Source organism: Procambarus clarkii, chromosome 55 (assembly GCF_040958095.1).
Source record: "Procambarus clarkii isolate CNS0578487 chromosome 55, FALCON_Pclarkii_2.0, whole genome shotgun sequence".
In the NCBI taxonomy this organism is placed as follows: Eukaryota; Metazoa; Arthropoda; class Malacostraca; order Decapoda; family Cambaridae; genus Procambarus; species Procambarus clarkii.
This window is the reverse complement of record NC_091204.1, coordinates 29,859,717-29,931,805: the sequence shown is the minus strand read 5'-3', so window position 1 is coordinate 29,931,805 and position 72,089 is coordinate 29,859,717. Positions and strand designations below refer to the sequence as shown.

Here is a 72,089-nt window from a genome sequence, read left to right as displayed (position 1 = left end):
ATTTGCTGCAATGCTATTGGTCAAATTGTAATGCTTTTGTGCTTTGTGCCCCACAAGATGCTCTGAGCCGCTGGCAAAAGCATTCTCGTGAGGGAGCCCTTGCACAGAGGACGTGTCCTGTTCTGTTTATCGGTCAATAGACTGAACACCGTCCATTTCTCACTGTCAAGTTAAACTCAGTGTCTTTTTGATATACCAACGCTCACCCGGAATCGCATTCGTGAATCTATTGTTCAGGAGCCTAAGTGACAAATCTCCAGAGCGAAACAGACTGGTATCAGGTAACCCCTGGTGATAAGAGGAGATCGTCTGTGAGTGACCTAGAGTGAACTAAGGCAGAGCCGCCGCCTAAGTAACCTGTGTGTGACTTTACCACAAGTGTACCTGCATGGTACAATAAAATCAGCCACCAGCCACCACTCTGTCCCGAGCGTGTAGCCAGCCGCTGCCGCCCTCACGTGAACTCACCGCCAGTGCCAGAGTGTGTGAGTGTGTCTGGTACATACAATGCTCCCTCCTGCGAGTACACCCCCCGTACGGGTTGTGGGAAAACCTGTCATCAATGGTCTCACTTCAGAACGAGGAAACCAGCTATCAGGCCACCTACGAGTGCTTGCATAAATGTGCCTGAGTGAGTGAGTGAATAAAGAGAGGTACCCTATCTGTAAGTACAAGATCTTGTCGTTGTTTTATTGTGTCTGTGTTGATCTGAGGGATCAACCACAGTTCTCACCTTTCATACCTGTCACAGGTTATAGGTGAATCGACGGTGTATGCGTGTTTATCTGTGTGGTATCACGGCATTACACTCGTTTGTGAATGTGAGCTTCACATACACCACACATTTAGTATTGTGTGACATTATTATTGTGCATGTTATTGCCTGTCCCATTGACAGTGTCATTGTGTTTATTGCATATCATCATTACCGAGTATCTGGTTGGAACTCTTGTGATCCCTTTGCATACCGGCAGTTAGGTTGCCGTGTTAATGATTGGCTGTCAACTGTGTTAAGTTAGGTGTTTCTCCACGAGTGGATCCGAGTCGTTTTGCCAGACGTCAAGAGTCTCGCTAATGCAACCATATCCTTTCTGACGCCAATCTAAAGTAAATCAAGCACCCTTTGTATTAGTGGTTAAGTTAGTAAATAAACTACTGTTAAGCTTTATGCGGTGTTTCCGTTGAACCACTTCTGAATACTGCCAACATTACTCAAGCCTTCAGCTCTAAGTGTCTTCAACACCGAGTTGCCTATAAGTCACTAAACTATAAATGTGATGAGGACCCTAGGAGTCCCTTAAAGTGTTAAATCATTGAGGAGATTCCAACACTCAACGTGGAGCAGGACCAGGTGAGGCTTGTCTGAGAAGAGACCCAAAGGACTCTAACTCGACCTTGCTCCCAGGCCCTGTATAGTTGCTCTCGTATTTTCTATTCTGCTAATTCCGACAGCTTCGTGAAGCGTCTGCCACATGTACATTGGCGACATACGCATTGCAGTCGTGAAAGCAAAAAAGAAATCCCCCACATTTGGCGCCCAACGTGGGGCTTAGTTGGATCCTATGAGCTAGATTGTACAGTAAAATTTTGCACTTAAATTTTCTCTGAAAATTCAAAAGTGACGAGCAATATTCAGAGGACGTTTAACACCCTGTTTGGTACACACACCACCAGTATGTCTGAGTGTGGAGATTTCAAGTTCAAACAGCGCTACCTGCATCTTTGCCTGGCCTTGACTGCTCATAGACCTGATGACTACGACACTCTTAGTGAACAAGAGTGTAAGGAACGAGTGGAACAGCACATGAGGGCTGTGGAGGAGGTGATGCTACAAGCACACATGCAGGGTAGTGCTGAGGTGGCGTGCACGAGTCTCATCACACTGGATGAGGCTATCAGTGGTGAAACCCCGGTGAGAGATAACACAGTGGGAGAGACCTCAGTGAGAGACAACTTGGAGGTAGAGACCCCTGTGGGTGACGTCACCGAGAATGATGTCACCAGAATCACGCGCGCTGCGGAAGAAAACGGAGTCACGCGGGAATCTAGCCCTTTAAATACTTCGTTGGGGGGATTCTATGGGGAAGAATCTCAGCCCAAAAGGTCCTTGTGGATGATGCCAGCTCAAAGACTAGGTATTACAGGCTCGCATTTATTTACCTTAGAGGAATACCGTAACCATGTTAAGGGGTTGGGATTCAAAGGGAATAAAGTAGCAGAGCAAGCTATGAAACTCTGGACTGATCAGCAGGACAGAGAAAGTAAACTGTGGACTGATCAGCAGGACAGAGAAAGCAAACTCTGGACTGATCAGCAGGAGAGAGAGAGTACTGAACGCATAGTTCTCATGCAGTTACAAGTGAGGCAGGATGACCAGCCAAGTGGTCGTTCAACAGAGACTAACGTTGAACAAGGTAAGACTGTCAAACTACCTAAACTAGCTAACTTTGATGAGAGGGACGACTCGATGGATGCATACATCAAGCGTTTCAAAGGTCACGCCGCTGATTGCGGGTGGGAAAGATCAAAGTGGGCACTCGCTCTTAGTGCATTGTTAAAGGGTAAGGCACTAACCTATCTACCACAGTCTGGGTCCGCACCAGCGCGGAGATTACGAGGCATTGACAACAGCGCTACTGAACGGTTTTGACATCACTGCAGACCGCATGCTAGGGAATTTCCGTAGGGCTCAATTGCAAAAAGGGGAGACATATGTGCTAATGTTAAAGCGGTTAGAATCGAGTCTAAACCGTTACTGTGAACTCATGGAGACTGCTCCTGGGAGTATGGAGTTCTATCAACTGATGATTCGTGAACAGTTCTTAGAAGCATGCGAATCGTCTCTGCGTGTCAAGCTCAAAGAGCAAGAAATTGTGTCAAATCTGTCTATGGCCAAGCAAGATGATCTGTGGGCTGGGGCCAGGAGACAGGTGAAAGGGGTGAAGCCGCACGAGAAGCATCATGCTACAGGTACTGGCGAGGGAGCTAAGCCTAAGACTGGTGTGTCGGGGGAGCAGGGAAACTCCTCCAACAAGCATGTGCACAAGTGCTACACCTGTAGCAAGCCAGGTCACCGTGCAGCTGATTGCAAGGTAAAACCGAAATCAGGTTACATTGCAGGTGTGAGCTCAAGTGGTAAGAATCATCTCAACGTCGGAAAGGATCCACTAGCTTGGATCCTTGAGGTACTAGACGGAAATGTTAACGGAAAATCGCCTGAAAATCTTCCGTGACAAAGGCGCCACTACCCACATGGTGAGAAAGAGCCTAGTAAAGCCAGGGTCTGAGACAGGTAGACATATCTATGTCAAATTCCCAAATGGCTATACTAAAGAGATGGTGGAGGTGTATGTGTGGGTCGACACACCTTACATCAAAGGTAAAATCCGCGCCGTTCAACAGGAACGTGCTGTATATGGACTTTTATTGGGAAATGTTCCAGGAGTCTCTGATTGCCGAAGTCCGCCCTCAAAGAAAACGGGGGAGAGTAAGGCGCGCAGCCGCCCTCAGTCAGCTGATGCCAAGGACGACTCGCCCGGGGATGACGTCACAGGGAGTGACCTCACCCTCACCCAGCTGAAGAATGAGGGAGAGAAAGTAAAGGTGAAAAAAACAAAAGAACACATGCTCAAACGCTACGAGGACCCTCCTGTAGATGGATCCACAAAGCCGAAGAAGCATGTAAGACGTAAGAACAGGAGAGGACGGCGGGGCTCGACATCGACAGGGCCGATCGACCACCCTCTGCTCTCAGCAACGATCGCCGGTGTCTCAGTGATAACCGCCGACGAGGAGGTAGGACAGCCAGGTCTCTTCAATCAACAGCAGCAGGAGACACACCGAGATGTTAAGGTTGATGATCAGCTGTCTGAAGATCAAGTCGACCAGGTTACTCGACTGGTAGCAGAGTACAAGGAGGTACTCTCTGGCATCACTAAAGTAGCAAAGGTAGAGGGTTACCGCATACCTTTGCTAGAGCAGCAAGCGGTACGAACAAAACCATATCCTGTTCCTCATCACCTTGTACCACAGGTGAGAGAAGAACTGGCATCTATGATTTAATGCGGGAGTAATAGAGAAGTCGACCTCACCGTACTCTAAGCCCGATGGTGTTAGTGAAGAAGCCTGGGGAAGGTGTGCGCATCTGCCTCGACTTCAAGGAAGTTGAACTTCATCATAAGAGTTTGATGCTGAAACCGATGTTCAATCAAAATGAGATCTTCTCGAGGTTAGCTTCCAGTTGCTATTTCTCCAAGCTCGATCCTGACAAAAGGATTTTGGCAGATTCCACTAGATGAAGACAGTAAGCGCTGCACTGCCTTCATGACAAGCGAAGGTCTCTTCCAATTCACAGTTCTTCCGTTTGGACTGGTGAACGCCCCGGCCGTGTTCAACCGAACTATGCACAAGGTCTTGGGGGGAATTACTGGAGTAGAAGTGTTCGTGGACGATGTGCTCATCCACTCTGCTACGTGGGAAGAACATCTGACCTTGCTAAGGCAGGTGTTGGCAAGACTACAAGAAGTAGGAATGGTTGCAAAACCCACTAAGTGTGAGTTGGGGTGCAAGGAGGTCAGGTACCTAGGTCACGTGATAGAGGGAGGGTTCACCAGGACGCTGCCTGAGAAGATCACCAAGATCAGTGAAGCCACTCCACCCGCCACCAAGACTCAGGTTAAGTCATTCTTGGGACTTGCAGGGTACTACAGAACTTTCATTCCCAATTTCACGTCCATAACAACTCCGCTAACTAATCATTACCAAGAAGAATGCACCTGTTAGAGTACGTTGGACAGAAATAGGAGAACTCAGCATTCTCGACGCTCAAGAAGAAGCTGACTGAAGCACCCATCCTTAGACTACCAGATTCTACCAGGGTAGTAAAATCTCATCCTCCGGACAGATGCCTCAAATACAGGTATTAGTGCTGTACTCATGCAAGAGTACGACGGTGAAATCTGGCCAATTGCGTACTCCAGTCGTAAATTGAGCGATGCTGAGCAGAAGTACTCCACTGTAGAAAAGGAACTCCTTGCTGCTGTCGTGGGAGTAAGGAAATTCTACCAGTATCTCTATGATAAGCGTTTCACGTTTCAAGTAGATCACCAACCCCTCAGTGCACATTGGTACGCTTAAAAACGCCTAACCCTAGAATAATGCGCTGGGTGTTGTTCCTTCAACAGTTTCATATTCCGCGTGGTTTACATAAAGGGAGCCGACAACGTAGGTGCTGACTGGTTTGAGTAGGTCAGGGGTGATTTACGAGACGTCGAGCGAGGGAGACATGAGCGAGGAAATGCAACGCGAATCACCGGACACTGGTTCCCAGTGTGTCTCTGATGTTTCAGGCATGACACAGGTGGAGAGAGGCAGTGGACAGACTAGCACCACTCAGGGTTTCGAGGCGTTGAGCCGACCCAGACCTGAAGCTACGTCCGACCACAGTTCCTTCTCAAGACCTGACAAGATAGCCACATGTGACCCGGTGACTGAAGAAATTCCTCACTTACCAGAAGAGAATAGTCTAGACGAGGACCCGCCTCGCCTAGCTGTATAGAAGACGGGGGTCTGCTAGACCCAGCCGCGCCACGTGCACTCAGCACTGTGCACGTGCTGTCAGCGGTGTGAGGTCTGAACGAGCGCCACTATGTGGGCTCGATCTTTGTTGGGGGGTGTTGTGAGAGAGTGTCTCTCAAGATTCTCCCACAGCTGACTGGAATGGCTCATTGCTGTGCACAGTGCACCGATCTTGTGCACAAGGTCCTATTTCTGTTAACCCTGGATAGTGACCTGGCATGTTGGGTATCTCCAGAATGCCCACTTAACCAGGAACACTTTCATAATACGGAGGCCGCCGTATGTCCAGGCAGGAAGTAGATACAGGGAGTTAAGCATACTTGCCACCAAAGGGTCAGTGAGTACATGGCTGGTGCCCGCGGGAGAGACAGAGGGTAGACGCCAGCAGCGTCTGACCTCTGGGGTCAACCGGCGCGATGGCAAATAACAGCTATGTAAGGAGCACGTTCGCATGGACGTTAAGGAGCATGTAACACGTTCGTGACGTGTTCATGACGTCACCTCTCCTACTGCTCATCGAACGAGCTAATATGATTGGTTCCCGCCCATTTGCTGCAATGCTATTGATCAAATTGTAACTCTTTTTGTGTTGTATGCCACGAGATGCCCGGCACCCCTTCAAAAACCATTCAAGTGAGGGACACCAAACCTAGAGGACGTGTTCTGTTCTACCGGCCAATAGACTGAACACCGTCTATTCCTCACCGTCAAGTTAACTCAGCGCCTGAAGATTATACCACACACTCGCCCAGAATCACGGGTGTGAATATATTATTCAGAAGCCTAAAGTGACAAATCTCCAGAGCGAAACAGACTGTATCAGGTAACCCCTGGTGACAAAGATCGTTGTGAGTGACTTAGAGTGAACTAAGGCAGTGTCGCCGCCTAAGTAACCTGTGTGTGACTTTACCACAAGTGTACCTGCATGGTACCCCAGCCGCCACTCGTCCCGAGCGTGCACCTCAGTACCCAGTACCCCAGTACCTCTGTACCTCAGTACCTCGAGCGCCCGCCGCCCTCACTACTACGTGACGTCACCACCTTGCTCATCGCCAGTGCCAGTGGGTGTGCGTGTGTCTGTCTGTTAAGCATACAGCCCGCCCTACTGCAAGTACCCTCCGTGTCTACGAGCGAAACCAGCTGTCAGGCCACCTACGAGTGCTTGTATAAATGTGCCTGAGTGAGTGAGTGAGTAAGGAAAGGTACCTTATCTGTAAGTACAAGATCTTGTCCTTGTTTATTGTGTCTGTGTTGATCTGAGGGATCAACCGCAGTTCTCACCTTCTCATACCTGTCACAGGTCGTAGGTAAATCAACGGTGAATGCGTGTTTATCTGTGTGGTATCACTGCATTTCACTAGTCTGTGAATGTGAGTTTCACATACACCACACATTTAGTTATTGTGTGACATTATTATTGTGCATGTTATTGCCTGTCCCATTGACAGTGTATTTGTTGATATATTGCATAGCATCATTACCGAGTATCCGGTTGGAACTCTTGTGATCCCTTTGCATACCGGCAGTTAGGTTGCCGTGATTGGCTGTCAACTGTGTTAAGTTAGGTGTTTCTCCACGAGTGGATACGAGTCGTTTAGCCAGACGTCAAGAGTCTCGCTAATATAACCATAGCTTTGCTGACGCCAGTCTAAAGTAAATCAAGCACCCTGTGTATTAGTGGTTAAGTTAGTAAATAAACTACTGTTAAGCTTTATGCGGTGTTTCCGTTAGACCACTTCTGAATACTGCAAACATTACTCAAGCCTTCAGCTCTAAGTGTCTTCAACACCGAGTTGCCTATAAGTCACAAACTATAAATGTGATGAGGACCCTAGGAGTCCCTTAAAGTGTTAAATCATTGAGGAGATTCCAACGATCAACGTGGATCAGGACCAGGTGAGGCTAGTCTGAGAAGAGACCCTCAAGGACTCTAACTCGACCTTGCTCCCAGGCACTGTACGGTTGCTCTTGTATTTTCTATTCTGCTAATTCTGACAGTTTCGTGAAGAGTCTGCCACATGTACATTGGCGACGTACGCACTGCAGTCGTGAAAGCAAAAAAGAAACACCCCACAAATGCCTTATCGTGTTATTGCGTCGCATAAAAAAGGCATTGTTATTTAATAGTAATACTTTCAATATTACAGGAAGAACAATGTTAACAACCGTGAAGGTCGTTAACGGTCAGCACGGTGTGGCTCGTCCGGTGGCGGGAATTTCTGTTAGCCAATCAGAATCACCGGGCGAGGCAATGAGTGCTGGTCGGAGAATGAACTGAATAGAAATCTACTCCCTTCCATCCCTTCGACATCCAGTCATCACACGTGTGTGTGTGTGTGTGACCAGCTGGACCCAACTGTTACAGTATGCTCCACCCTCACCAAGGAAAAGGATGCGAGGACCTAAGTAGTAGGGATGACACCCCACAGACGAATTTTTTTTTCAAAGACGAAAAAAAAAAGGATGCAAGGACCTAGCGGCATGGGAGACGTCTTTGAAGTTGTGGAAGTCACCGTTTTCTATATTTAGAGGTCGGCGTTGAGGTAACGCGCAGTTTCCTGATAGTGGTACTAATTACGGAAAAGTGGATGATCCTTAAGTGGGAGGAATCACCGGATGAGTGACGACTTTCTCATGGTCATAGTATCTCAAGTTTATATATAATAACTGTACACATGTACAGTGCCTTAACATATATAAATGTTTTATATTGTATATAATGTACTCTCTTATGTATTTCGTGATATAGCCGAATATATCCATGATGCAGTCTTTTCCAAAACTTTCTTGTCCTTTGTCAAACCTCAGCACCACGTGTGTCGCACCTGACAATAGGTCATACTGACACCTGAAAAAATTAATGTACCCCGTTATATTACAAAGTATAAGAAAAACACTCGGAACAAACCTATTTTAAATGTGTTGGGTTCTCGACAGTTCGATCCCAACACTATGTGATGGAGTGCGAAAAGATACGTGAATTCAGAGACAACTCTATAATAAATGTTAGAGACGTGTAAATATATCATTCAAAGTGATCAACTGCCAGAAGTCTTGGCCAAATATCCCCAGTTTGCTAACTGTAGGTATTATCTGAGAGATTGTAACCAATCCACTGCTGCTTATTGGATGGGGTCGGTGTGTAGGACAAACATATCGACTGTGACACTAGCTCTCCACATATGTCAGTTGCTTAAATTGGAAACCGTACTTGTGGTCGGTCTCGAGCCCATTGTTGATATGACGATGTGCATTGAATTTTGTAACTAGTTCATCAAGATTGTAACTTGCTTAGCTATATGAATTTTAGGGCTCAGTTCCTGAGCCTTTTATGTGCCTCTGTAACACTCTCCACTACCGCCCACAGGATGGGTATTGAGTGCATAATAAATGAACTAAACTAAAACCATTTACATGTAAAAAGTCTTGTTCCTAGATGCAAACCCTGATCTGAAACTTTCCTTTGACAAATGTAATAGAACCCATTATTACCACACCAGAAATAAATATCTTTGATATCCCCAGAGTCAAACTAACTCTGTATAAGCACTCTATTGAAATAATGGGACATAGTCTATAGAACTCACTCCCTAACGAATTATAAAGCTGTCCATTCTACCGCTTATTTAAAAGTAACACCAAAAGTACCTAATTTGATCTTCATAATTTTCTATCTAATACTTCACACTCGCACTGTATCGTGTGCTGCCCCAAAATGTCTAAGCCTTATAACCTCACCGTTGTAATCACTGCCATTAACATATATCATTGTTATGTTGAACGCAAGTTTTACTACAATGTACCTAGAAATAATCCTCAAATTTTACTAAAATGTACCTACTAATTTTCTTAAAAATTTCTTACAATGTTCCTGTTAACTTTTCTCAATTTTACTACAATTTACCTACTTAAAAGAACACTTTCGCGTTCCGGGCAGGCGCGCGGTTGACATAGGGGTCATGTGCCTCGGCGTGCGGGTAAGCGCGCGGTGACACCCAAATGTGTATACTCGTTCCAGCTTTCTCACCTTAATTCTCGTACTACGTCGCTCGTTTTGGTATCATTGTGTTCGCAATTAAATTCGCTACAGATGTGTATGAATTTAATGTACAAAAGCCTGGAGTGCCTCCCCGCAGAAAAGCCTAAAGTTACCCGTGAACGAGCACCAATTTGTACACTGCAACCTAATGTGTATACTCGTTCAATTTGATAACATCAACCACTTTCCTGGAGTTTCCACTTGGAATTACGGGCGGTTTAGATAAGCGCTTGTCGGATCACGACGTAAATTTACGGACCGTGTTATAGTGGGTATTTACTACTCGATCGACTTGGGGTTTGTATGAATATGTTTGCCATTAAATTTTTGTTTTCTCTAATAGGCACAGTGCCTATTTGAGAAAACGGCAATGTATTGTAACTTAGAGGAGAGACTATTGAGTTGGTGACACAACGAGGGTAATCGCCCACTCCACACACTCTTGTGTTGGCCGCGATCATGATTCTACATTTATATGCATATGTCTGTGTAGAGAATTTTATTCCGAACACTATACAAACAAAAAAAAAACGGTGTGAAACAAGTATAAACTTGAAAAAACATGAGCAAAGTAAAAACTTTTTGCGCTCACGGGTACAAACACGCCTAAGATTTTATTCGCCGCAAATTTATTTGACGCTCTGTTGGCCAATTCTACCCATGTTCTTATAGAACTTTCTATGTTATATATAAAACTTTCTATTCCGAACACATTGCTATAAAAATGAAATACGTAGCTCGAGGAATAATGTCAGGACAGTGAAATAAGTATAAACTTTCAAAGCACTGTATCACAACAGTGTCGTCGCTGCTGAAATCACGGCTAACGCTTCGCCCAGTTCCCACACTCGTAGGGAACATAATTAGACATTGATAGGCATATGTCTGGGTGGGGAATTTTATTGCGAGTTCAGTGATATCAAAATAAGCGCTGTAGGATGACTGTGAGGCTGGCAACAAACGAAAGAGTATGAACATTTACTTCCTGTTTGGGTGTCACGGCGAGTCATCTTCGTGTTTATTTACTTCGTGGTGGGATAGCAAATGCTTTGGTGACATTTTATGCATATGATCTTGTAGAGAATTTTATTGCCAACGCATTGATACCAAAATGAAAAACGTAGCTCGAGAATTGATGTTAGGAGCGTGAAAAGATTATACACTTTTTTGTTTACGCTTGAGCGCCCAGAACGCCGCGCGCACAAGGCACTTTTTTTTTCACAAGTGCCGCGTGCACTAAAGTGTTTTAAATTAATGTACAAAAGCCTGGAGTGCCTCCCCGCAGAAAAGCCTAAAGTTACCCGTGAACGAGCACCAATTTGTACACTGCATCCTAATGTGTATACTCGTTCAATTTGATAACATCAAATTTCGTGTTACGTCTTTCATTTTGGTATCAAATTGTTCGCAATAAAAAGGCGCGCATTTTAACACTAGTCCCAAGATAATAGGACAATAAATATAATTTTAACAAATATTTTAATATTTTGACCAAAAGCCAATTTGTAATCTTTCAAGTGTTCGGACATAAAGTTTCATGTTATATCTTTCATTTTGGTATCAAATTGTGTGCAATCTAAAGGCGCTTATTTTAAAACCACTACCAGATTGATCTGATAAAATTTAAATTTTTAACAAATATTTTAATTTATTTATTTATTTATTTATATATATAAGAAGGTACATTGGGTTTGTGAGAATACATTGGATAGTACAGTATTTACATTCTTGTAAAGCCACTAGTACGCACAGCGTTTCGGGCAGGTCCTTAATCTAGCAGATAATTTTAAGTAGGTAATTTCAATCAGAATTAATAAATGATAAAGATACATTACAAGAGAAAAATGAGATGAGAGATAAGTAGGTATATTAAAGCACATTGTTATATTAAAGCTCTGATTGATTACATTGACAGCTTGATTAGTAATTTAAACAAGGTTAATAGACACCATACAGCAGATTGACAGCACATATAAGACAGCAATGATCACAATGGTAAAGATGTGATGTGATTAATGAGTGATTCAGTGCTGCGTCGTTGGAACCTATTCAGTAGAAGATTGAGTGACAAGATAGTCAGTCAGTGGAACTCGAAAGTGTTTTAAAATTATCTGATTAAGGACCAGCCCGAAATGCTGTGTGTGCTAGTGGCTTTACAAGAATGTAAAAACATCAATGCTATGTACTCTCATAAACCCATTGCACCTTCTTGTATATTAATAAATAAATAAACAAACTCCTGTGTACATAAATAAAGACAATTAAAAAGTCAGTTTCGGGAAAGATCAGTAACCAAAGAAAATGTACGGAGCAAGATGGCGGGCAAGCGAGCGAGTGACGTCATCACAACAAAAGCAAGCTGCTACACGAGGTGTAGACGACGACCCGTGAGATAATACTGCCGCTCCTCAACTGATAGCAATGTCCCCACTTAATCACCAACAACAAGATAACAACTCTGATAAGAACTGCAGCTACCATCAAGAAGAAGATAACACTGATGCGCCTCACTGTCTTAGAGACGGTCTCCTGTGTCCACAATACCCGCCAAATTGTCCCTCCCACAGTACTCTCAGGACACTTATGGCAGTGTAAGTGTGTGGTGAGGCCACACCACTGAAGACATTGAGGATATACCACGAGGGAGAGACAAAACTGTTGAAGGAAGGAGTCACTGGCTCCACCTGACCACCTTGTTCCTCGCACTCTCATCATCCTCCGTAAGTACTGGAGTACTTTCTGCTCTGCCATTGTCTTACACCCCAACATACAATTGTTGGTGTGTGGAAATAGACCTATACAACTATTGAGGGTGTGGACATGGGCCTAAGGAATTGTTGGGGTGAATTATATATTCAGGTTTGGATATAGGCCTATTGAATTGTTCGGTTGGGGACTGGCCTAGAGAATTGTTGGGGTGTGGACGTGGGCCTATGAAATTGTTAGGGTGAATTATATGCCTCTGGCATTGTTGGGGTGTGAACATTAGCCTATATAATCTATATAAATAAAAATGGAAATGTTCATTTGTTAAAAATCGCTAAATCTCCTAAAGTTCTTCACTGATTGCTTTGAAATTTTCACACAATGTTCAGTTTGCATACGAGCAGGGTATTTATATACATACTATATTGATATCACGTCTTTGACGGATTTTTTTTTTAAACTGTTTTTCATGTGAGAAATCTTCTAAACCTCTTTACCGATTGCTTTGAAATTTTGATACAACGTGGCATTTGAATAGGCAGGTGTTTTTATATACCTACTATATACATGTCTCACCTGTTACAGGAAAGAACATGCTTATTTTAAAGAACAGTGCCATCTGTTGGATGTAGGAGCAATACATGCTGTAATCTCCCAAAGTTCTTCACAAATTGCTTTGAAATTCTGATACAACGTCCCATTCGAATATGCGCATATTTTTATATACCGTTTATATAGATACCACACCTGTGACAGGTAAAATCATTCCTTTTTTTTTTTTGTAAGAAACAGCGCCATCTGTTGCACGTAAGAGCAGCACATGCTACACTAAACATGTTACAATTCTATTTCAATGTTTCCAATTGCAGTGACAAATTGAATTTTCATGGATTTCGATTTTAATTTTGATTTAATTATTTTGTGTGACATTGCATTGGAATTGAGCTGTGTTGTTTCCCATACCATTCATTTCGTGAGTGTAAGTATAGATGCCACACCTGTGACAGGTAAAAACATTTTTTTTAAACAGCGCCATCTATTGAATGTAAGAGCAATCGAAGCTATACTAAATATGTTTCAAATTCGATGTTTCCGATTTCATTGATAAATTGAATTTTCATAGATTTCGATTTATTTTCATTTTGACTTAATTATTCTGTGTGACATTGCTTTGAAATTAAGCTGTTTTGTTTACCATACCGTTAATTTCATGAGAATAGTTTTTTTTTTTTTAATTTTTCATTGTTTTTCTTTTCATTTGTTAACTGTTTTTTTTTAAATTTCAGTGAAGGAAACATCAGACCATTTGATGTTCCAAATTTTCTGATGGGAACATCAGATCATTTGAGAATGCATCGGACGAGGAAAGAGGGAATGGTAGGGAGGACAAGGGTACAGTGGAATGGGGAATTGATAGGAGGAGGATGGGGACGCTGGAGTGGGGAATGGTGGGGAGGACAAAGGGACCGGGGAGGGAGGAATGGTGGGGAGGACTAGGGGATCGGGGAGTTGGGAAGACGAGGGGACAGGGGGAAGGAGAGGGAATGGTGGGGAGGTCCGGGAAACGGGGAAAGGTTACTGTGGCTCAGCAACGCACATGTGTTGCTGAGCCACAGCAACGCGTGGCCGGGTACAGCTAGTGTGTGTGTGTACATATATATATATATATATATATATATATATTATATATATATATATATGTCGTACCTAGTAGCCAGAACGCATTTCTCGGCCTACTATGCAAGGCCCGATTTGCCTAATAAGCCAAGTTTTCATGAATTAGTTGTTTTTCGACTACCTAACCTAACCTAACCTAAATTTTTCGGCTACCTAACCTAACCTAACCTATAAAGATAGGTTAGGTTAGGTTAGGTAGGGTTGGTTAGGTTCGGTCATATATCTACGTTAATTTTAACTCCAATAAAAAAAAATTGACATCATACATAATGAAATAGGTAGCTTTATCATTTCATAAGAAAAAAATTAGAGAAAATATGTTAATTCAGGAAAACTTGGCTTATTAGGCAAATCGGGCCTTGCATAGTAGGGCGAGAAGTGCGTTCTGGCTACTAGGTGCGACATATATATATATATATATATATATATATATATATATATATATATATATATATATATATATATATATATATATATATATATATTTATATATATATATATATATATATATATATATATATATATATATATATATATATATATATGGCTGTTGATTGCTGGTGTTGACTTCTTGATGTGTAGTGCCTCGCAAACGTCAAGCCGCCTGCTATCGCTGTATCTATCGATGATTTCTGTGTTGTTTACTAGGATTTCTCTGGCGATGGTTTGGTTATGGGAAGAGATTATATGTTCCTTAATGGAGCCCTGTTGTTTATGCATCGTTAAACGCCTAGAAAGAGATGTTGTTGTCTTGCCTATATACTGGGTTTTTTGGAGCTTACAGTCCCCAAGTGGGCATTTGAAGGCATAGACGACGTTAGTCTCTTTTAAAGCGTTCTGTTTCGTGTCTGGAGAGTTTCTCATGAGTAGGCTGGCCGTTTTTCTGGTTTTATAGTAAATCGTCAGTTGTATCCTCTGATTTTTGTCTGTAGGGATAACGTTTCTATTAACAATATCTTTCAGGACCCTTTCCTCTGTTTTATGAGCTGTGGAAAAGAAGTTCCTGTAAAATAGTCTAATAGGGGGTATAGGTGTTGTGTTAGTTGTCTCTTCGGAGGTTGCATGGCTTTTCACTTTCCTTCTTATGATGTCTTCGATGAAACCATTGGAGAAGCCGTTATTGACTAGAACCTGCCTTACCCTACAGAGTTCTTCGTCGACTTGCTTCCATTCTGAGCTGTGGCTGAGAGCACGGTCGACGTATGCGTTAACAACACTCCTCTTGTACCTGTCAGGGCAGTCGCTGTTGGCATTTAGGCACATTCCTATGTTTGTTTCCTTTGTGTAGACTGCAGTGTGGAAACCTCCGCCCTTTTCCATGACTGTTACATCTAGAAAAGGCAGCTTCCCATCCTTTTCCGTCTCGTAAGTGAAACGCAGCACGGAACTCTGCTCAAATGCCTCCTTCAGCTCCTGCAGATGTCTGACATCAGGTACCTGTGTAAAAATGTCGTCAACATACCTGCAGTATATGGCCGGTTTCAAGTTCATGTCGACTAAGACTTTTTGCTCGATGGTACCCATGTAGAAGTTTGCAAACAGGACACCTAGGGGAGAACCCATAGCGACCCCATCTACTTGCTTATACATATGCCCATCCGGGCTCAAGAAGGGTGCCTCTTTAGTACAAGCTTGGAGTAGTTTCCTCAGAATACTTTCTGGCATGTCAAGAGGAGTACAGGCTGGATCACGATACACTCTGTCGGCTATCATTCCGATTGTCTCGTCCACAGGTACGTTGGTAAACAGCGATTCTACGTCCAACGAGGCTCTTATCCCTGTGGCCCGTGCGCCCCGCAGTAAGTCCACAAATTCCTTTGGAGACTTCAGGCTGAAGGCGCAAGGAACATAAGGAGTCAGCAGGCCGTTGAGTCGCTTTGCCAATCTGTACGTGGGTGTGGGTATCTGGCTAATGATTGGCCGAAGTGGGTTTCCAGGCTTGTGCGTCTTGACATTTCCATACGCATATCCAGGTTTATATTCCCCAATGATCTTTGGCAGGTGGAGTCCGGATTTCTTGGCGTTCACAGTTTCGATCAGTTTGTTGACCTTTGTTTTTAATTCGGCTGTAGTGTCCTTCGTTACCCTTTGGAACTTAGTTTGGTCAGAGAGTCAGCTAAAAGCCTTCGTGAGAACAAGGAGATAGTTGTCAGGAGAGGTGACAAGTCGCCAATATATGTCATTCTTAAAAAAGACGAATATCTGGCGAAAATGAACATCATACTCTCTGACCAAACTAAGTTCCAAAGGGTAACGAAGGACACTACAGCCGAATTAAAAACAAAGGTCAACAAACTGATCGAAACTGTGAACGCCAAGAAATCCGGACTCCACCTGCCAAAGATCATTGGGGAATATAAACCTGGATATGCGTATGGAAATGTCAAGACGCACAAGCCTGGAAACCCACTTCGGCCAATCATTAGCCAGATACCCACACCCACGTACAGATTGGCAAAGCGACTCAACGGCCTGCTGACTCCTTATGTTCCTTGCGCCTTCAGCCTGAAGTCTCCAAAGGAATTTGTGGACTTACTGCGGGGCGCACGGGCCACAGGGATAAGAGCCTCGTTGGACGTAGAATCGCTGTTTACCAACGTACCTGTGGACGAGACAATCGGAATGATAGCCGACAGAGTGTATCGTGATCCAGCCTGTACTCCTCTTGACATGCCAGAAAGTATTCTGAGGAAACTACTCCAAGCTTGTACTAAAGAGGCACCCTTCTTGAGCCCGGATGGGCATATGTATAAGCAAGTAGATGGGGTCGCTATGGGTTCTCCCCTAGGTGTCCTGTTTGCAAACTTCTACATGGGTACCATCGAGCAAAAAGTCTTAGTCGACATGAACTTGAAACCGGCCATATACTGCAGGTATGTTGACGACATTTTTACACAGGTACCTGATGTCAGACATCTGCAGGAGCTGAAGGAGGCATTTGAGCAGAGTTCCGTGCTGCGTTTCACTTACGAGACGGAAAAGGATGGGAAGCTGCCTTTTCTAGATGTAACAGTCATGGAAAAGGGCGGAGGTTTCCACACTGCAGTCTACACAAAGGAAACAAACATAGGAATGTGCCTAAATGCCAACAGCGACTGCCCTGACAGGTACAAGAGGAGTGTTGTTAACGCATACGTCGACCGTGCTCTCAGCCACAGCTCAGAATGGAAGCAAGTCGACGAAGAACTCTGTAGGGTAAGGCAGGTTCTAGTCAATAACGGCTTCTCCAATGGTTTCATCGAAGACATCATAAGAAGGAAAGTGAAAAGCCATGCAACCTCCGAAGAGACAACTAACACAACACCTATACCCCCTATTAGACTATTTTACAGGAACTTCTTTTCCACAGCTCATAAAACAGAGGAAAGGGTCCTGAAAGATATTGTTAATAGAAACGTTATCCCTACAGACAAAAATCAGAGGATACAACTGACGATTTACTATAAAACCAGAAAAACGGCCAGCCTACTCATGAGAAACTCTCCAGACACGAAACAGAACGCTTTAAAAGAGACTAACGTCGTCTATGCCTTCAAATGCCCACTTGGGGACTGTAAGCTCCAAAAAACCCAGTATATAGGCAAGACAACAACATCTCTTTCTAGGCGTTTAACGATGCATAAACAACAGGGCTCCATTAAGGAACATATAATCTCTTCCCATAACCAAACCATCGCCAGAGAAATCCTAGTAAACAACACAGAAATCATCGATAGATACAGCGATAGCAGGCGGCTTGACGTTTGCGAGGCACTACACATCAAGAAGTCAACACCAGCAATCAACAGCCAATTATTGCACAACTATATATATATATATATATATATATATATATATATATATATATATATATATATATATATATATATATATATATATATATATATGCAATATAATAACAGCAAAAACACTTATTTTCCTATGAATACGAGTATAATAATTGTATCACTAATATGCAGACACACAATATGTTGTAGTATACAAATGGTCCACACACACAATATGTTGTAGTATACAAATGGTCCACACACACAATATGTTGTAGTATACAAATGGTCCACACACACAATATGTTGTAGTATACAAATGGTCCACACACACAACATGTTGTAGTATACAAATGGTCCACACACACAATATGTTGTAGTATACAAATGGTCCACACACACACATGGTCTTATTTAAATGTATCAATTTACACACTGTTGTTGTCAGATTGCTGGTAATAATAACATTGTGCTGAGAATTAGTAATGTGTGTAGTATCTTGTGGCTCCTTTTGTTTCGTCTCCTGGCCCAGTCTGCTGCTGGCACAGTCTGCTGCTGGCACAGTCTGCTGCTGGCACAGTCTGCTGCTGGCACAGTCTGCTGCTGGCACAGTCTGGTGCTGGCACAGTCTGGTGCTGGCACAGTCTGCTGCTGGCCCAGTCTGCTGCTGGCACAGTCTGCTGCTGGCACAGTCTGCTGCTGGCACAGTCTGCTGCTTGCACAGTCTGCTGCTGGCCCAGTCTGCTGCTGGCACAGTCTGCTGCTGGCACAGTCTGCTGCTGGCACAGTCTGCTGGCACAGTCTACTGGCACAGTTTGCTGCTGGCACAGTCTGCTGCTGGCACAGTTTGCTGGCACAGTCTGCTGCTGGCACAGTCTGCTGCTGGCCCAGTTTGCTGGCACAGTCTGCTGGCACAGTCTGCTGGCACAGTCTACTGGCACAGTTTGCTGCTGGCACAGTCTGCTGGCACAGTTTGCTGGCACAGTCTGCTGCTACAATCTGCTGGCACAGTATGCTGGCACAGCCTGCTGCTGGTACAGTCTGCTGGCACAGTCCGCTGGTAGTCTGCTGGTACAGTCTGCTGGTACAGTCTGCTGGCACAGTCTGCTGGTACAGTCTGCTGGCACAGGTAGTGTGTGTGGTAGACTGTCTTTACCACACCCACCACAACAGCTTGGTGGTTCATAATCGTGGAAGCCAATATTCATAGTTGTATAAAAATTGTGTATGCAGTATAATAACACCAAAAATAACAGGTTGTATTTTTCCAAGTAAATAATATAGATGCATATTATTAACATGAATATATATGAGGATTCCGATGTTCTACATATTTTACCATATAAATTACTCAAAACACACACTATTGAATAACTTTAGTGCAGAAAATGAGAAAAACTTATCAGAAATATTGAAAAAAATATGTAAAAAACTAGGATCGGGAAGGTTTTGCTTCTTCCCGTATTCTTGGAATGTCTGTCGTCTTCCGGTCCCTTCTGGGACCGGAAGACGCTTGACGGTCCTTCTCCAAGCTTCTCGTTTTTCGGCCCTGTTTCTTTCTTTCGTGTTTGTCTCTTATCTCCGTGCACTGTCCTGCGCTGCACAGGGTTGCCAGATTGGGGTCCTTGGAGCCCAGTTGGGCTCTTTGTAGCCCAAATGGGATGCTGTGCTATGTTTCTTCTCGGTCCGTTTCCTGCTCTTTTCAACTATGGTTAGCGGCTGCCCTGTGTACTCTCATATGGGATTCGGTTGTTAACAATACTATTTTGTCTATTTTTGTAGTCTATTCGTGGTTTCTTTCTTTAGCTCGCGACTTCTGGCGACCCACTTCTGGCATCCCTGCTGCGCATGCGTCGTGGTTGTTTGTTTTGATACGGGCAGTGTGTACGTGAGCTGGGATTTTGTGTCCCTTTTCTCTCCGATGCTTCGGCGCTCGTTCCTCTCCATTCTCCAGTCCGTGCCCAGCAGTTCCTGCGGGTGTTCTGGATTGCTGCTATTGGGAGGACGCTGGGTTTTCCCTGCATATGGGTGTCGGGCTCTTCCTTCGCCTCTACCCCTGTTCTTCTCCTGCATGTGCGGTTTTGCCTTCTTCCACTGGCGGTGCTCCCGGAATTTTCTCGGCTATGTTGTGTCGTGACACGTTCGTGCCTACGTTCTGTAGGTGAGTTCACGCGGTCTGGCTTCTCTTCGGCCAGGTGCTGGTTAGTGATTTTTTGATACGAATATACGAACATCGGAACACAGGTGACTGCAGCAGGCCTAATAGGCCATACGAGGCAGCTCCTATTTATACCCATCCAGTCCCACTCTTGTGCATGTCCAGCCCATGCTTGAGTTCAGATAGGGGGCCCTACTTCCACCACGTTTCGAGGTACAATGGTGGGGGTTATATGTTATGGGGGTAAGTGTTCCTGTCTGGATGTTCTGAGGTGACATTTTGCAGCAGTTTTCATGTTGTGGATGTGTGTTGGGGATTGGGTATGGATTTTTGTTTGGCCCTTCTGTGCTTCTTCCTGGGGCCTTAATTGTTCTTCTGGTTTAATTGTTGCAAGGGGGGTCATGGCCCCGTTTTCCATGGTCTTATCTGGGTCACTCTTTCCTTGCACGTCTTGCAGTGCCTAGCTTAGACCTTCCATATACATTGGATTTTCTGTACGGTACTTACCTAGTTGTACTTCCCTAGTTGTGTTGCAGGAGTTGGGCTCTGGCTTTTTGGTCCCGCTTCTCACCTGTCATTTGCTCATGTGCAGGTTCCTGGGCCTGCTTGACTCTATCATATCTGCGCTTGAAGCTGTGTGTGGTGTCATCCTTTACCACATCGCTTCCTCATGCGTTCCGCTTGTCTACTACTGACACTGCAATACTTCTTTCCCATGTCTCTTTGGCTCGTTTGGGTTATCCTTCCACCAGTGTCCCTTGGTGCGTGTGCCCCTGGGGTCCCGTAGTCGGTCTTTCTCTTCCTTATCGCTTCCTTTGGCAATCGTCGATGTGGGTGATCATATCCTCGTAGCTCATACACTTTGGTTCGGGTACTGGTCTGTTGGCGTACCTTTGCACCTTTTTTTCCTTTTCGTGTTGTGTTGGGACGTGTCAGACACCTCTGTTGTTGGCGTGGCTTGTTGGGACATGACCAGCGGCTCTGTGTGTTGTTGGTCGTGTCCCTTTCATTCCTGTTTTGCTCCTTGCCTTCTTCGTTCCTAATCTTCCTTCAATGCTCATGTCCCTGGCCGTTGGTGCTGGGGCTTTTCTTCTGATCATTGTGTTTTTCCGTTTTCTCCTTTTATCCTACACATGGTTGTGTTTTGTTTGTGCCTTTTGGCTCTCCTATAGCCTCCTATTTCGGTTCCTGGTTACCTGACTTACCCAGCCTGTTGGGGTTTTCACGTTCTCTCGGTTTCCCTTCTCTAGTTTCGCAAGTCGGAACTGTCGTCTCCGATCTCCTGGCGGGCTCGCGGGAGTTGGGGTGTCTTCTGTATGGCGGATGTTCCATCTCCTTTGTCGGCTTGGGTTTCTGGCTTAGCTGGCTCCGTGGTGGCACCCAAGATCTTTCCGCAGCTCCGCATCTTCCTAGGCTCAATTGGCCCATGGCGGGGCCGGTTCGGTTCTGCCTCGAGTCTCTCACCTTCTGTTGGTGGTCGGGTGGCTTCATTGATGGTGTCCCAGCTGCGTGCTTCTTCTTGGCGGTAGTGTGGGGTTTTTGGCGGCCCTTCCTTTTCCTTCTGTTCCTTCTTCGGTAGCTGCATTTGTTGGCGTGGCCTTGTCCTTTTCTTGTGGAAGTTTGGAGGCCGTCATCTTGCCCCATACTGTCGCTTCGTATCGTGAGGCGCTGGCGGAGCCACTTCGGCTTGCTTTCGGTTTTGATGTTACCTCTGCGCCGTTTCGTAAGCTGTCTCATGCATTGTTTCACCTCCGGCCTGCTCCTGCTCTTGCGCAGCCTGGCCGTCCTGGTCATTGGACAGAGTGCTATTTTCTTTCTTCTCCTCGGTTTGTTGTGGCCCCTTCAGTTCAGGATTGTTCTATAAGGCTCCTTATCTGTTGGCAGTGGCCTCTGGCTGTCGGGTTGGGTTGCTTCATGCTCTCCTCCGGCGCAGGGGTTTCTGCTCTTTCAGTCTTCATGATGGTTTTGTTCGTCTGCAGCTGTCTCCTTTTCTGGTGAAGATTGAAACTGCAGCTTTCTGGAGGGGTCCCTGGGTTGTTGATGCTTCATTGGTTGGGCCAGGGGTGCATCATGTTTTGTGTTCGGTGGTGGCTCTTTGCCGTTACTTGCGCGCCTCGGCCTCTGTGTCTGGGGACACGCTTTGGGTTGATCCGGTTTCCCTTTCTTCCCTGTTCGCGGGTGTGGGTCTCCCAGGTCGTCCGCAGAGTTCTTACGACTAGCTAGCCTGCGGTCTATCCCCATGCCCATGATGTTTGTACATTCACTGCGCTTGCTGCCGTCTTCGGCACCATGGGCTGACATTCGGGCACGGGGCTTTTGGCGGTCGTACAGGGTCCTGGCTGCTCGTTACCTCGTGCACGTCCCTAGGCCTAGTCGGGCCTGTGTCGTTTTCGGTCGGTGGTTGCAGCAAGTTGTCTCGACTTCGAGTTGTGGAGTGAGCAACGACCGCCTCCCGGGTAAGTCCTTACGTTCTTCCTCTGTGGGTAGTTAGCTCCGGGGAGCCGAAGGGGGTCCCCCCAGAAAACCAGCGTTGAATGTAATGAAACGCCATTTTCTGGGTGAGACCCGGAGGCTCCCCGGCATCCCTCCCTCCCCCCGGTCGGCGTTTTTATTCGTGTTTTTTGACATCCAGCTTCAAAACTGACGGGTCGATAGCAGGCGTGAGGGGTCTGGGGCTTCCCCCTCCAATGGGAGGGGGAAGCTGTGCGACAGCGGCTCGGCGATGTGTGACGTCATGATCGTTTGTTCGTTTCTTTTAGGAGAGTTCAATCCACTTGTTCGGCTTTTGGTAGTAATAATTTTACCAGAATAGGGGTTTGTTTTGGGATGCTTACCTTTCTGGGTGTCCTGACCCAGTCGATGGCCGACATAGAATGCTTCCAACCACACGGGGGTTTCTATAGGCCATTGCTCCCCATGCCTCTCTGAGGGGGCCAGGTTCTGGCTCGTGGTCCCCGGTAGGCCCACAGAACTCCATATACATGATTGATGCCAATGTCTGACATTAGCATATCAGCCTAGTAAGCTCCGAGGAGCCTCCGGGTATCACCCAGAAAATGGCGTTTCATTACATTCAACGCCGTTTTTATTGGGGGGGGGGGTGGAACGGATTAATTAAACTTACATTATTTCTTATGGCAAAATTTGTTTTGTTGCCGAATTTTTGGTTGACGCAGAGTCTCTGGGAATGGATTACGATCGTAAACGCAGATACCACTGTATTTGAATTTTATTCATGTAGTAAACATTATATTCCACAATATGCCATGTTTAATACTATAGAACATTTTATTTAGTGTACAAAGGGACTTATGGCAAGCAGCTGTTTTCTGTGTATGTTAATTATGTTATGTATGTTATTATGTTACTGTGTATGTAAATTGTCAGATAGTTTGTTCCTCGCCCTGCCCTAAGTTACTCTGTATTATTATAATTATATTAATAACTATATTATTATAATAATAATTATAATACGACTTGTTGTAATTAATAATTATTACTCTTCCTTCTGCTGGGTCATGAAGGAAGGTAGCCTCGGGTGAAAGGGGGCGGTGATGAACCCATAGGTGCAGGGTTGGACGTCCTCCACCTTGGGGCTCAGGGAGCCCAAGCTCTGCTTCAGGAGGCTGGGGTCGTTCTTGCCCCTTGCTGGGCTGGTTCTTCTCCGACCCCGGCGGTCTCCGGGTCTGGAGGCCCTGTGCCTCTGTTACCAACCTCGAGGTTAACTCTGGAGTTGGAGTTTCTCGTTCTGACAGTTCATGCGACGGCGCTGGAACCAATCGTATTGGCGTTTGCCTTTCCTATTGGAGACTTTCGGCGCCTGCTGCTTGGATAACAGTTTCTCCAGCATATCAACCTACCCAGGCTTTGTGCCCTGGAGAGGCCACTCCAGACCTACAAGCAGAGCACAACTCAATAGTCTCCTGAGACTGATGGATGCCTACTACTATGTAAATTATGTTGTGTAAATGATGTAAATTATGAATGAATGAATGATGACATAAAATGTTTCAAACATTTTCATTAATCAAAGAGTTGCTACATTCTGTTTTCTAGTTTATTCTTTATATGCTTTTGTCTTTCATATTTGTTTTATTATACATTTAAATAGATGTTTATACACTCATAAATACACATTTACACCAGTAAATTACATTTTTAAATGTTAAATTTGTCGATGTTTAACATTTAAAAGATTTGGTATATCCAACTTTCTGATATGAAGGAAATGTTTGAAATTATATGGAGAGAGAGAGAATGTATGAGAGTCACTCCAGGAAAATTCAAGCTAACGTATGTTAGCGTATTATTTGTAGGTAAAATGCATTTGAATTTCCAAGTGGTCAGTGAATCACATTACAAGAGTCTGCTCTATACTTTATTTGTTAGGTTTATTATATTTAAATCTGTGATTTCAAATATGTAAATTGTGGTGTTTTTCCGTCTACTGTAGAGTTAGCCACATTTTCTCATTACAGAATCCTATATATTTTCTCATAAGATGTTTAATTATGAATACCTGAATGTCTTATAATAAATAACTTACACTGGATACCTAACTTGTGATCGCGCTTCCCTCCGTTAATTACACCTCTGCCTCTTGCACACTATTACGTGGGTTCTCAATGGTTAAAATAATCTGGCATTATTATGAGTGTTTTCATATGGAAAGATCAGAAACCTTTCATTCAGTGAGTGTGGCCTGAGTAGGCTTGGCTGATTTTGTGGGAACCGACCTGTGAGATTTATATTTATTTAATTTATATGAATATATTTACGTTAATTTATATACTTCGATAGCAATTTGTATAATGATAAGTGGACTGTATTTCTGCAATAATCTCTTAATCTCACAAATCGATCCTCTACACATTAGGGGGGTTTATATTAAATTAATTTATATATGCAGCCAATCAAACTACAGTATTAACTACATACATTGAAAAGGTTCCTTATCTTATAGTACAGCAGGTTAGTCCACCAGGTATAACTAGGGTGTAGACACCAAATTATCCTCTTTGAGGTAGCTTCCATCACCCAGTAACTGGTGCACAAAGTCTTGCTTCCTCGTCTTGACCTGTCAAAAGGGCGCTAGCTGTAAAGCCAGAATCCTATATATGACAAGTATTTCAGAGAAAACTGTACATGGAACAATGAAGACCTGGCTTAATTACCTTTAGTTTGAGGCGATTTCGTGATCTAACCGGGTCACCCTACCCAATGACATTAATGGCCACTAATGATAGATAATGGGTTTCGGAAAGAACACTTAACTTGATTTGTAGACAGCGTGTTGATAATGGTACACTTTTGGTTTCCATAACACTACGTCCAAGTAAATTTAACAGGAGCCGTATTTGCTCCCGTGCCTCTGGTCTAGTATAAAACAATGGCTGCCCTCCTTCCTCCCTGACGCCTGGCTTACATTGTCCAGATTTCAGAAAGTGATAGAAGGGTCACATTTACTCTACTTTAATATTGATAATTAAGTTAATTTATATGAGATGTTTTATGATGGTAAAGTCCAAAGACTAATGTATTTAAGAATAATTCCCACCATAATAGGTGGAGAATATAATAGTATGTGGTGATGATATCCCGTTTTCTTTAGACGGTAATTCCACTACAAGTTACGTTTTCTATGGGTAACTTGTTGGTAATACAGCTATTATCTGTATGATATATTAAATGGTGTCGGATTTTCCGACAGATTTATATAAAGTATTTCCAGACAAGAGGTTTAATAATATAAGTGTATGTATGACTTGTTTTGGACTTGAAATTAAGTATTAGAATAGTTGTAAGCAAGGTTAATTATTAGTGCTAAATAATATGTAAAAATGACCTGAATATGCTTGATAGAGATCATATATCAATGACCTCTATCAAGAGGTCATTGATATATGACCTCATATATATGACCATTGATATATGACCACCCTCATATATCCTGGATAATATATTATATATACTGTATGAACTCGATTATCCAGACTATATGGGAAGGACCCCTATCCAGTTAAGCCCGACATCCGTATTAGCCGAGTTTTACCGGGGAAGAAAAAATTAACATTCACAATCTTTATGTATCACAGCCAACGTGATTTGATTTTCCACACACACTATAATTAGTGTGTGGTGTTGGGTGGGTGGTGAGCTTGGTGGGTAGCTGCCTGGCAGGAAGGTGGGCAGGGCAAGTGGGCGGGCAGATGGGTGGGTGAGCTGGGTGGGTAGCTGCCTGGCAGGAAGGTGGGCAGGGCAAGTGGGCGGGCAGATGGGTGGGTGACCGGGTGGGCTGGATGGCTGGCAGGAAAGCTAGCTGGATGAATGGATGGCAGGAAGAAGGGTTTGATGGTTGGCAGATGGGTGGAGGAGCAGGTTTGCAGGTGGGTGGACACCCATCACACCCACTCCTATTACACCCACTCCAGCCTCCCTGCTTGCCTACCCACCCCTCCCCCCTACCATCCTCCCTGCTTGACTCCCTCCTTCCATCCCTCTCTGCTAGACAGGGTCCCTCCTTGCCCTCCTTGCCTTCCTTACTCCTGCCCACCCTCCTTACTCCTGCCCACCCTCCCTACTCCTGCCCACCCTCCTTTCTCCTGCCCATCCTCCTTACTCCAGCCCACCCTCCTTACTCCTGCCCACCCTCCTTACTCCTGCCCACCCTCCTTACTCCTGCCCACCCTCCTTACTCCTGCCCATCCTCCTTACTCCTGCCCACCCTCCTTACTCCTGCCTACCATCTTTACTCCTGCCCACCCTCCTTACTCCTGCCCACCCCTCCTTACTCCTGCCCACCCTCCTTACTCCTGCCCACCCTCCTTACTCCTGCCCACCCTCCTTACTCCTGCCCACCCTCCTTACTTCTGCCCATCCTCCTTACTCCTGCCCACCGTCCTTACTCCTGCCCACCCTCCTTACTCCTGCCTACCCTCCTTACTCCTGCCCACCCTCCTTACTCCTGCCCACCCTCCTTACTCCTGCCCACCCTCCTTACTCCTGCCCACCCTCCTTACTCCTGCCCACCCTCCTTACTCCTGCCCACCCTCCTTACTCCTGCCCACCCTCCTTACTACTGCCCATCCTCCTTACTCCTGCCCACCCTCCTTACTCCTGCCCACCCTCCTTACTCCTGCCCACCCTCCTGCCCACCCTCCTTACTCCTGCCCACCCTCCTTACTCCTGCCCACCCTCCTTACTCCTTCCCACCCTCCTTACTCCTGCCCACCCTCCTTACTCCTACCCACTCTCCTTACTCCTGCCCACCCTCCTTACTCCTGCCCACCCTCCTTATTCCTGCCTGCTCTCCTTATTCCTGCCTGCCCTCCTTACTCCTGCTTGCCTTCCTTACTCCTGCCCACCCTCCTTACTCCTGCCCACCCTCCTTACTCCTGCCCACCCTCCTTACTCCTGCCCACCCTCCTTACTCCTGCCCACCCTCCTTACTCCTGCCTACCCTCCTTACTCCTGCCCACCCTCCTTACTCCTGATCACCTTCCTTACTCCTGCCTACCCTCCTTACTCCTGCCCACCCTCCTTACTCCTGCCCACCCTCCTTACTCCTGCTTGCCTTCCTTACTCCTGCCCACCCTCCTTTCTCCTGCCCATCCTTCCTTACTCCTGCTCACCTTCCTTACTCCTGCTCACCTTCCTTACTCCTGCCCACCCTCCTTACTCCTGCCCACCCCTCCTTACTCCTGCCCACCCTCCTTACTCCTGCCCACCCTCCTTACTCCTGCCCACCCTCCTTTCTCCTGCCCACCTTCCTTACTCCTGCTCACCTTCCTTACTCCTGCTCACCTTCCTTACTCCTGCCCACCCTCCTTACTCCTGCCCACCCTCCTTACTCCTGCCCTCCCTCCTTACTCCTGCCCTCCCTCCTTACTCCTGCCCACCCCTCCTTACTCATGCCCACCCTCCTTACTCCTGCCCACCCTCCTTACTCCTGCTCACCCTCCTTACTCCTGCCCACCCCTCCTTACTCCTGCCCACCCTCCTTACTCCTGCTCACCCTCCTTACTCCTGCCCACCCCTCCTTACTCCTGCCTACCCTCCTTACTCCTGCCCACCCTCCTTACTCCTGCCCACCCTCCTTACTCCTGCCCACCCTCCTTACTCCTGCCCACCCTCCTTACTCCTGCCCACCCTCCTTACTCCTGCCCACCCTCCTTACTCCTGCTCACCCTCCTTACTCCTGCCCACCCCTCCTTACTCCTGCCCACCCTCCTTACTCCTGCCCACCCTCCTTACTCCTGCCCACCCTCCTTACTCCTGCCCACCCTCCTTACTCCAGCCCACCCTCCTTACTCCTGCCTACCCTCCTTACTCCTGCCCACCCTCCTTTCTCCTGCCCACCTTCCTTACTCCTGCTCACCTTCCTTACTCCTTCTCACCTTCCTTACTCCTGCCCACCTTCCTTACTCCTGCCCACCTTCCTTACTCCTGCTCACCCTCCTTCCTCCTGCCCACCCCTCCTTACTCCTGATCACCTTCCTTACTCCTGCCTACTCTTCTTACTCCTGCCCACCCTCCTTTCTCCTGCCCACCCCTCCTTACTCCTGCCCACTCTCCTTACTCCTGCCCAGCCTCCTTACTCCTGCCCACCCTCCTTACTCCTGCCCACCCTCCTTACTCCTGCCCACCTTCCTTACTCCTGCTCACCCTCCTTACTCCTGCCCACCCCTCCTTACTCCTGATCACCTTCCTTACTCCTGCCTACCCTCCTTACTCCTGCCCACCCTCCTTACTCCTGCCCACCCTCCTTACTCCTGCCCACCCCTCCTTACTCCTGCCCACCCTCCTTACTCCTGCCCACCCTCCTTACTCCTGCCCACCCTCCTTACTCCTGCCCATCCTCCTTACTCCTGCCCACCCTCCTTACTCCTGCCCACCCTCCTTACTCCTGCCCATCCTCCTTACTCCTGCCCACCCTCCTTACTCCTGCCCACCCTCCTTACTCCTGCCCATCCTCCTTACTCCTGCCCACCCTCCTTACTCCTGCCCACCCTCCTTACTCCTGCCCACCTTCCTTACTCCTGCCCACCCCTCCTTACTCCTGATCACCTTCCTTACTCCTGCCTACCCTCCTTACTCCTGCCCACCCTCCTTACTCCTGCCCACCCTCCTTACTCCTGCCCACCCCTCCTTACTCCTGATCACCTTCCTTACTCCTGCCTACCCTTCTTACTCCTGCCCACCCTCCTTACTCCTGCCCACCCTCCTTACTCCTGCCCATCCTCCTTACTCCTGCCCACCCTCCTTACTCCTGCCCACCCTCCTTACTCCTGCCCATCCTCCTTACTCCTGCCCACCCTCCTTACTCCTGCCCACCCTCCTTACTCCTGCCCACCCTCCTTACTCCTGCCCACCTTCCTTACTCCTGCCCACCCTCCTTACTCCTGCCCACCCTCCTTACTCCTGCCCACCCTCCTTACTCCTGCCCAACTTCCTTACTCCTGCTCACCCTCCTTACTCCTGCCCACCTCTCCTTACTCCTGCCCACCCTCCTTACTCCTGCCCACCCTCCTTACTCCTGCCCACCCTCCTTACTCCTGACCACCCTCCTTACTCCTGCCTATCTTCCTTACTGCTGCCCACCCTCCTTACTGCTGCCTACGCTCCTTACTCCTGCCTACCCTCCTTACTCCTGCCCACCTTCCTTTCTCCTGCCCACCTTCCTTACTCCTGCCTATCTTCCTTACTCCTGCCCACCCTCCTTACTCCTGCCCACCCTCCTTACTCCTGCCCACCCTCCTTACTCCTGCCCACCCTCCTTACTCCTGCCTACCCTCCTTACTCCTGCCCACCCTCCTTTCTCCTGCCCACCTTCCTTACTCCTGCTCACCTTCCTTACTCCTGCTCACCTTCCTTACTCCTGCCCACCCTCCTTACTCCTGCCCACCCTCCTTACTCCTGCCCTCCCTCCTTACTCCTGCCCTCCCTCCTTACTCCTGCCAACCCTCCTTACTCATGCCCACCCTCCTTACTCCTGCCCACCCTCCTTACTCCTGCTCACCCTCCTTACTCCTGCCCACCCTCCTTACTCCTGCCCACCCTCCTTACTCCTGCTCACCCTCCTTACTCCTGCCCACCCCTCCTTACTCCTGCCTACCCTTCTTACTCCTGCCCACCCTCCTTACTCCTGCCCACCCTCCTTACTCCTGCCCACCCTCCTTACTCCTGCCCACCCTCCTTACTCCTGCCCACCCTCCTTACTCCTGCCCACCCTCCTTACTCCTGCTCACCCTCCTTACTCCTGCCCACCCCTCCTTACTCCTGCCCACCCTCCTTACTCCTGCCCACCCTCCTTACTCCTGCCCACCCTCCTTACTCCTGCCCACCCTCCTTACTCCAGCCCACCCTCCTTACTCCTGCCTACCCTCCTTACTCCTGCCCACCCTCCTTTCTCCTGCCCACCTTCCTTACTCCTGCTCACCTTCCTTACTCCTTCTCACCTTCCTTACTCCTGCCCACCTTCCTTACTCCTGCCCACCTTCCTTACTCCTGCTCACCCTCCTTCCTCCTGCCCACCCCTCCTTACTCCTGATCACCTTCCTTACTCCTGCCTACCCTTCTTACTCCTGCCCACCCTCCTTTCTCCTGCCCACCCCTCCTTACTCCTGCCCACTCTCCTTACTCCTGCCCAGCCTCCTTACTCCTGCCCACCCTCCTTACTCCTGCCCACCCTCCTTACTCCTGCCCACCTTCCTTACTCCTGCTCACCCTCCTTACTCCTGCCCACCCCTCCTTACTCCTGATCACCTTCCTTACTCCTGCCTACCCTCCTTACTCCTGCCCACCCTCCTTACTCCTGCCCACCCTCCTTACTCCTGCCCACCCCTCCTTACTCCTGCCCACCCTCCTTACTCCTGCCCACCCTCCTTACTCCTGCCCACCCTCCTTACTCCTGCCCACCCTCCTTACTCCTGCCCATCCTCCTTACTCCTGCCCACCCTCCTTACTCCTGCCCACCCTCCTTACTCCTGCCCATCCTCCTTACTCCTGCCCACCCTCCTTACTCCTGCCCACCCTCCTTACTCCTGCCCATCCTCCTTACTCCTGCCCACCCTCCTTACTCCTGCCCACCCTCCTTACTCCTGCCCACCTTCCTTACTCCTGCCCACCCCTCCTTACTCCTGATCACCTTCCTTACTCCTGCCTACCCTCCTTACTCCTGCCCACCCTCCTTACTCCTGCCCACCCTCCTTACTCCTGCCCACCCCTCCTTACTCCTGATCACCTTCCTTACTCCTGCCTACCCTTCTTACTCCTGCCCACCCTCCTTACTCCTGCCCACCCTCCTTACTCCTGCCCATCCTCCTTACTCCTGCCCACCCTCCTTACTCCTGCCCACCCTCCTTACTCCTGCCCATCCTCCTTACTCCTGCCCACCCTCCTTACTCCTGCCCACCCTCCTTACTCCTGCCCACCCTCCTTACTCCTGCCCACCCTCCTTACTCCTGCCCACCTTCCTTACTCCTGCCCACCCTCCTTACTCCTGCCCACCCTCCTTACTCCTGCCCACCCTCCTTACTCCTGCCCAACTTCCTTACTCCTGCCCACCTTCCTTACTCCTGCTCACCCTCCTTACTCCTGCCCACCTCTCCTTACTCCTGCCCACCCTCCTTACTCCTGCCCACCCTCCTTACTCCTGCCCACCCTCCTTACTCCTGCCCACCCTCCTTACTCCTGCCTATCTTCCTTACTGCTGCCCACCCTCCTTACTGCTGCCTACCCTCCTTACTCCTGCCTACCCTCCTTACTCCTGCCCACCTTCCTTTCTCCTGCCCACCTTCCTTACTCCTGCCTATCTTCCTTACTCCTGCCCACCCTCCTTACTCCTGCCCACCCTCCTTACTCCTGCCCACCCTCCTTACTCCTGCCCACCCTCCTTACTCCTGCCTACCCTCCTTACTCCTGCCCACCCTCCTTTCTCCTGCCCACCTTCCTTACTCCTGCTCACCTTCCTTACTCGTGCTCACCTTCCTTACTCCTGCCCACCCTTCTTACTCCTGCCCACCCTCCTTACTCCTGCCCACCCTCCTTACTCCTGCCTGCCCTCCTTACTCCTGCCCACCCTTCTTATTCCTGCCCACCCTCCCTAAACTTAGTCACATTCCCTACTTTTGCTGAAAGCACAATACCTAAAATTTTTTATTAAATTGTTCTAAACATTTACTATGTTTTGATGGGAAAAATTTAGTCATCGAAATCTTAAATTTGTTTTATTTTGCCCCAACAGGTAATACTGCTTCCAGTCTCTGCTCGGCTACCCAGGACGATAGCAAACACAACTCTTGCCCATTAATGATGGTAAGGACAATTTTATTCTTACTGTACTACCAGTGTGTGTGTTTATCATGTTGATGTCAATACCCAGTGATTGTGAGTGTATTAATCATGGTGTTGTCATTACTCATTGATGGTGAGTGTATTAATCATATTGTCATTTCCCAGTGATGTTGAGTGCATGAATCATGGTGTTATTAACCAGTTATGTTGAGTGTATTAACCCTTTGAACTGCACATAACACTTTGACCATTTAACACCACAAATTGTATATATACAATTTTGGTCTAACTGCCTGCACATCGCACACTGTATACTGTATATATATATATATATATATATATATATATATATATATATGTCGTACCTAGTAGCCAGAACGCACTTCTCAGCCTACTATGCAAGGCCCGATTTGCCTAATAAGCCAAGTTTTCCTGAATTAATATATTTCTCTAATTTTTTTCTTATGAAATGATAAAGCTACCCATTTCATTATGTATGAGGTCAATTTGTTTTTATTGGAGTTAAAATTAACGTAGATATATGACCGAACCTAACCAACCCTACCTAACCTAACCTAACCTATCTTTATAGGTTAGGTTAGGTTAGGTAGCCGAAAAAAGTTAGGTTAGGTTAGGTTAGGTAGGTTAGGTAGTCGAAAAAACAATTAATTCATGAAAACTTGGCTTAATTAGGCAAATCAGGGCCTTGCATAGTAGGCTGAGAAGTGAGTTCTGGCTACTAGGTACGACATATATATATATATATATATATATATATATATATATATATATATATATATATATATATATATATATATATATATATATATATATATATATATATATATATATATATACTGTACTTAGTTTATAAATCAAATAGATAAGATTTGGTGGTCTTATCACCACCAAATCAACTAAGCCCAGATTTGTGTGAGACCAATAGTCAATTTATCCATCATGGTTATGTTTGGTGAAGAGTATCACTCAATCTCAACAGTCCTGTAACGTAATTGTGTATTCCCATAGTAAGTGTAAAATAATCCAGAGTTGTTCAATAAAACCCATGTGTTAAGATGTAACCCACAGTGTACTTATTGTCCAACTTAGACTACGAATACTTGATCCTTCCCCCATTATCACATACGATACATACATTTCCTTCCATTATTCATAATAAAGTAAGGACGTGTTTTGTTAGTCTGTACTCTCAGGTATGGCTTACAAACAGCCCTGCTGCTGCAATATGTTACCAAAATATATTATCCCATACTCCGGGATATGTTTATAAAAAATATTGGCCTTGCTGTGAATGTGTTAATCTGTCAGTAATATTAACCCTGCTTTGAAATAGCTAATGCAATGAATGTATAAAAATATTATGTAATTTGTATTAGTAAATAAAGTACTGTAATATTAGTTTTAGTTGTAAATACATCTAGCAAACTAAATATTCTTTTCCACAGGATAACAAGCCAGAGGAATGTTCAGTGTGTTTTAACGATTATGACGAAAATCGGCTACGACCTCGCACACTGCCATGTGGCCACACATTCTGCTCCCAGTGTATTGACAATGCTATCAAGAATGGTAAGCTGACCTGCCCTAGCTGCCGTGCCGAGCACGCTGCCACAGCCTCTACTCAGTTCCCAATTAGCTATGCTGTGGAGGCTTTTGTTAGGAAACTAAAAAATACCCAGCTAACAACTGAGGAAGTAGTGCCAGCAAAACCTTATGAAGGTCCCACCAGAGGCATCAGTAAGACATTACGTTCCATGGTGCAGGAGCAGATGAGCAGCATCAGCCGCCTCATTGTTAGCTGTGAAGAGGTAATGTCCCAGCTGGGGGAGTACCGGGGGCAGCTGGGGGACTGGAAGACTCATCACCTCCAGCTCCAGGACAGACTCTATGCTCTGGTAGAGCAGAATAAGTCAGCAATGAAACTCTTGGAACTGGAGGATACAAGTGTGGAAGATATGACAACACAAGGAGAGGAAGGGAAGACTCAGCTGCAGGCCATGTTGGGGAACCTCGACACAGTCAACACTCCACAGGAGGTTGGCACAACCATAGACACAGCTGATGAGTACAAGATGAAGGTAGAAGATTGGGTCCGGAAGTGCCAGGAACTCTTCTCAGATGTCAAGACTGTCCACACCTCAGTGAAGGTACACTACCGAAGGTCACATTGTTCTCACCCAACTGAGTGTAGTATTGCCTCTATATAAACACTTTTGACATGGACACACATCAAGATGAGAGTTGACTTTATATATAGGAAACTTTTTGCTCTAACACCTGAAACATTTTTATTAATAAAGTCAACTGTCATCTTGGTGTTTCTCTACACTGTGGTCAGTGTAGAGCAGGGGTCTCCAAACTATGGCCCGCGGGCCACATCCGGCCGCCACATAATTTCATCCGGCCCTCCAAACAAATCCCTGTGTGGTGGCCTTGAAAAAATAATTATCATACAAATGGCATCGCAGAATTATTCAAAGCTGGGGCTGCTGACTGGTGGCGCTCACCCCGAGTCAGTTTTCCTCTCTCTCGATAGTGTGACGCACAGATACTAATACTGGTAGGTATGTGTTGTGCATTACAACCAATCAGTTGTGTATAACTGTATATTGTGGGGATGGAGTGCGAGTGGGGCTTCGCTGCTTCCGTTTCAGGGAGCAGAAACACTGTACAATATTCTTTTCTCTGTATTTTGACAATGCCTTTATCTTAGTTATACAAAATAGCAATTTCATTTTTTATTCCTCCGGCCCGCATAAATATGGGAAATATATAATGTGGCCCTTACATTGAAAAGTTTGGAGACCCCTGGTGTAGAGAAACACTATTACTTATATTTTTCAGTTACTTTACTCAGAGCCTGATGCTTCATTATAGTCCAGTTACTTTACTCAGAGCCTGATGCTTCATTATAGTCCAGTTACTTTACTCAGAGCCTGATGCTTCATTATAGTCCAGTTACTTTACTCAGAGCCTGATGCTTCATTATAGTCCAGTTACTTTACTCAAAGCCTGATGCTTCATTATAGTCCAGTTACTTTACTCAGAGCCTGATGCTTCATTATAGTCCAGTTACTTTACTCAAAGCCTGATGCTTCATTATAGTCCAGTTACTTTACTCAGAGCCTGATGCTTCATTATAGTCCAGGTTCCACCATTAATGTTTGTGTTGGTAATGACAGGTGCAGGAGACCATCAGGGAGGCCCTGGAGATGATGACCACAGAGACAGGTGCCACAGCTGACCCTGTACACCTGGGAGACTCAGCCTCCACCATTAATGTTTGTGTTGGTAATGACAGGTGCAGGAGACCATCAGGGAGGCCCTGGAGATGACGACCACAGAGACAGGTGCCACAGCTGACCCTGTACACCTGGGAGACTCAGCCTCCAGCATCATGAATAAAGTTCAGGAAATCACTGGAGAGATCCCCCAGAAGCAATTAACAGTAAGTTTTTTTATTTTCTCTCGTGGTTCATATCACAAGATATTGAGTTGCGTTTTGAGGAGAGGAAGCCTGTTCTTAGGTTTATGGAGGTTCCCCAAGGTCAACTACTGACTTTCTTTAACATACAATACACAATAGTTGCCTAACTCCTGGTAAACATTTACTGGTAGGTGAACAACAGAAACAGGTGAAAAGAAACATGTGAATCATTTCCGTCCTGCATAAAGATTGAACCTGTGATCCTCTATTGAACCCGGGATCCTGGCCCCCTCACAGAGGCGCAGAGACCGGGTGACACTCCACCAACCTACCGGGAAAGCATTCAGGAAGACAGTGAACCAAAACAGACCACTGATGGGTTCGAAGAGACTGAAGCCTTGAAACTGCTAATAAACTCCCAAACAATGCCAGCACCAACCCCCTGCCAGTAGAGGGGGGGCTGGAGCTACAGGTCCAGCACCAACCCCTTGCCAGTAGAGGAGGGCTGGAGCTACAGGTCCAGCACCATCCCCCTGCCAGTAGAGGGGGCCTGGAGCTACAGGTCCAGCACCATCCCCCTGCCAGTAGAGGGGGCCTGGAGCTACTGGTCCAGCACCATCCCCCTGCCAGTAGAGGGGGGCCTGGATCTTCTGGTCCAGCACCATCCCCCTGCCAGTAGAGGGGGCCTGGAGCTACAGGTCCAGCACCAACCCCCTGCCAGTAGAAGGGGGCTGGAGCTACAGGTCCAGCACCAACCCCCTGCCAGTAGAAGGGGGCTGGAGCTACAGGTCCAGCACCAACCCTCTGCCAGTATATAGAGGCTGGAGCTACAGGTTGTCACACGCCGCTCACCTTGGCCTTGTGTTACATGAGGTTACAGTTAAACAGCGGGGGATCGTGCTACTGATCCTATAACCTCACACCGTGGGACTTCACTCCCTCCACTAGGGTATCACATTTCACCCCAGGGAGCTCTCCTAGTTGTGCCTCAGGACCGGTCACCACTTGACCTTGGACCCAAGGGGGAGAGGAGAAGGCCCAGCCCACACTACTAAACTCAATCCTGCAGTATGTGACTCCACCACCGGGCCTGCCCACCTGTGCGTGCAGAGAATTTGCCGGACTTCCGGCCGTAGCCTCACTTTTACCTCTTCCTTCCTGGTCGCCAGCTGGGTAATTTTCTCTGCGTCCCAGCAACGCCGTTAGTTCAAATATAATATATTTACAGCAGCCTAGGACCTTACTGTGTGCTGCCAATACTAGAATTCAAATGTACAGTCATGTTGCCATCTCAGGGTCACTCATTAGGGAATGCCAGTACCAGTGTTCAAATCTCATGTCGTGTTGCCAACACAGGGTCTCTCTCTGTCATTCCTGTAACAGTACAGTATAATCATGTTATTAACCACAAAGCTCAATGAGATGGAGGTTATACCAAAAGCAGTGATAAAATAGTAAAAGTTTACTCAAAGTATACTACAACACACAAGATACATGTATGAATTTATGGAAATAATAATAATAATGATGACAGCAAGGCTCCTCTGGTGGCCGCCAGCAGCTCGCATCAGCTGATGAATTAAAGGGATCACTGGCCCCTCCTCACTGGGGCGGCTCCATCAGCGTCGCTCCTCACTCCTCCACGGGCGGCCACACGCTGTCTTCACCACTCAGTAGAATAATATATACGTGCTGTCCCACAGCCTAATCTACTCCTATGACTTATATGCACTCTAATAAATGCCTAAGCATAATAATAGGCCTATCTTGCCTAACAATCAAGGGAATTATGGGAGGGAAATATGATCTACCTTAACATATCCCGTCCTCAGACGCCTAGGCTCCAGTCGCCCGCTGGGTACTCCGTTCCTCGCGTTGTTCCCAGCGTTCCAGAAGCATCACCAGTCCATAGGTGTGAAGATCCTCGGCATCTCCGTGCTCATTCCCTGAGTGATGTTCCTGGGCGTTGGCTCATCCATTCGTCACTGCATGCGTTGTTCCCTCAAGCATTCCTTCACCGAGACCACACTCAAGGATCAGGATGCACTTTCTTCCTTCTGAGTTCCTAGTGGGCGTGATCTGATCACAACAGCTCTGAATGCTTTGGAGTTCCACCGACAGCGAGTCACTCACTCCTCCAGCCGTCGTAACTCTCTCAACTTCTCCAAAACTATTAGCACACGGTCCTCGGCGCCCTTTCATCGCTGGATTAGGCTTCCTCGCACTTCCCTAAAGTACTGCAGTCATTGTTAGTCACTATATACTCGTCAGGCTGTGTATATCCACTTATGGAGGCTCCTAGACCTCAAAACTAGAGAGCTCAATCGGCGCACGTCCGCTCCCAACGAAGCGCCGAGTATCTCTGAGCGCCTGGTGCTCTGCAGGCGGCGGGCCAGATCTCTCGGTGGCGTCACAGACCCAGGGGCGGGCTCTGATGGGTCAATGAAGTCATGTGACCTCAGCCACCGAATCAGAGGGCGTCGTACACAAAATGGTGGATTTGCAGGCCAGGCGGTGCCATTTTGTTGTACCCATGGCGCGACTTATCCATTTCTCTGCAAATTTACATATGCAAATTTCTCCCCAAATTGACAACCATTCTGGAAGCCTCATACCTCAAAAGATTCCCAGCACCTCAGAGAACCTGCAGATAAGTTAATATGACTTACAGCTGGCATATGGGAGAAACTGTAGAGGACACCATCACATGGTCCAGGACTAATCCCCTGCCAGTAGAGGTGGGGGGGGGGGGGGCTGGAGCAACAGGTCCAGCACCAACCCCCTGCCAGTAGAGGGGGGCTGGAGTTACAGGTCCAGCACCAACCCCCTGCCAGTAGAGGTGGGCAGGAGCTACAGGTTCAGCACTAAGCCCATGCCAGTAAAGGAGGCTGGAGCTACAGGTTCAGCACCAACCCCCTGCCAGTAGAGGGGTGGCTGGAGCTACAGGTCAAGGACCAACCCCCTGCCAGTAGAGGGGGGCTGGAGCAACAGGTCCAGCACCAACCCCCTGCCAGTAGAGGGGGGCTGGAGCTACAGGTCCAGCACCAACCCACTGCCACTAGAGGAGGGCTGGAGCTACAGGTCCAGCATCAACCCCCTGCCAGTAGAAGGGGACTGGAGCAACAGGTCCAGCACCAACCCCCTGCCAGTAGAGGAGGGCTGGAGCTACAGGTCCAGCACCAACCCACTGCCACTAGAGGAGGGCTGGAGCTACAGGTCCAGCATCAACCCCCTGATAGTAGAGGGGGGCTGGAGCTACAGGTCCAGCACCAACCCCCTGCCAGTAGAAGTGGGGGGGGGGGAAGCTGGAGCTACAGGTCCAGCACCAACCCCCTGATTGTAGAGGGGGGCTGGTGCTACAGGTCCAGCACCAATTACCCTTCCAGTAGAGTTGGGCTTGAGCTACAGGTCCAGCACCAACTCCCTGCCATTAGAAGTGGGCTGGAGCTACAGGTCCAGCACCAACCCCTGCCAGTAAAGGTGGGCTGGAGCTACAGGTCCAGCACCAACCCCCTGCCAGTAGAGGGGGACTGGAGCTACAGGTCCAGCACCAACCCCCTTCCAGTAGAGGTGAGCTTGAGCTACAGGTCCAGCACCAACCCCCTGCCAGTAGAAGGGTAGGCTGGAACTACAGGTCCAGCACCAAGCCCCTGCCAGTAGAGGGGGGTGAAGCTACAGGTCCAGCACCAACCCCCCTGCCAGTAGAGGGGGGGGGGTGGAGCTACAGGTCCAGCACCAACCCCCTGCCAGTAGAGGGAAGCTGTAGCTACAGGTCCAGCACCAACCCCCTGCCAGTAGAGGGAAGCTGGAGCTACAGGTCCAGCACCAACCCCCTGCCAGTAGAAGCGGGCTGGAACTACAGGTCCAGCACCAACCCCCTGCCAGTAGAAGCGGGCTGGAGCTACAGGTCCAGCACCAACCCCCTGCCAGTAGAGGGAAGCTGGAGCTACAGGTCCAGCACCAACCCCCTGCCAGTAGAAGCGGGCTGGAACTACAGGTCCAGCACCAACCCCCTGCCAGTAGAGGTGAGCTGGAGCTACAGGTCCAGCACCAACCCCCTGCCAGTAGAGGCGAGCTGGAGCTACAGGTCCAACACCATCCACCCTGCCAGCAGTGGGGGGGGGGGCTGGAGCTTATGGTAGAGAGGAGGGAGGACTACCAAAACCTTCCAGAAGTGACACACAATATGGACAATCATTCATATTTGCAAACATTCAAGGTTTAAAGCCAAAGCCAAGGAATAAAGTTAAGTTCATAAATGGCCTCCTATTCGAGTCAAACTCAATATTTGGGGCATTCACGGAAATTCATGCAAAAGATTACATGGATGGTGAAATCTGGATTCCAAATTATAATTTATATAGATGTGATAGAAAAACTAGGTCAAATGGAGGAGTAGGTCTGTATATTAAAGAGGACCTGATATGCACAGAACTACCAAACTAAACTAATGAGGTGGTAGAGGTACTTGGAATTAAGGTAGAGAAACTAAACCTAATTATTATTCTAATATATAAACCGCCAGATACAACGGTTGAGGAATTCACAGAGCAGATGCACAAAATAGAGAACATACTTGATAACCTAGCAAACCCAGCTCCAGATATTATCTTCCTTGGAGATTTCAATTTACTGAGTTTAAGTTGGAGAATGGCAAACACAAATATCATAGCAGGGAATGACCCGGGAAATAACCAACCACAGGTCAGAGAACTTTTGAGATTCTGTGACAAATTCTCGCTCAATCAACAGATTACAGAACCAACTAGGAATGAAAACACACTAGACTTGTTATTCACAAACAATGATGAACTAATCAGAGACATCATAATCTCAGATACTTCATACTCAGACCATAAGCTCATTGAAGTGCGAACTAGCATAAATAACGATAGTAGGTCTAAGAGACCCAACAAGCAAGAAGGAATATTCAATCAATTCAATTTAAACAATAGGAGGATTGACTGGTAAAAAATAAATGTAGACCTTACAACCATTCAATGGGAGACGGTCTTAAGCGACAAAACTCCCACACAGGGAATAGCTCAACTGACAGCTGAAGCTTACAAGGTCTGCTTGAAGCACGTGCCTATGAGGAGGGGCAGAAAGAGGACCACTCTAGAAAGAGAACGCAGACGACTGTACAGGAGAAGGAAAAAAATAACGGAAATGCTTCGGCAGACACAACTATCACAAGCAAGGAAAACAAGCCTAAGCAGGGAGATCGAAGAAATAGAACAAACGTTGAAGCGATCATATGAGTCTGAGGAAATTGAATTGGAACAGAAAGCTATACAAGAGATAAGGAAAAAGCCAAAATATTTTTTCTCATACACAAAATCAAAATCCAAAACCTCGACCAGTATTGGACCGTTAATTACAAATGAAGGTACGTACACAGAGGATAACAAAGAGATTAGTGAAATTCTAAGAAGCCAGAATGAGGCTATGTTTAGAACACCAATAAACAACATGAAAGTTGATGACTCAGACAGCTTCTTTATGAATGACATTCAAGCTGCAGATAATATAACGGATATTACCACAAACTCGGAAGACTTTGAAAGAGAAATTGACAATATGCCTATGCACTCAGCTCCTGGGCCTGACTCATGGAATTCAATACTCATAAAGAAATGTAAAGTACCAGTAGCGAGAGCACAGCGTAATATGGAGAAAGAGCCTGGATACAGGGGAGATACCAGCAGCACTTAAATCTTCAGATATAGCTCCGTTGCACAAGGGGGGGGGGAGTAAAGCCTTGGCAAAAAATTACTGGCCAGTTGCACTAACATCACACATAATAAAAGTGTTTGAAAGAGTGATTAGGAATCAAATTTCTAGTTTTATGGAAAACAATGAATTGCACAATCCAGGACAACATGGATTTAGAGCGGGAAGATCCTGTCTGTCACAGTTACTCAACCACTATGACAAAATCCCAGAAGCTCTAGAAGAAAAGCAAAATGCAGATGTTGCATACTGCTGTATACATTGTATACGTTGTATGATGTTGTATACAGATGTTGTAAAGGGGTACTTTGATGTTGTACTTTGCAAAGGCGTTCGACAAATGTGACCATGGGGTGATAGCTCACAAAATGAGGTCAATGGGAATAACTGGAAAAGTAGGACGCTGGATACTCAATTTCCTGTTGAACAGAACACAAAGAGTAACAGTCAATCAGATAAAATCGAGTCCAAGCGATGTTAAAAGCTCTGTACATCAAGGTACAGACCTTGCACCGCTACTGTTCCTTATTCTCATATCTGATATAGACAAAAATACAAGTCACAGCTTCGAGTCGTCCTTTGCAGATGACACAAAAATCAGCATGAAAATTACCTCTGCTGAAGACATTGAAAAACTACAAGCAGATGTCAACAAAGTTTTCGATTGGGCAGCAGAAAATAACATGATGTTTAACAGTGATAAATTTCAGGTACTCAGGTTCGGCAAAAATGAGGATCTGAAACATAATACAGGGTACAAAACACAATCGAATCTTCCCATAGTAGAAAAACAGCATGTCAAGGATTTGGGAATAATGATATCCGACGATCTAACGTTTAGGAAGCATAACCAAGCAAATAAGGCGTCAGCCAGAAAAATGATCGGATGGATTACGAGAACTTTCAAATCCAGGGATCCCATCACAATGGTTGTACTCTTCAAGTCACTTGTGTTGTCCCGTCTCGAGTACTGCTCAGTACTCACTTCCCCCCTTCAGAGCAGGAGAGATTGCTGAAATAGAGGGAATACAGAGAACATATAAGGCACACATAGACGATATTAAACACCTAAATTATTGGGATTGTCTCAAAGCTCTCCAAATGTACTCTCTAGAAAGAAGACGAGAGAGATACCACATAATATACACATGGAAAATACTGGAGGGTCAGGTCCCAAATCTACACAGTAAAATAACAACGTACTGGAGTCAACAATATGGAAGAAAATGCAAGATTAAACCAGTGAAGAGCAGAGGTGCCATAGGCACAATCAGAGAGCACTGTATAAACATCAGAGGTCCGCGGTTGTTCAACGTCCTCCCAGCGACTATAAGAAATATTGCTGGAACAACCATGGACATCTTCAAGAGAAAACTGGACTGTTTTTAAGAGAAGTTCCGGATCAGCCGGGCTGTGGTGGGTATGTGGGCCTGCGGGCTGCTCCAAGCAACAGCCTGGTGGACCAAACTCTCACAAGTCGAGCCTGGCCTCGGGCCGCGCTTGGGGAGTAGAAGAACTCGCAGAACCCCATCAACCAGGTACAGGTCTGGCACCAACCCCCTGCCAGTAGAGGAGGGCTGGAGCTACAGGTCCAGCACCAACCCCCTGCCAGTAGAGGGGGGCTGGATCTACAGGTCCCGCACCAACCCCCAGCCAGTAGAGGGAGGCTGAAGCTACATGTCCAGCACCAACCCCCTGCCAGTAAAGGGGGGCTAGGGCTACTGGTCCAGCAACATCCACCCTGCCAGTAGAGGGGGGCTGGAGCTACAGGTCCAGCACCAACCCCCTGCCAAGAGAGGGAGGGGGGGGGGGGCTGGAGCTACAGATTCAGCACCAACCCCCTGCCAGTAGAGGAGGGCTGGAGCTACAGGTCCAGCACCAACCCCCTGCCAGTAGAGGGGGGCTGGATCTACAGGTCCCGCACCAACCCCCAGCCAGTAGAGGGAGGCTGAGGCTACAGGTCCAGCACCAACCCCCTGCCAGTAGAGGGGGGCTGGGGCTACAGGTCCAGCACCATCCACCCTGCCAGTAGAGGGGGGCTGGAGCTACAGGTCCAGCACCAACCCCCTGCCAAGAGAGGGAGGGGGGGGGGGCTGGAGCTACAGGTCCAGAACCAACCCCCTGCCAGTAGAGACAGAGGGGCTGGAGCTTCAGGTCCAGAACCAACTCCCTGCCAGTAGAGGTGGGCTGAGCAACAGGTCCAGCACCAACCCCTGCCAGTAGAGAGGGGGGGGGGGTGGAGCTACAGGTCCAATACCAATCCCCTGCTAGTAGAGGCGGGCTGGAGCTACAGGTCCAGCACCAACCCCCTTCCAGTAGATGGGGGGGGGGGGGGCTGGAGCTACAGGTCCGGCACCCACCCCCCTGCCAGTAGAGGGGGGGCTGGAGCTACAGGTCAAGCACCAACCCCCTGCCAGTACAGGGGGGGCTGGAGCTACAGGTCCAGCACCAACCCCCTGCCAGGAGAGGGGGGGGGGTGGCTACAGGTCCAGCACCAACCCCTTGCCAGTAGAAGACGGCTGGAGCTACAGGTCCAGCACCAACCCCCTGCCAGTAGAGGGGGGCTGAAGCTACAGTTCCAGCATCAACCCCCTGCCAGTAAAGGGGGGCTGGAGCTACAAGTCTAGCACCAACCCCCTGCCAGTAAAGGGGGGCTTGAGCTACTGGTTCAGCACCAACCCCCTGCCAGTAGAGGGGGGCTACAGCTACAGTTCCAGCATCAACCCCCTGCCAGTAAAGGGGGGCTGGAGCTACAAGTCCAGCACCAACCCCCTGCCAGTAGAGGGGGGCTACAGCTACAGGTCCAGCACCGACCCTCTGCCAGTAGAGGGCGGCTGGAGCTACAGGTCCAGCACCAACCCGCTGCCAGTAGAGGTGGGCTTGAACTACAGGTCCAGCCCCAACGCCATGTCTGTAGAGGGGGGCTGGAGCTACAGATCCAGCACCAACCCCAGGCCAGTAGAGGGGGGGGGCCTGGAGCTACAGGTCCAGCACCAACCCCCTGCCAGTAAAGGGGCGCTGGAGCTACCGATCCAGCACCAACCCCCTGCCAGTAGAGGGGGGAGGCTGGAGCTACATTTCCAGCACCAACCCCCTGCCAGTAGAGGGGGGGCTGAAGATACAGGTCCAGGACGAACCCCCTGCCAGTTGAGGGGGGCTGTAGCTATAGATCCAGCACCAACCCCTGCCAGTTGAGGGGGGAGGCTGGAGCTACATTTCCAGCACCAACCCCCTGCCAGTAGAGGGGGGGCTGAAGATACAGGTCCAGGACCATCCCCCTGCCATTTGAGGGGGGCTGTAGCTACAGATCCAGCACCAACCCCCTGCCAGTAGAGGGGGGAGGCTGGAGCTACATTTCCTGCACCAACCCCCCCCCCTCCCCTGCCAGTAGAGGGAGGCTGGAGATACAGGTCCAGGACCAACCCCCTGCCAGTAGAGGTGGGCTGTAGCTACAGATCCAGCACCATCCCCCCTGCCAGTTGAGGGGGGCTGGAGCTACAGGTCCAACTCCAACCCCCTGCCAGTAGAGGGGGGGGGGGCTAAAGCTACAGGTCCAGCACCAACCCCCTGCCAGTAGTGGGAGGCTGAAGCTACAGGTCCAGCACCAATCCCCTGCCAGTAGAGGGGGACAGGAGCTACAGGTCCAGCACCAACCCCCTGCCAGTAGTGGGAGGCTGGAGCTACAGGTCAAGGACCTACCCCATGTCATTAGAGGGGGGGGGGGGTGCTGCAGCTACAGGTCCAGCATCAACCCCCTGCCAGTAGAGGGGGGGGCTTGAGCTATTGGTCTAGCAACACCCCCCTGCCAGTAGAGGGGGGCTGGAGCTACAGGTCCAGCTTCAACCCCCTGCCAGTAGAGGGGGGCTGGAGCTACAGGTCCTGCACCAACCCCCTACCAGTAGAAGGGAGCTGGAGCTACAGGTCCAGCACCAACTCCCTGCCAGTAGAAGGGGGCTGGAGCTACAGGTCCAGCACCAACACCCTGCCAGTAGAGGTCGGCTGCAGCTACAGGTCCAACATCAACCCCCTGCCAGTAGAGGGGGGCTGGAGCTTCACAGCCAGCACCAACCAGCCCCCCCCCCCTTCCATTAGAGGGGGCGGGTGGGCTGGAGCTACAGGTCCAGCACCAACCCCTCTGCCAGTAGAGGGGGGCTGGAGCTACTGGTCCAACATCAACCCCCTGGCAGTAGAGAGGGGCTGGAGCTTCAGAGGCCAGCACCAACCCCCTGCCAGTAGAGGGGGGCTGGAGCTACATTTCCAGCACCAACCCCCTGCCAGTAGAGGGGGGCTGGAGCTACAGGTCCAGCACCAACCCCTCTGCCAGTAGAGGGGGCTGAAGCTACAGGTCCAACATTAACCCCCTGCCAGTAGAGAAGGACTGGAGCTTCAGAGGCTAGCACCAACCTCCTGCCAGTAGAGGGGGGCTGGAGCTACAGGTCCAGCACCAACCCCCCTGCCAGAAGAGGGGGGCTGAAGATACAGGTCCAGGACCAACCCCCTGCCAGTAGAGGGGGGCTATAGCTACAGATCCAGCACCAACCCCCTGCCAGTAGAGGGGGGCTGGAGATACAGGTCCCGGACCAACCCCCTGCTAGTAGAGTGGGGCTGGTTACTTTGAGGTTACCTTGAGGTGCTTCCGGGGCTTAGTGTCCCCGCAGCCCGGTCGTCGACCAGGCCTCCTGGTTGCTGGACTGATCAACCAGGCATTTAGACGTGGCTGCTCGCAGCCTGACGTATGAGTCACAGCCTGGTTGATCAGGTATCCTTTGGAGGTGCTTATCCAGTTCTCTCTTGAACACTGTGAGGGGTCGGCCAGTTATGCCCCTTATGTGTAGTGGAAGCGTATTGAACAGTCTCGGGCCTCTGATGTTGATAAAGTTCTCTCTCAGAATACCTGTTGCACCTCTGCTTTTCAACGGGGATATTCTGCACATCCTGCCATGCCTCTTGGTCTCATGTGATGTTATTTCTGTGTGCAGGTTTGGGACCAGCCCCTCAATTATTTTCCACGTGTAAATTATTATGTATCTCTCCCGCCTGCGCTCAAGGGAGTACAGATTTAGGCTCTTTAGTCGGTCCCAGTAATTTAGATGTTTTACTGAGTGGATTCTAGCAGTAAAGAATCTCTGCACGCTCTCCAGGTCAGCAATTTCTCCAGCTTTGAAAGGGGCTGTCATTGTGCAGCAGTACTCCACTCTAGAGAGCACAAGCGTTTTGAAAAGTATCATCATCGGTATAGCATCTCTAGTGTGGAAAGTTCTTGTTATACAACCTGTCATTTTTCTTGCAGTTGTGACGGCTACTTTATTGTGTTCTTTAAAGGTAAGGTCTTCCGACATGAGTACACCCAGCTCCTTTACATTGCCTTTTCGTTCTATGTTATGATTTGCCTGAGTTTTGTATGTGGTTTCTGTTTTTATATTTTCAATTTTTCCATAGCGCATGAGCTGGAACTTATCCTTGTTAAACACCATATTATTTTCTGTAGCCTATAGAAAGACCTTATCTACATATGATTGGAGGTTTGCCGTGTCCTCTATGTTGACAACTCTCATGAAAATCCTAGTGTCATCTGCAAAGGATGATACAGTGCTATAGGTAGCACTGTAGCTACAGATCCAGCACCAACCCCCTGCCATTAGAGGGGGGCTAAAGATACAGGTCCAGGACCAACCCCCTGCCTGTAGAGGGGGGGGGGGCTGTAGCTACAGATCCAGCACCAACACCTTGCCAGTAGAGGGGGGCGTGAGCTATAGGTCAAGTAGCAACCCCCCTGTCAGTAGAGGGGGGGCTGGAGCTACAGGTCCAGCACCAACCCCCTGCCAGTAGAGGGGGGGCTAGAGCTACAGGTCCAGCACCAACCCCCTGCCAGTAGAGGCGAGCTGGAGCTACAGGTCCAACACCACCCCCCCCCCCCCTTGCCATTAGAGGGGGCTGGAGCTACAGGTCCAGCACCAACCCCCTGCCTGTAGAAGGGGGCTGGAGCTACAGGTCCAGCACCAACCCCCTGCCAGTAGAGGGGGGCTGGAGCTACAGGTCTACCACCAACCCCCTGCCAGTAGAGGGGGGATTCTACTGGCTAGAACCCAAGCCAGGTTCTAGCCAGTACCGGTAGCTGAAGCTACCGGACCGGACCGGTAGTTGGTAGTTGGACCAACTAGTTGGTCCAACTAGTTGGTCCAATGTCCAACTAGTTGGTCCAATGATCGGTAGTTGGACCGGTAGCTGAAGCTAATGTTCCAACATCAACCTCTCTGCCAGTAGAGGGGTGGCTGGAGCTACAGGTCCAGCACCATCTTCCTGCCAGTAGAAGGGGGGCTGGAGCTACAGATGCAGCACCAACCCTAGGCCAGTAGAGGGGGGGGCCTGGAACTACAGGTCCAGCACCAACCCCCTGTCAGTAGAAGGGGGGCTGGAGCTACAGATCCAGCACCAACCCCAGGCCAGTTGAGGGGGGGCGGGGCTGGAGCTACAGGTCCAACACCAACCCTCTGTCAGTTGAGGGGGAGCTGGAGATACAGGTCCGACACCAACCCCTTGTCAGTAGAGGAGGGCTGGAGCTACAGGTCCAGCATCAACCCCCTGTCAGTAGAGGGGGGGCTACAGCTACAGGTCCAGCACCAACCCTCTGCCAGTAGAGGGGGAGCTGGAGATACAGGTCCGACACCAACCCCTTGTCAGTAGAGGAGGGCTGGAGCTACAGGTCCAGCATCAACCCCCTGTCAGTAGAGGGGGGGCTACAGCTACAGGTCCAACACAAACCCCTTGCCAGTAGAGTAAGGGCTAGAGCTACAGGTCCAGCACCAATCCCCTGCCAGTAGAGTAAGGGCTGGAGCTACATGTCCAGCACGAACACCCTGCCAGTAGAGGGGGGGCTGGAGCTACAGGTCCAGCACCAACCCCCTTCCAGTAGAGGGAGGCTGGAGCTACAGGTCAGCACCAATCCCCTGCCAGTAGAGTAAGGGCTGGAACTACATGTCCAGCCTCAACCCCCTGCCAGTAGAGGGGGGGCTGGAGCTACAGGTCCAGCACCAACCCCCTACCGGTAGAGGTGGGCTGGAGCTACAGGCCCTGCACCAACCCCCTGCTAGTAGAGGGGGCTGGAGCTACAGGTCCAGCACCAACCCCCTGCTAGTAGAGGGGGCTGGAGCTACAGGTCCAGCACCAACCCCCTGCCAGTAGAGGTGGGGGGGGGGGGCTGCAGCTACAGGTCCAACACCAACCCTCTGCCAGTAGAGGGGGGCTGGAGCTACAGGTCCAGCACCAACCCCCTGCCAGTAGAGGTGGGGGGGGGGGGGCTGCAGCTACAGGTCCAACTCCAACCCTTTGCCAGTAGAGGGAGGGGGGGCTGGAGCTACAGGTCCAGCACCAACCCCCTGCCAGTAGAGGGAGGGGGGGGGGGGGCTGGAGCTACAGGTCCAGCACCAACCCCCTGCCAGTAGAGGGGGCCTTGAGCTACAGGTCCAGCACCAACCCCCTGCCAGTGGAGGGGGACTGGAGCTACAGGTCCAGCAACAACCCTTCGCCAGTAGGTGCTTTCCTTGACTGGCTTCAGTTTATGTGTAGTGTAATGTGCTGATTGTGATGAATGTGGTAGGTGTGGTTGACTGACAATGGGGCTGACACTATCCACAGGTGATAATGGGGCTGACACTGACCACAGGTGATAATGGGGCTGACACAGACCACAGGTGATAATGGGGCTGACACTGACTACAGGTGATAATGGGGCTGACGCTGACCACAGGTGATAATGGGGCTGACACTGACCACAGGTGATAATGGGGCTGACACTGACAACAGATGATAATGGGGCTGACATTGACCACAGGTAATAATGGGGCTGACACTGACCACAGGTGATAATGGGGCTGACACTGACCACAGGTGATAATGGGGCTGACACTGACCACAGGTGATAATGGGGCTGACACTGACCACAGGTGATAATAGGGCTGACACTGACCACAGGTGATAATGGGGCTGACACTGACAACAGATGATAATGGGGCTGACATTGACCACAGGTGATAATGGGGCTGTCACTGACCACAGGTGATAATGGGGCTGACACTGACCACAGGTGATAATGGGGCTGACACTGACCACAGGTGATAATGGGGCTGACACTGACCACAGGTGATAATGGGGCTGACATTGACCACAGGTGATAATGGGGCTGACACTGACCACAGGTGATAATGGGGCTGACACTGACAACAGATGATAATGGGGCTGACGTTGACCACAGGTGATAATGGGGCTGACACTGATCACAGGTGATAATGGGGCTGACACTGACCACAGGTGATAATGGGGCTGACACTGACCACAGGTGATAATGGGGCTGACATTGACCACAGGTGATAATGGGGCTGTCACTGACCACAGGTGATAATGGGGCTGACACTGACCACAGGTGATAATGGGGCTGACACAGACCACAGGTGATAATGGAGCTGACACTGACCACAGGTGATAATGGGGCTGACATTGACCACAGGTGATAATGGGGCTGTCACTGACCACAGATGATAATGGGGCTGACACTGACCACAGGTGATAATGGGGCTGACACTGACCACAGGTGATAATGGGGCTGACACTGACCACAGGTGATAATGGGGCTGACACTGACCACAGGTGATAATGGGGCTGACACTGACCACAGGTGATAATAGGGCTGACACTGACCACAGGTGATAATGGGGCTGACACTGACAACAGATGATAATGGGGCTGACATTGACCACAGGTGATAATGGGGCTGTCACTGACCACAGGTGATAATGGGGCTGACACTGACCACAGGTGATAATGGGGCTGACACTGACCACAGGTGATAATGAGGCTGACACTGACCACAGGTGATAATGGGGCTGACATTGACCACAGGTGAAAATGGGGCTTACACTGACCACAGGTGATAATGGGGCTGACACTGACCACAGGTGATAATGGGGCTGACACTGACAACAGATGATAATGGGGCTGACGTTGACCACAGGTGATAATGGGGCTGACACTGATCACAGGTGATTATGGGGCTGACACTGACCACAGGTGATAATGGGGCTGACACTGACCACAGGTGATAATGGGGCTGACATTGACCACAGGTGATAATGGGGCTGTCACTGACCACAGGTGATAATGGGGCTGACACTGACCACAGGTGATAATGGGGCTGACACAGACCACAGGTGATAATGGGGCTGACACTGACCACAGGTGATAATGGGGCTGACATTGACCACAGGTGATAATGGGGCTGTCACTGACCACAGGTGATAATGGGGCTGACACTGACAACAGATGATAATGGGGCTGACATTGACCACAGGTGATAATGGGGCTGTCACTGACCACAGGTGATAATGGGGCTGACACTGACCACAGGTGATAATGGGGCTGACACTGACAACAGATGATAATGGGGCTGACACTGACCACAGGTGATAATGGGGCTGACATTGACCACAGGTCATAATGGGGCTGACACTGACCACAGGTGATAATGGGGCTGACACTGTCCACAGGTTGGGGACCTCCGCAGGATGAGGGAGCCCGTCAAGAGGCTGGTGGAGGCTGGCCAGGTGTTGGCCGTCCAGAAAGACCAAGATGGCCGCTAGGATAACTATACAAGACGGACAGCTGTACCTCCACTCACTCCTGCGTCAGCCCACGCCCGCCCACGCCCTTCAGGTTACTTTATTACACCCACTTCACTTATTGACATTACTGACTTATTGAGTTTTTATAATTTATATGATGACATTTTGTTATACAGTTATCAGCATGATTTATTTTATTTCCTGCAGGAGAGTGACGTTGTGGGCATGTTGGAGCCCTCCTGCACCCAAGCGTTCCTTGACCTCGGGTGGGCGGGGTCAACAAGAGGGCGGGTCACCATCCGGCTGACCCCTGACACTCCGCTGGCCAGACAGTTTGTGTTGTTGTGTACGGGCCAGCGGGGCCACACCTACCGCAACACTAAACTGTTGTGGGTGGGGAACAAGGGTCAGCCGTGGGAGTGGGTGTTGGGCGGAGACTACGAGAGTAATGATGGTGAGGGAGGAGCCCGACTGCTGCCTGACCTCCAGGGGCAGTACCGGGAGTCAGGCCGGGCAGGAGCTGTGTGGTCCTGGTATAGGCTGGGGGGTCCCAGGAGTGCCCAGTTCACCATCACCACCAGGGACCTCCAGGGTGGTGTCCAGTGGCCACGTGTCTTCGGTGATGTGGTGAGTGGCCTGGATGTGGTGAGGGCAGCAGTCAACCACAGTGACATTACGGAGGTGACTGTGGTGGACTGTGGTGTTGTGCTGCCACTCTAGTTCACTGTACCACCACCATCACTACTGTGGTGTTGTGCTGCCACTCTAGTTCACTGTACCATCACCATCACTACTGTGGTGTTGTGCTGCCACTCTAGTTCACTGTACCATCACCATCACTACTGTGGTGTTGTGCTGCCACTCTAGTTCACTGTATCACCACCATCACTACTGTGGTGTTGTGCTACCACTCTAGTTCACTGTACCACCACTATCACTACTGTGGTGTTGTGCTGCCACTCTAGTTCACTGTACCATCACTACTGTGGTGTTGTGCTACCACTCTAGTTCACTGTACCATCACCATCACTACTGAAGGGTTGTGCTGCCACTCTTGGTCACTGTACCACCACCATCACTACTGTGGAGTTGTGCTGCCACTCTAGTTCACTGTACCATCACCATCACTACTGTGGTGTTGTGTTGCCACTCTAGTTCACTGTACCATCACTACTGTGGTGTTGTGCTGCCACTCTAGTTCACTGTACCACCACCATCACTACTGTGGTGTTGTGCTGCCACTATAGTTCACTGTACCACCACCATCACTACTGTGGTGTTGTGCTGCCACTCTAGTTCACTGTACTGCCACCATCACTACTTTGGTGTTGTGCTGCCACTATAGTTCACTATACCATCACCATCACTACTTTGGTGTTGTGCTGCCACTATAGTTCACTGTACCATCACCATCACTACTGTGGTGTTGTGCTGCCACTCTAGTTCACTGTACGGCCACCATCACTACTTTGGTGTCGTGCTGCCACTATAGTTCACTGTACCATCACCATCACTACTGTGGTGTTGTACTGCCACTCTAGTTCACTGTACTGCCACCATCACTACTGTGGTGTTGTGCTGCCACTATAGTTCACTGTACCATCACCATCACTCCTGCATCACCATGGACAGCGTGTTTTGATGCCAATGTAATTTAAGGACACACCTTCATCACTATACCATCATAACTTCACTACCTTTGGTATTTATACTTTGGTATCATATGCCTGACAATGACGGCTGTATCACCATCAGTGTTGGAAATTTCCAACACTAAATACAACACTGTTGTATTCTCATTAATTATTACTAAATCTACTAATCCTTGTAGTGATTCAAATTAACCAAACGTAGAGTTCACATGTACTAATGATTACATCTGTACAATAAGGCTAGAATTCTTACGTCACCAGACGCCAGTATTGCGTCAGATTCCATTATAATAAACACATCTATATCCAGTGTGAGAATTGAGTTTGATTCTCTATAAAACAACGGTGTTCTGTGTGATAATTAATTACAGATGAACTGATCCCAAACTAATGCCAAATAGAGCGTTTATAGTTATAACTGTTATCTAGTAATAAATTTAACGTCACGTGTGAATGCCCTGGAGAGACTTTAATTCATTTCCATTGCTCGTTTCCCATCGTAAAACGGGCAAATAATAATATTTAACTCCTCTGAATAATAAACCCGTCCTTATCCGAGCATTTCAATCACAACTGCGAGAAATGATAATATCCGTAATAAATAATTTGTGTAGCAAACGCGGGACGCGGAGCGGGGCAGAGGAGACGCCAAGTACACGAGGCGACGCGCTCAGAGAGAGACGCCATTACCCCAGCCACCAGGGTAGACGCCATCAAGAGCTCCAGAAGAAAGTCGCCACTGTGAGGTGTGAAGAACCTTTGCAGACATTCATTTTGCTGGTGTCAGTGTCACTTTACACAACGAGTTGAATTGTCAAGAGATTTAATTTGACATTCGGCCAGAACCTGTTAAATTTGGTTCTGTGTAGTTCAACGTGACCGGCCAGTGAAACGCGTCAGCATCTAGACTAGGCTAAACACCACGTGTTCGTTATTACGAAGCCTGAACCTAGGACGCGAACTTCGGCAAGCCTTAACTTACACAGTGCCCATATTAGCTAAGTACCTTTATCCTTATTTGATGCATTATCTAGGTGGGGGTTTATAGCTGGGTAGCTTGTCGTGACGCAGAGCGACAATAAAAAATCACAGGTTATTATTTACTTTCATTATTTAATCTAAATTTCTTGAACATAGATGTCTAGCAGCTTAATCTGTTGCTACTGAATATAATTTGATTTACAGCGTGTGTGAAGAATTCTCTGAGCTGTCATTTCCCGTGTTAATCATCTCCCAGTGTTCCATGACGAGTCCAGGAGAATCAGAGGATGAGTCGTAACTAACTTCTTGGAAATCGTCTTTAAGCTAAGACTCTTTCCGTATTCCTTAAATTCTATTATCTGTATTCCTTTACATGCAGAACATTGTTTCTTTGGATTGACATGTGTTTATTATAATTATCAATTCTCATGTTCTTAATCTATGTTCTTATCGGTGATAAAGATAATGATTCTATAAATGGTCATAGGATTAGATTATTACATATTGGACTGGTGAACGAACCACACTAGTTCCTGGACGTATTGAGTTCCAGTAATAACCCCCCAATGTAGGTGTTTGAGGCTTTGATTCAGTTAATTATACAGCCCATTAATTATATAAGTGATCATATTCTCTAGCATTTTATCCATAGTTACTGGTTCATCTAGGAATTTTCTAATGATCATATTTTCTTAGTTTCCCTCTTTACTATAAAAGCGGGTGGTCCTTCGTAATTGATTTTCATTACATTAATATTTAAATAAATAGAGTCAAGCCCCAAATGTCCCACAATCAATGCTATATCTTCTCAGTACTGTAACCTATCATTGCTGTATCACTATAGCTTCACTATCACCTCTATATATCACCATCACCTCAGGACCCACACCTGGGGTCATATACTGACCATGTTGAGTAACAAATTGTTGGTGTCACTATATGACAGCTGTTGTCACTGTTATATCACCAATATAACTAGGAAACGGTCGGCCGAGCGGACAGCACGCTGGACTTGTGATCCTGTGGTCCTGGGTTCGATCCCAGGCACCGGCGAGAAACAATGGGCAGAGTTTCTTTCATCCCATGCCCCTGTTACCTAGCAGTAAAATAGGTACCTGGGTGCTAGTCAGCTGTCACGGGCTGCTTCCTGGGGGTGGAGGCCTGGTCGAGGACCGGGCCGCAGGGACACTGAAAAAGCCCCGAAATCATCTCAAGATAACCTCAAGAACAGCTCACTATCACATAACACTGTCACTGCTGCACCAACATCATTTCACTGTATCTGCATTATCACCTCACACTGATATATTTCCTCCTTACATTTTCTGATATATCACTATCACTGTTACAGCACCACTACCTTACCATCACTGCTATATCACCATCATCACACCATCACTACTGTGGTGGTGGTGTGGTCATATCATCTTCACCTCAGTATCACTGCTATATCACCACTATACTATCACAGCTATATCGCCTCACTATCACAGCTATATTACCATCACCTCACTATCACTCTCATATCACCACCTCAATATCACTATCACACTATCTTTATTATATTACTATCACTGCTATATCACCATCACCTCACAATCACTCAGGTGTGTTGTGATATTACCATACTGGTCCATGGTGTGTTGTGATATTACCATACTGGACCATGGTGTGTTGTGATATTACCATACTGGTCCATGGTGTGTTGTGATATTACCATACTGGACCATGATGTGTTGTGATATTACCATACTGGACCATGGTGTGTTGTGATATTACCATACTGGTCCATGGTGTGTTGTGATATTACCATACTGGTCCATGGTGTGTTGTGATATTACCATACTGGTCCATGGTGTGTTGTGATATTACCATACTGGACCATGGTGTGTTGTGATATTACCATACTGTACCATGGTGTGTTGTGATATTACCATACTGGTCCATGGTGTGTTGTGATATTACCATACTGGACCATGGTGTGTTGTGATATTACCATACTGGACCATGGTGTGTTGTGATATTACCATACTGGACCATGGCGTGTTGTGATATTACCATACTGGACCATGGTGTGTTGTGATATTACCATACTGGACCATGGTGTGTTGTGATATTACCATACTGGACCATGGTGTGTTGTGATATTACCATACTGGACCATGGTGTGTTGTGATATTACCATACTGGTCCATGGTGTGTTGTGATATTACCATACTGGACCATGGTGTGTTGTGATATTACCATACTGGTCCATGGTGTGTTGTGATATTACCATACTGGTACATGGTGTGTTGTAATATTACCATACTGGACCATGGTGTGTTGTGATATTACCATACTGGACCATGGTGTGTTGTGATATTACCATACTGGACCATGGTGTGTTGTGATATTACCATACTGGTCCATGGTGTGTTGTGATATTACCATACTGGACCATGGTGTGTTGTGATATTACCATACTGGTCCATGGTGTGTTGTGATATTACCATACTGGACCATGGTGTGTTGTGATATTACCATACTGGTCCATGGTGTGTTGTGGTATTACCATACTGGTACATGGTGTGTTGTAATATTACCATACTGGACCATGGTGTGTTGTGGTATTACCATACTGGTACATGGTGTGTTGTAATATTACCATACTGGACCATGGTGTGTTGTGATATTTTATTTATTTATTTATTTATATATGCATATACAAGAAAGTACATAAGGAATGTGAGGATACAAATATGGTAATTACAGTCTTGTAAAGCCACTAGCACGCGCAGCGCTTCGGGCAGGTCCTTAATCTAAGAAAATTTTAAGGAGGTAAATACTTGCAAAATTTATAGACAAAAAAATGATAACAGATTACATGGAATGAAAAAAAAAGAAGATGAGAGAAAATTATAGGTACAGTATATTAAAGCACATAGGTAGCTATGATTGATTGCAATGACAGCTTAAAATGGTAGTTGACAACAAATTGGTATGCACAATACAGCAGAAACAATATAAGATTGATTGCAATGACAGCTTGAATGGTAGTTGACAAAAATTGGTAGTCACAATACAGCATATGGCTAGCACATAAAAGAAGACAGCAATGAACACAATGATAAGGTTGTTTGATATTACATAAAAATTAGGAGATTGGGTAACACTAGGTACAGAGCAAATTTAAAGCTCAGTGTAGGAAACTAAATAGATGAAGTTAGGTACTTTTTGGTTTTGCTTTTAAATAAGGCAAAAGTTTTACAGTTTTTCAATTCACTAGGGAGTGAGTTCCATAGACTAGGTCCACTAATTTGCATAGAGTGTTTACACAGATTAAGTTTGACCCTGGGGATATCAAAGATATATTTATATCTGGTGTGGTGATAATGGGTCCTATTACATCTGTCCAGGGAGAGTTTCAGAGCATGGTTTGCATTTAAGAACAGGGTTTTGTAAATGTAGTTGACACAAGAGAATGTGTGGAGGGAGTTAATATTTAGCAAGTTTAGGGATTTAAACAAGGGAGCTGAGTGTTGTCTGAGAGCAGAGTTAGTTATTATTCTGATAGCAGATTTTTGCTGTGTGATGATGGGCTTAAGGTGGTTTGCAGTGGTAGACCCCCATGCACAGATACCATAATTAAGATAGGGGTAGATTAGTGCATAATATAGTGAGGAGAGCAGAGTTAGGAACATAATATCTGATTTTGGAGAGTATACCAACTGTCTTAGAGACTTTCTTAGTTATGTGTTGAATGTGGGTGCTGAAGTTGAGTCTCATGTCTAGGAATAGGCCAAGAAACTTGCCATCTTTTTTATTACTGATGTTAATGTTGTCTATCTGTAGCTGAATTGCATTTGATGATTTGCTTCCAAATAAGATGTAGTAAGTCTTTTCGATGTTTAATGTTAGTTTGTTCGTTGACATCCATAAGTGGACTTTTTTTAATTCATTATTCACAACATTATTTAGTGTATGTGGGTTGAGGTTTGAGTAGATAAGGGTAGTATCGTCAGCAAACAATATAGGTTTGAGAATATTAGAGACATTAGGCAGATCGTTTATATATATAAGAAATAGAAGAGGTCCTAAGATGCTGCCCTGTGGCACTCCAACGGTAATTGGTAGAGTGGAAGAAGTTGTATCATTGATGGTTACATATTGGTGTCTGTCACTAAGATATGATCGGATGTAGTCAAGGGCAAGGCCTCGGATTCCATAATGCTGGAGTTTAAGTAAGAGGTAGTTGTGATTAACAGTATCAAAGACTTTTCTTAGGTCAATGAAGAGTCCAATCGGAAACTCATTTTTGTCAAGGGCTGAGTAGAAAATGTCAAGGAGACTAATGATTGCATCATTGGTGCTCTTTTGGGACCGGAAGCCAAACTGGCAGGGGCTGAGTATGTCGAATTTTACGAGGTAGGAATAGAGCTGTTTGTAAATAATTTTTTCAAATATTTTTGATAGAATGGGTAGATTTGATATTGGTCTATAATTGTTTATGTCCGCCGGATTGCCTCCTTTATGGACTGGCGTTACTCTTGCTTTTTTGAGGATATCAGGGAAGGTGTGATACTCTATAGATTTGTTGAACAGTAGTGCTATGGGTGGGGCAAGGGCATGGGAGGCTCTCTTGTACACAATGGACGGAATTTCACTGGTGTTCCCTGCCTTGGTTTTTAGAGATTGTATGATGGACACAACATCTGCCGGGCTGATTGGTGAAAGGAGAAGAGAGTTTGAATAGCTGCCTGAGAGATATGTGTTAATATGTGTCTGAGACTGTGGGATTTTACTGGCAAGATTAGCACCAACCGATGAAAAGAAACTATTAAATTCATTTGCCATTTCTAAGTCAGTTGACGGTATACCCCCATCCTTGTAGAGTTTTATTTGGTTATGTGAGTGTTGTTTAGTTCCTAGGATACTAGAGATAGTTTTCCAAGTGCTTTTCATGTTGCCTTTTGCTTCATTGAATCTATTCACATAATATGCAAGTTTTGCCTTTCTTATGATACTGGTAAGCATTGATGAGTACCTTTTAGCTACTTCCTTTGAAACTAGGCCAATCCTAACTTTCTTTTCATATTCATGTTTCTTGTTGATTGAGTTGAGAATGCCACTTGTGAGCCATGGATTGTTTAATCTTTTGTCAGTTACTTGCTGGTAAGAAGGGGACAATGAATGTTGTAGAGGCTTAGAGTTTTGGAAATGAAGAGGTTAGCTAATGAATTTATATCATGGGTATTATTGAATTCAGAATCCCAGTTAATATTGCAAAGTGCCTCTGTAAGATTGTCTAAAGCTGATTCACTGTGTAGCCTAAATGAAAGTTTCTTGCTTTTTGGTGGTGTTATGTCCATGTTCGCTATGAGAAAGGTAGGATAGTGGTCAGTTGTTCTGTCGTAGATTATACCAGATACAAGGGGAGCTGTTATGTTTGTTCATATGTGGTCCAAGATAGTGGCTGATGTTTGAGTGACTCGGGTAGGTTTGGTGATTGTGGGGATTAGCATACAGGAGTTCATGCTGTTAAGGAAATAGTCAACTTGAGAGCAATTTTGTTGACCCAGGTCAATATTAAAATCTCCTCCCAGAATGATGTGGTTTTTGTTGAGATTGTTGTTTATAATAAGATTCCTTAGGTTGTCTGAGAAAGAAGCTATGTTAGTATTGGGAAATCTATAGATGGCTCCAATAGTCAAAGAAGATTTAAGGGATTTAATTGTAAACTGAGCAAAAGTATATTCACAGTAGTCATCTCTGTCACTAATAACACTGTTGCAGATAAATGTATCTCGGTAATATATAGCTGTGCCACCACCTTTTTTATTAGGCCTACAGTTATGAATGGCTTTATAACCAGCTAAGTTGTAGAGTTGGGTATAGTCTTTGTTTAGCCAAGTTTCTGTTAAAATAATGAACGATAGGTTAGTACCTATTGCTGTGAGTAATGCATTTAAATCGTCAAAATGTTTACCAAGTGATCTAACATTTTGGTTATAAACTGATAGACAGGTTCTATTTTGAAGTTTGTTTTTAGCCTGGTGTGCTGAGAAATACTTGCAATAATGATGATCAATGTGCTGGTTGGTGTAGATATGAGACAGAAGATTTTGATCAGGATCAATATCAGTGTGCATAGGGATGCAGAGGGATCACGATACAAGATACACGATAAAGCAAAACACAAGAATAAAAGCAAATACAATAAAATAGTAACAATTTAGAAGTAAAATAAAGATCCAATAGTTAGCCAGGGAGGACACAGAAGTTACATAAAATAAAAAAACAAAAAATCAGTAGAGACTGACAATATAAATGTAAAATAAAAAATAATAAGAAAAATGATAATCATAAAAAAAATGATCTTGAAGATAATTAGCTTAGTAATGGTTAATTAACAGGGTAATAAAAAGCCCTAGGTTTAGTGACAAGGGGATTAACTAAGAACAAATAATTAAGAGTATAAAACAGGCAAAGATGACAAACAAAAAAAATAAAAAAATAAAAATAAAAATAAACACCTTTGGAAAGGAAAGGCAGAGCTTAAGTACACTTTGGTTGTATGTGAGACTACAAATTATGTTCTGGTTATTCAGCTGATATCCCACAGTCATCCAGGAAAGAAGTGAGGTGTGCTTCAGTGGTTATGACATAAGTTTTTCCAGAGTCAGTCTTCCTAGCTATTATTTTACCATCGCGCACAAAACAATGTTTAATAGCAGTGGATCTAATGCAAATTCCACGTAGTTTATATAAGAGATTTTGTCTGAATCTGGTAAGACATTCGTTCACATAAACCTTGGATTTCATAGCGACTGCAGCAGTGATAAGGTCTGACTTGCGGGAGCAGCTATCTAACTTCACCCTTATTTTTCTGTTGTTTGTACCAGATGATTTGGCACCCACTCTATAAGCTGACTTAATGTCTCTTGCTTCGATTGAATAATTCAACTTAGTACGCAATTCCTGGATCACGATGGCAGTACAGTCTTCTCTGTCAGTTTCATGGGGAAAATCCTGTGATGAGATGATGACAGAATCAAGGAACTTAAGCTGGTCTGATTCGTCTTGGGTTGCAGTGTGTTGCTGTTGTAGGGAGTTAAAATGGTTCTCTAACTTTTGTAGCATCTCTTCTTGCTTCTTAGAGGTTTCTGCTGGTTTAAAGTTAGTAACCGAGATCTGAAGAGAGCTTAATTCCTGTTCGAGGTGGCCGACTCTGGCAGACAGATCTTGGTTAATCTTGTGCATGGCCAAAGCATCACTCTGAAGCTTCATTATCAGGTCCAACTGCTCGCGGATTATAGACTTTTGGTTGTCATGTATTTGAGTCAATAATCTGAGCCATGGATTATCAGCGAGACGCTTAAAGTCAGTACATGGGGAGGCAGCTCGTTTAAGTTGCTCCATATGGTTACATAACTGTTGTAAGGCTCGAGTCAGTGACGACGCTTCAATCAGCTGGGAAGGTTTGTTATTGTTGACGCAGGGAGGGTCGGTACTCCCCCCGGTAGCCCCTAAGGGGGAGACAGCCGCATTATTCCTGTTGCTAGCTTGGCTGGTTGGGTTCATCCTGATAGGTGTGCTATCATTCTTTACGGCCTTGCCGAGCTTAGAATTGTTTGGCATGGTAGCAGCAGAGATGTATGCAGCAGATGGGGTAGACTCGTTGATATGGCAGCAGCAAACGTCAGGTTAGCTTCCTCCAGGGAGCAACACTAATGAGGTCGAGATGAGCTAGTAGGTTAGGTTTTGTCGAATATTTCGGTCACATTTAGGTCACTGGGTACTTAGCTGCCTTCTGGGGTTGTTACATCATGTTAGGGATGTTGTGGGCTCAAGGAGCAGCTGATAAAGTTGGAGGGGCAGCAGGGTCGTCAGGAGCGGATGAGCGTTCGAACAGTATTACCATACTGGTCCATGGTGTGTTGTGATATTACCATACTGGACCATGGTGTGTTGTGATATTACCATACTGGACCATGGTGTGTTGTGATATTACCATACTGGTCCATGGTGTGTTGTGATATTACCATACTGGTCCATGGTGTGTTGTAATATTACCATACTGGACCATGGTGTGTTGTGATATTACCATACTGGTCCATGGTGTGTTGTGATATTACCATACTGGTCCATGGTGTGTTGTGATATTTCCATACTGGTCCATGGTGTGTTGTGATATTACCATACTGGACCATGGTGTGTTGTGATATTACCATACTGGTCCATGATGTGTTGTGGTATTACCATACTGGTCCATGGTGTATTGTGGTATTACCATACTGGTCCATGGTGTGTTGTGATATTACCATACTGGACCATGGTGTGTTGTAATATTACCATACTGGACCATGGTGTGTTGCGATATTACCATACTGGTCCATAGTGTGTTGTGATATTACCATACTGGTCCATGGTGTGTTGTGATATTATCATACTGGTTCATGGTGTGTTGTGATATTACCATACTGGTCCACGGTGTGTTGTGATATTACCATACTGGTCCATGGTGTGTTGTGATATTACCATACTGGACCATGGTGTGTTGTGATATTACCATACTGGACCATGGTGTGTTGTGATATTACCATATGGGTGTGAGGTGGTGTTATGACCACACATACACCAGTATGATCATACTGTAGCTGGTGTATGATGTGCTCAAACTGTATAGTGATGTCTTGGCTGATTAGCCTAGTATCACGAATATTAATTTATGTAGTTATTCTTTTTTCGACAACACACTAGTATTAAATGTGTATTGCCAATGTATGCCACATATATCTATGTATATTATATATCTGTACCATAAGTCCTTGCCATGTATTTGTGGATATATATTAGAAGTCTTGTAAATAGCAGTAGCCTAATGTCATGTAGCTTGAAAAACATCCGTATATACTTATATTATGGAATGCTACATAATGCTGTATAGGAAATATTATGTGAACTATGATGGAGAATGTATAAATTTAGGCCTCGGATGTATTACTATCATGTATACTGTGTAATTTCCCTTTCATTGTTGTTCATTACATTGTCCTCTAACATTAAATTATAATTTAGCACTGTGAGATGTATACCACATAGACATGGTTTTGATACACATGTTTTATATATATATACTTTATATTGTATTCATGTATACTTATGTATAATGGCTGGCGGGCAGACGTCTTGAAATCCTCCCTTAACCCCTCCTCCCCTCTCCCGCCAGTGTTACCATGTCTTGCTAATATGAATTCTTTGTTCAAATATTTTTATATCATGATATAATCTTTAATGTACTGAATTATTGATATGCATTATTATGTAAGGTTGTGTATTATAGTCTTTATTTTGTTGATATATGAATTACAAGTTCTTGATCGAGATACGTCTGTATATGAGCTTGAGATATTTGAAAGAGAGGAGTCAGCTGACTCATAGAGGTGGATACAGTGTCGCTCCCGGCCAGCATGGCTCTGGGCGGTCACTCTTTGATTTTCTCAGTCGATTATTATTATTAACATCTTTATTGACAAAATTAATTACAATTTGGCCTAATCTGAGGATTTTGATAGTCTTATTAAAGTGAGGATAATGCTGGTATTCACTGTCACGCAGGACAGAGGGTCATACACAAGACAATAGGTCTAAACTGTAGGCTGAAGCACATATATATCATGGTTACAATCAATGTTTTAATGTATGGATATGTGAAAACAACTTTCTACTGTGCACTGCCACACAAGGGCAGGGATGGGTTCATAAGTGATGCAGCTTAGAAGTAATATAAATAAAAATTGTTCTTCATTCTTTAAAATGGACAAGCAAATTTTGAATAAATTGGTAGGATGTCGCTTGTGCTCTCTAGAGTAGAGTACTGCTGCACAATGGCAGCACCTTTCAAAGCTGGAGAAGTTACAGACCTGGAGAGCGTGCAGAGATCCTTTACTGCTAGAATCCACTCAGTAAAACATCTAAACTATTGGGACCGACTAAAGAGCCTAAAACTGTACTCCCTTGAGCGCAGGCGGGAGAGGTACATAATAATTTACACGTGGAAAATATTAGAGGGGCTGGTCCCAAACCTGCACACAGAAATAACATCACATGAGACCAGAAGACATGGCAGGATGTGCAGAATACCCCCGTTGAAAAACAGAGGTGCAACTGGTACTCTGAGAGAGAACTCTATAAACATCAGAGGTCCGAGACTGTTCAACACGCTTCCACTACACATAACTGGCCGACCCCTCACAGTGTTCAAGAGAGAACTGGATAAGCACCTCCAAAGGATACCTGATCAACCAGGCTGTGACTCATACGTCAGGCTGCGAGCAGCCGCGTCCAACAGCCTGGTTGATCAGTCCGGCAACCAGGAGGCCTGGTCGACGACCGGGCCGCGGGGACGCTAAGCCCCCGGAAGCACCTCAAGGTAACCTCAAGGTATGTCGTCCAGAACACCTGAGTCAATAAAATAGTTACACAGTTGGTGGTACAACAGGCCAGGAGGTCTAAAGTCCTTTACGGTTTCACATTCAACAATATAGTGTTCTAGTGAATGCATTAAAGGTTTATCACAGTTTACAATCTGAGTATTCTGGTAGTGGCTCAGCCTCACTAACCTGCCAGATGTGTCTATAGCCAAGGCGAATTCGCGCAATGATTACATCACATTGCCTGGTCCGGTTACTGTGCTGACCATACAAATACCTATTATTACAAAACTTGTCATAACTTTTAATACTGCAGCTTTCAGGTCACTGGGCATTTCTTAGTTCTTCTTAATCTGAAATAATTTCTTTAATTTGTATGTTTCTAATAACTGCATTACATAGTGCAAAGTCATAATCAATGTTTTCTTTCCTGCAAACCTCATTGGCCAATTGATCTACAAAGTCATGTTTTCCAACTCCAACATGGGATGGGATCCACACAAATTTTATACAAGAGTTATTATCATTGGCAAAAATTACATTCCATTTAATATTACAAGCTACTTCCAACATACATTGTGATGGGTTATTTAAGGACTGCAGAGCACTTTTAGAGTCACAGAAAATAACTCCACCACCATTGAGCTTAAGGTATTCAGTGGCTAGATAAATACCCAGTAGCTCGGTCTGTGTCGTGCTTGCCCAGTTGTTCAATCTCTGTGTACTAGTCATGATCATTTCATTCCCTTTATACACTGCACATGCACAACCTGTTCTACCAGTGCCTAACTGCACAGAGCCATCAGTAAAGGCATAGGATTCAGTCGGTTTGAGAATTTGAAGATGACTGTCAATAGCTTCTAATGTTATACATCTCAAAATGTCAGTGTTATACATTTATTTTACACTGATGGGAGTATAATGCAGAGAGACCTCCACATCTTTCCAAGGGGAATGTAGTGAACAGTTTTATCAGGGTTAAGAGACACATTCAGTTTCTGAAGATTATAGGCACAACAACTGAGCCACACACTGTAGGGAGATTTTTGCGGCGGATTGAGGGAACAGTCAGAATTGTTTAGAATGGATCTCAATTTAATTTGAATAGAGCTGGGGGGGACCATTATTTTTCAAAGTTTTGGCGCAAAACATAGTATTAAGTAGAACTATTCTTTCGTAAATGGAAGGTAAGTTTAGTTCCTTTCTCATGTTAACAATTCTGACAGTTCTAGGACAACCCAGGATGATGCGCATGGCATCATTCTGTACTACATCTAGGCCTTGTAATTGTTTAAGAGAAAAATTAAGAAGATGCAAGGCATAATAATCAACAACAGATCGTGTAAAGGCAATATAAAAACTACGAGCATATTTTATGTTAATGCCAAATCCTTTGCCAACAAGAGTTTTGAGGTTTAAGACGCTCAACTAGTTTTTTGCGCAGGTTGCTGACGAGATTTGTATCATTAACCTCGACTCCAAGATATTTATAAGACTCGCAAGTCTCCACGGGCACTCCATTAATAGTATAGTTAACATGAAGAGAATGGGGAATAAGAACCCTTGTTTTATCAACAGAGATTATGAGGCCACATTCTATTACTTTCTTTGAGAATGCATCAAGTAACACTTGTAGCCTTGGTTTACTGTGTGCCATAATACAAATATCATCAGCATAACATATAACAGTTTCCGTAGGTTGTACAGGTATGTCATGGATAAGTTTGTGCATAAGTATATTGAAGAGCATAGGGCTTAGGACACCACCTTGAGGTGTGCCTAGTTCGAATGCATCTGTTCTTGTACTTTTAACTCCTTTAAATAGGATACTAGCACGCCTGTTGGATAGGTAGCTCTTTATCCAACTCAGAAGATTACCTTTGATTCCAAATTCAGCAAGTTGCTCTAATATTATTTCGCCATTCGCTACATCGAAAGCTGACTTTAGGTCAATAAAGGCTGCCTGTGTCCCATCCTGGGAGTGTACAAAATATTCAGCAAAGCATGTTTGTGTGCTACACTTGGGCATGAACCCATATAGGTTTGGGGCCAGTTTTTCTTTGACCTGAAACATGACACGATTGAGAACAATTCTCTCCAAGACTTTACACATGCAAGATGTAAGGGAAATGGGCCTGAATTTTTTAGAGTTAGGTTTAGGAACTGGTATTATGAGACTTTGTGTCCATTTCTTTGGCAAGATACCTTGTGAGAGACTCATTTGATAGAGGTCAAGCAGAGGATGGCTAGGGACATCATTCAGTAAGCTCAAGGTGTTATAAGTTATACCATCCTCACCAGGATGGTATAACTTATATAAAATTTGTTTAGGTTTTCCTAATGCTGATGTTAAACTTAATCATTACAGAATCTGAGGCCTTCCTGATAACTATATTCTATCATATCTTAATGATAGACACCAATATGTAGCTATTAATGACATAACCCCCCCCCCCCCACATCTCTACTGTAACCGTAGGAGTGCCACAGGGCAGCATCTTAGAACCTCTCCTATTGCTTATATACATCAATGATTTACCAAATGTCTCTAACATCTTTAAACCAATACTATTTGCTGGCGATACTGCCTTCATCTATTCAAACTCCAATGCATCACACAATAAGTAATATTGTAAACAACAAATTGAAACAAACTGGATGTGGTTGGATGTCAACCAACAAACTAAATATAGAGAATACCTATTACATTGTATTTGGAAGTAAATTATCAAATGAAATTCACCTTCAAATAGATAATGTCAACATTACCATTAAAAAGATGAAAAAGTTCCTTGGCCTATACATAAACAAGAGACTAAATTTGAACACTCACATACAGTACACAGGCAAAGTCTCAAACTGTTGGTATATTCTCAAAAATCACATATTATATTCCCCACTCTTCTGTCCTTTCACTATACTATTCCATAAGCTATTCCTGTTTAATATAATGATAATGCTAAAGATGATAATGTTTTTTTGAGAAACGTACATAGAAAATGGGTTACACGCACAATGTTGGATTTCTAGATAAAGCAAGAATATACTATGCCTAAAGCCACTAATATGCACAGTGTTTCAGGCATGCTGTGGATAAACACTTAAAATTAATTGCTAAAAATAATTGAGATGAAAAGCAAAAGTTGAACAAAAGTAGAAAAAATAAAAAGAATGACAATAATTACATGTTGAACGGAACAGCAAAACTGCAACAGAACAGCCGATGGTAATTTTAACTAAATAAACATGGTAACTTTTTTTGTTTACTTGGCATATAGCAGTATTACAAGTTCAGTCATTATTCATTATTGTTTAATAATAGCAAGACATAGGTTGACAATCAGTAGGTAAGGTAGGTTACATGGCATTTATTAGGTAGTACTTAGTTTCTCTCTTAAACTGGTTGAGAGAGGGACAGTCTTTGATGTTATTGGGAAGAACATTTTACATTTTGGGACTCTTGATTTGTGGAATATTTCCACTTTGGCTAAGTCGCACTCTTGGAATATCAAATAAATATTTGTTTCTAGTGTGGATTTCAAAGATTCTGTTACAGCCCTCTACCATGTATTTAAGAACAGGTTCAGCATTGCAGTTCAGTGTTTCATATTATATTATATTATATTAAGGTATATTATTATTATATATATATATATATATATATATATATATATATATATATATATATATATATATATATATATATATATATATATATATATATATATATATGCAACAATGATCACAAAAACACTGATCCAAGTATGCAGAATAACCACATATGAAAAATAGAACATGCTTAACGCGTTTTCGGCTAATTCGCCTTCATCAGAGCAAAGTAGAATCAAAATAGAATCGTTCTACTTTGCTCTGATGAAGGCGAATTAGCCGAAAATGCGTTAAGCATTTTCTATTTTTCATATGTGGTTATTCTGCATATATATATATATATATATATATATATATATATATATATATATATATATATATATATATATATATATATATATAAATATATATATATATTTATATATATATATATATATATATATATATATATATATATGTCGTACCTAGTAGCCAGAACTCACTTTTTGGCCTACTATGCATGGCCCGATTTGCCTAATAAGCCAAGTTTTCCTGAATTAATATATTTTTTCTAATTTTTTTCTTATGAAATGATAAAGCTACCCATTTCATTATGTATGAGGTCAATTTTTTTTTATTGGAGTTAAAATTAACGTAGATATATGACCGAACCTAACCAACCCTACCTAACCTAACCTAACCTATCTTTATAGGTTAGGTTTGGTTAGGTAGCCCAAAAAGGTAGGTTAGGTTAGGTTAGGTAGTCGAAAAATAATTAATTCATGAAAACTTGGCTTATTAGGCAAATCGGGCCTTGCATAATAGGCTGAGAAGTGAGTTCTGGCTACTAGGTACGACATATATATATATATATTATATATATATATATATATATATATATATATATATAATATATATATATATATATATATATATATATATATATATATATATATATATATATATATATATATATATATATATATATATTATATAGTGCACTTGACAGGGTGTGAAGTGACTTAGACTTAATATCTAAAATATTCAATGATTTAGATTTAAGAAAGGGGGGGGGGCAGAATGCAATGCTGTCTGTGGCTTCAGTTTGTTATTGTTCTAATTGATGATTTGTCTTGAGTAATTAGAGATCATAAATAATTTAGGGAGAACCCCAGGTAATGATACCAAAATTGTGATAAGGACAGACGAGAGGCCAATAAAGCTTAACCAAGGTAGAGGGTGACGTACATAATATCTGATTTAGAAAAGAATGCCAGGTGATTTTAAAATATTTTTTCTCTATAATTTGTATGTGACACTGAAAATTCAGCTTTTTATCAATGAGAACATCATGGAATATACTATCTACTTTATTACCAATCTGGATATTGCCAATTCTTAGGATTGGAGAAAATGAGGGTTGTGTAAACAGCAAATAAAACTGGCTTGAGGTATTGAGAGGTATTCGGAATGTCATTAATGTAGACGAGAAAGAGTACGCAAGTAATTATCAAAAGAGGGCACCAAGCCCGGAAGGCTACGAAGCACCATCAACTGTGTGGGATATAAAAAAAACGGTAAATATCACTAAGGATGCCAATTCGAGAACAAAAGTGCATAAGGCAAACAATATCAAAGGTATCTGATTCATCAAGGATTCTATCAAGGAACAAGTGACCACGAGGGACAGTCAGAAAACAAGACACACACACCTCCAGGAAGTCAGGACATTCAACAAGGATATGCACGACCATAAGAGGGACAATGCAGTTTGGAAAATAAAGAGCAGGGCGGCGCTCCATTAAGTGCCTATGAATTAAACATTATAACTAATACGTAATCTCATCAGAGCCATTTCTCACCACCAATTATGGTGATGGGAGGAGGGCCACGGGGACACACACTACCTTAAAGAGTATGCAGTTTGTCACGAGTAACAGAAGACCAACAATCCTGCCAATAGGTAAGGATGGAGGAATGAATAACTGGGTAGAAGTCAGAATAAGGAACACCTTTAAGGGAGATGGGGCAAGTGCAGATAGCCTCCTTAGTGACAAGAGTCCGCACGCTCATTTAAGGACACACAAATATGGCTGGGAAACCGGCAAAATTCCACTGTCCTAAATCTATTGGAGATAAGAAACAGCCAATGTTGAATTTCGACTACAACCGAATGAACTGGATTAAAGGGCTCCAGAGCCATGAGGACACTGTGAGAGTCAACTACAACAATAAAGGAAAATTGATAACAAGAAAGCTGTTGACAAAGAGCATACAAAATAGCACAAAGTTCTGCTGTGGAGATGCTAGTCTCTGGATGCAGGCGACACATAGGTGTGGTCAGGAAAAACAACAGAGTAGGCTACACCATCTGCAGACTTTGACCCCATCTGTGAAGACGGAAATGAAGCGGAAGTGTGAAGAAAAGTGTGCAAGGAAAAGTACGACATAAGCGAGAGTGAGGAGGGTGTTGTAGGGACTGTGCAATGTAGCAAAGACAGTAGCGATCCTGTAGATACAGTATGCCTGTTTCATCATACCGCCTTAGGGTAGGAGTCAAACGCAAGGCACCAGAGCTGAGGTATAACCCATTATGGTGCAGAGCATCAAGACAGCAAAGAGTAAGAGAGGCAGACGAGTAAGCAAGACAACCATACTTGAGTTTAGACAGCACGAAGGTGGAGCGTGCTCGTATCAGCTCCCAAGGAAGTATAACTTACCTTAAGTAAATTAAGGACCTTAGAGCATCCAACTCAGAGGTTAGAGATATGGAGAGACCAAAACCAACGAGTTTCAAAGATTAACTCCATAAGTTTAGCAAAATCTTTGCACAAAAGGGGATTACCATAAAGCGACAAAGGGGGATGAAGAACGACCTACTTCCGAGTAAAAGTCATCGCAAAAGTTTTAGTTGTAGAGAACTTGATGCCATGATTGGTGGCCCAGGATGACACGGCATCAGTCGCAAGTTGAAGTAGCCGTTGAAGGAAAGGCAAGTCATCACCTTGACAGCAATGGGTAAGATTGTCAACATAGAGAGCTGATGAGATTCCAGAGGGAAGGGAGTAAAGAAGACCACTGAGGGCAACCAGGAAAATTAGTAAGTGCTCAGAACACTACTGTGAGGTACACCTTCATATTGCCGTAAAGAGGCAGAATGGTACAAACCATCACTAAAGGAACGATTAGAGTGGAAGCTTCGTAGGAAGAGGAGGAGATTACCACGAATGGAGTTGGGACAAAATATGGTATCTCCAGGTGGTGTCATATGCCTTTTCCAGGTAAAAAAAAAGGACAGCAACAACAGAGGTTTTTGCAGCAAAAGCAGTACATATATAGACCATGTTCACCAAGACATCAGTCATGACACTTGCAAAAGCCAAATTGAGAAGGTAAGTGGTGGCGATAGTGTTCTAAGAACAACATCATAAGGACATTGAACATACGTTCAAAGAGTTTGCAGACGCAACTCGTGAGGGCAATGGGGCAGATGTCCTTAGCAGCTATCCCTAGAGACCCTGGTTTTTGAATAGGAAAAACCACCACCTGAAGCCAGTTCTCAGGGACAAATGATGACGGCCAGATAAGGTTAAACAGATTCAGTATATACTGAAACCATGCATTGAGAGAGGTGACATTCATTAGGAGATGTTTCGCTTTCTGAGCCCGCTGCCATAGAACCGCAGAGAGTCAGGGCAGACTGGTGTTCGGAGAGAGAGATCATTATAGAGAAGCTGGAGATGTGTGCGAAAATCTATAGGACAAGATTCATGAAGGTGCTTACGAATAAGGAAAGATGGAGGAAGATTAGAACTGGAGCCACCAGTCGAAAAAGGGGAACACAGTTTGGTGGCGACCAACACTGGATCCGCCACAATATAGAACCATGGAAGTGAAGGACTGGTGAGACATCTGGAACAAACTTACCCGCAATCTTAAGGATTTTCTTCCAGATCTGGGGCAGAGGAATATCAGACGTAATGGTGAAGACAAAAGATTTCCAACTCTCAATTTTAACCGTACGGACCGCAGTCACCTTATAATACAAAAGAAAACAGCCGTCTGTCTGCATCTGTCTTTCTTCCAGGCTGCACTCTTACAGAGGACAGTCGAAACACCCAGCATTCCACCTGGGAACGCACTTCCGCATGCCCCTGGAGGTAGAGCAAGGAATAGAGTGGAGGGCAGCGTCTAATATGGTGTGATGAAAAAGGAGTAGGGCTCGACGGTGAGGCAGATAGGAGAGGTCAGAAAGCGACATGTAGAGTGAATAGATTCCAGTCAGCCTTGGCAAACTGCCACCTAGGGAAGGAGAGAGAAGGGTGAAAAGAGAAAAAGGTGACAAGGATGGGGAAATGGTCACTGTTATGGAGGTCACGAAGAACCCACCACGTGAAATCTAAATAAAGAGAAGACGAAAAAGAGGGAGGTGGTGATGAA

At 45.9% G+C, this 72,089-nt stretch overlaps 1 protein-coding gene across 2 annotated transcripts; it reads left to right on the top strand.

Moving 5' to 3' along the window:
* The first annotated feature begins 12,117 nt into the window (after positions 1–12,117).
* Positions 12,118–64,476, top strand: LOC123756355 (uncharacterized). Of its 2 annotated transcripts, none has more exons than XM_069305574.1 (6): positions 12,118–12,336; positions 32,169–32,239; positions 33,685–34,386; positions 35,541–35,687; positions 50,956–51,104; positions 51,221–64,476. In XM_069305574.1, exons 2-5 carry the CDS (start codon positions 32,234–32,236, stop codon positions 51,034–51,036), a joined length of 936 nt encoding a protein of 311 aa, XP_069161675.1. In that variant the 5' UTR covers positions 12,118–12,336; positions 32,169–32,233; the 3' UTR covers positions 51,037–51,104; positions 51,221–64,476. The 2 variants fall into 2 exon arrangements, with proteins under 2 accessions (XP_069161675.1, XP_069161674.1); XM_069305573.1 differs by having other exon boundaries at positions 50,939–51,104.
* The last annotated feature ends 7,613 nt before the right edge of the window (positions 64,477–72,089 follow it).

What these genes read in the sequence shown, in the direction of transcription:
- LOC123756355 (XM_069305573.1), top strand. An exon ending in CTGTCCACACCTCAGTGAAG is followed by an intron (nt 34,387 to 35,540) that starts GTACACTACCGA and finishes TGGTAATGACAG; the next exon opens with GTGCAGGAGACCATCAGGGA. An exon ending in TCCCCCAGAAGCAATTAACA is followed by an intron (nt 35,688 to 50,938) that starts GTAAGTTTTTTT and finishes CACTGTCCACAG; the next exon opens with GTTGGGGACCTCCGCAGGAT.